The sequence below is a fragment of the Cupressus sempervirens genome, chromosome 6 (genome assembly GCF_028749045.1).
Source record: "Cupressus sempervirens isolate cs-2001-9-10 chromosome 6, ASM2874904v1, whole genome shotgun sequence".
In the NCBI taxonomy this organism is placed as follows: Eukaryota; Viridiplantae; Streptophyta; class Pinopsida; order Cupressales; family Cupressaceae; genus Cupressus; species Cupressus sempervirens.
This window is the reverse complement of record NC_143123.1, coordinates 436,964,355-437,036,443: the sequence shown is the minus strand read 5'-3', so window position 1 is coordinate 437,036,443 and position 72,089 is coordinate 436,964,355. Positions and strand designations below refer to the sequence as shown.

The following is a 72,089-nucleotide window of genomic DNA, read 5'->3' as shown; positions in this document are numbered from 1 at the left end:
TTGATCCAGCATCTGAGATAAAATAAGGGGAAGCATCCTAGGATCAAGAATGTTCCAAGTCAACCCCTGCTCAGAGGCCCATTTAGCCAGACAATCAGCCACACCATTCCACTCACGAGGATATGCATAAAGGACATAGAATCTAGAGAACTGCATAACTGAATGATCTGCTGAATAACTAGAGCCAAATGCCAATCCACATACACAAGGTTCCTATTATGCAATAAGTTCACAACCACCTGCGAATATGTCTCACAGATAATTCTTTTCCAACCACGTAGACAACACTGTTCCACTACAACAAAGATAGTCAAGGCTTCCATGAGGTTATTATTATGGAAACCCTTGTATATAGAAAACAGAAACTGGATATCACTAGAACTATCACGTCCAACTCCCCCAATACCAGCCGGACTAGGATTTCCTTGAGAAGAACCATTAGTGTTGATTTTAAGAGTGCCCACCTCAAGAGGAGACCAACGTCCCTAACCATTAACTCACTAAGGGTGTTGCTTAGCTCTATTCCTAGAGCGGGTGTGGGGGATCGAGGGAGAGCCTAAAAAGGAAAGGAGAGGCGAGAGTAAATACCAGCATCAATAGGATCCAAACCCCCACCGATGTCACATTTAGCAAGGAGTGTTCCCTTAAGAGAATTAACAATTCTCCCCCATAGGTGCCTGATCTCAAACTGTAAATCATGAAAGATCCTTCTATTCCTCTCAAGCCAAACATGCCATAAAATAAGGGAAGGGCTGATAGTCCAAGAAACTTGAAGAAAAGAAGTCTTGGAAGGGGAATGGCCCAAATAGTCCCAGAATTCAGACAAAGAGGACACATGCCAGCATGTGCATCCCCACACACTCCACCAGAGGTGCCAAATCTGTTTGGCAAAGGGGCACTGGAAAAAAAGGTGAGATATAGTCTCTTCACTATTGCAGTAGAAAACATAGATGGAAGGCCCCTGGAAGCCTCACTTGTAGGGATTATCCAAAGTAAGACAACAATTGTAAACCAAAATCCAGAGGAAAAAGTTGCACTTAGGCCATGAAAAACTATTCCAAACTTTCTTCCACCAAGAGACCTCCACCTCACTAAAAAGTTGCTTTGTCAGTGCAAGGTACCCAGAAGAAACATAATACTTGCCAGAAGAAGCACCTCCCCAAGCCAAAACATCAGGTTCCTGCATTGAGCTACACTCCCTAGAAGCCAATATCTGAGATAGTTCCAGCCGATCCCCCAGTGAGCCACCCAAAGGCCAATCAGAAAAATTCTTCCAACTATAACCCATAGCAAGGCCTAGGTTAAAAGCCTCCTTATAATGAGCTACCTTATTCCATCCAATAGAACGGAAAGAATCAAAAAGTGCTTGCAAGTGAGGATGAGAGGAAAGGAGAGGAGGATGTCCATTCCAAGAATCACTCCAAAATAGAGCCTTAGTGCCTCTATTGCAGATCCAAAATAAACTTCTCTTCACCAGGTGAGCACCAATCTTCAGGGTATGCCACACCATAGAGCCTCTTACCTCAAGAGAAAACCTAGAAACTTCTGAAGGTTCAACACTAGGTAAATACTTGTGTGGTAGGATACGGGCCCAAAGCTAAGACTGACTAGTACACCAATGCCAATAGAGCTTGGCAGCAAGAGCTTGACTGCACAAGATAGCAGATCGAAGGCCAAGGCCTCCTTCCTTTTTTGGCCTACAAATAATATCCCAATTGATGAGGCTCCATTTGATATGTTGCAAATTGCCACTCCAAAGAAATTGGTGACAGAGGGCATCAAATTCTTTAAGAAAATACACTAGGGTGGGCTGAACCATGCTTCTGTATATGGGAAGAGCTTGAATTACAGATTGAAGGAGTTTCACCCTACCAACAGTAGAGAGCCACCTGTGAGTCCAATTATTGACCCTTTGTCAAAGTTTGTCAAGCAAGCTTTGCCAGAAAAGCCTAGGCTGTCTACACACCACTATTTTTATATTTTGATTAAAATAAACTTTATTAAATTTATACTCTCTTTTATTAAATTATAAGACACCTTTAATTATATATTTATTAATTTAACTAATAATAATATTGTGAATTTATTATTAAAATGAAAGTACTAAATAAATTATTATTAAATTAAATAAATATAATTATACTAAAATTAGAACTTTAATTAAATCTTTTAAATTTATTTCTTCTATTTAATTAATTAATTTAATATAATTAAAAATTGGTTCTTTTAATATAATTTTTTGGTTAAATTAAATCATTTAATAATTTTTTATTTGATTTAATTATAATTGAAAATCACAATAGACCCACAAAACCAAATAAGGAAACTCATTTTAAAGATAAAGTACTAAATCAGACTCAAAGGGTCAAAATCTTAGATTCACATCACTTGACAAATTCAAAAGGGTAAATAACTCATATACTTGTCCTAATTTATTGGAAAATTGTCTTAGAGTTAGGATTTGGACTTAAGAACTATCTCCCATCTTTTACCATTGAGATACTACGATAGGGCACACTCATCCTAACAATTTAGGGAAGTTGATGCTTGGCATTTGCAATCTGCATAAAAGCTAAGCATATACATATACATATAAATATACACTAAATAGACAACGATGGGGAGTGGCGCATCATGTAAATCTCAACTCGTAGATGACTATGACTCCATCCCTCAACCACATCAAAAATGTCAACCATAAAGTAAAATATGCATGTACACCAAACACATGCACATATGGGGTAGGTAACCATGAAAACTGCATACAAATCATCCATCTAACTATCACCATAAAATAACTAAAATCACTCTATGAACATATATATCATCATCGAAAGACTAATAATGAACTCATAGAATAATTGAGTATCAAGTAGCTCATCAAATATATAAACTAAGTATGAAATAGCATGGAATGAAATCTGGTAATCAAGTACCATTAGTCATAAAACATAACCATAAAGTTGGCCTAAAAGAATACGACAATAAAACATTAAAAGTAAACTAGGGGTAGGCATTACATTATATCTAAAAATTTGATAGATCAAATGCTCCCACACTTCATGTATGATATAATGATGGAAACTACTACAGTAGTCTGTTCTTCATTAATAACAATGTCAATGTTCATGTTTTACCCATTATTTTAAAGGAGGATAATAAAAGCACAACCCATTTAACGAAGACCCTATAAAATTCACTATGGATGAAAAGGGTGCAAAGATATTGGTAAAACTTGCAAAGAAAATAAATTCTTGAAACGACAAGATGAACCTCAATGAAGGAAAAGTCTAACAATGTGTATTTCATTAGTACCAAGGAAGAGAAAATAATAAAAATACAAATAATCTTACCAATATTTTACTTCGCACACAAAATGTTGCAAAACTTCCATGCCAGCACTTAGTGACATCATTTGATTGGTGCACCCTTCAAAAGTACAAGTGCTAGTTTATAATTTATTTATTTTTTTGGAAAAGACAAATATTGGCTAGCCATCCTTTACGGCTCAATAATTTTCTAATTCATTATTTAAAAAAAATAGATAACCCTCATCCAATAACATTAATAATCATTAATCAAAATAATCATAACATATAGCTAAATCATAATGAGAACAATGACTCAAATTTAAAATTATCTTTAAGATTTTGAAGAAATATTCAAACCTAAGATTACACTTAATAAATGTTGTGCACGTGGAAGGCAACATTTTACCTTCTTCATTGGGAGATTACTTTTTACATCTTCATTGGAATGCTTCTTGACCCATTTGAATAGTTAGGGTAAAATTGCTATTTTTTATTATCAAATCAGAAAAATGTCTTCATTTGAAATGCTTGTCTAGCCATCTAAATAGTTCATAGAAAAATTATTATTTTTAATTATCGAATCAGCAGAATGTAAATATATTATTTATATCTTTATTTCTCCATATTTTTACAATATGGAAACTTTCAATATATATGACAAATTTGTGCATATTTTTAACAATTCAATTGTTCTTAAGACATAACTACAACTGATGGCCAAGAAACTTATGCAATGAAAGAAAGAAAGAAGTAAAAGAAAACTCTAAAAGATTCTCATTTTTATAAATATGTATCTTTAGTTATTAATATAGTTTGTACGAGAAAATATAAGACTAGTGTTCTTGTATCCTTATTTTCCAAGGAAAGCTTTTCCCCTTATCATAGATAGTTATGTAAATCACCATAGACCTTCCCATGGATTTAATCATGTATAACACAATAGCTTAATGTTTTTTGAAAAAAATATTAACTTACAAAACTACCTCCAGAGGAGCAATTATTGTTAGAGTCATCTTTACAACTGTCCCCTATGGCACCATCCTCTTCATCGCAATTATGGTCTTTAGATATTAAAGAATTCACCGATGTCTCCAATAGATGCATCTTTCTAGCTTTGGCCCTCTTCTCTGGATGATTAATTTCAGTGTCATTGTGTATAAGCACATATTCCATTCCCACATCTTCCTTTCCCTCTTCCAATATATGCCTCCTCAAGGACATCGTGTTATCTATATCCTCACTCGGAATGCTAATGAAGCCACCTGAATTGTTCATAGCAAAATAATTCTTTATAATTATAAATCAGAAAAATATAAATATGCAATTTATAACTTCATTTCTTCACATTTTTAATGAAAATATCAGTACTTTTAACATATTTTGTGCATACTTCCAAGTTTTAACGGTCAATTGGCCTTTGACTAAAAATTTAAGGAGTGAAAGAAGTAAGAAGAAAACTTCTGAAGAACAACCATTTTTATATCTACTTTTTACTTCATTACTTCAACAGTTCCTAAGCTATAACTATAGCTTACAACCTGAAATTTTTTTAGTGAAAGAAGCAAAAGAAAACCTTCAAAGGACAACCATTTTTATATATACACTATTTAGAACATTACTATTGTTTGAAAAAGATTAGAAATGGGTGCCTGTAGCCTGAAATTCCAACAATAGCTTTTCCACTTACCATAGAAATATTTTGCCACGTTACCATAGAAATCACACGAATATAATCATTTATATTAGAATATGTTAAAGACTTTTTTAAAAAGAAACTAAAAATACCTTCAAGGGAGCAGTTCTTGTTAGAATAATCCTTTGGATCATGAATAAAGTCTTTAGGTATCAAGGAATTTATCTGATGGCTTAAACATCATACTCTAAGCTTCTTTGCATCATGAATAAGGTCTTTAGGTATCAAGGAATTCATCTGATGGCTTAAACATCACACTCTAAGCTTCATTTCTAGTCTAAAAGTGCTAAATAGTCAAAGTTGACTTATTTTTTTCAAACTTAATTTCTTCCTTAGTGTGTGATGTTTAAGGGTGGCCGGAATTCACTGATGCCTCCAGTAGTGTCACAACCCATTTGTTCATAAACCTAACGAAATTGAAAAAATCATGCCACAAAGATTTTGTTTAAAATTTTCATTAGAAAATTTATTAATTATTAAAGAAAAATGCAGAGTTGTTTGGACAAATGCATCAAATCGAATCAGTTGCGTCAGTTATAATGGTAGGATTGTCTTTTATTAAAAAAAGGGGTGCTTGCCCTTTTTTGTTTCTCCATTGCAAATGCATCTCAGAAGAGGGTAGATAAAAGAGAATGATTTCATCGATGGAGGGGGTATAAGGTAAAAGGAGGAGGTGTGTGAGCTGGAGATGATCAAGAAAGCTGACTGGACAAAATAAACAAAAATGAAAAAAATATTCAATCTGCTATGGCAGTAATATATTTCAATAATCATTTTGTCCATATCAATTACATTACATGATGCTTCTATTTATAGAAGTCTTAGATCATTTCAGAAAACATCTAAATTAGCAGACAAAACACAAATAGACTTTTCTAGAATTATTTATGACTTCCAAAACTTTACCTAATAATGATGCTTTTACAATTCTTTTGAAGGAGAAATTACTCATTCAAACATTGCTCCTAAAGCACTACTAGTTTTTCAATTGAAAGTGGTACTAATTTCACCATTTCTACTTTTCACAATAAATGGTTCTATTAGTAATTTGATAGGCTGAAATGTGCTTTGTACTAATCATTAAAACTTTAGTACTCCAGCACTTATATGTTGCTTCTTGCTTTGTTTTTCCACATACTCAAACTTGTCATGTTTTACTTGATGCTCTCATAACTTACCATGTTAAACCAAACTTTAAATCCCATTCTTTTCGCTTTGGCACTTAAAACCATTGACAAAACTTACAATTTAATTATTGAAAAAAAACAACAACTATAATTTAGGGAATGATTGATATTAGTGTTAATCTTTGGACAAGCTGGTACCTCATAATTTTGAAGCACCATTTATTATGTAAGAGAATTCAGTTTGATACATAGTCAATCTATTTATGACCTGAATCCTACAATATCCTTGCCTTTGTGTTCTTAGACAAGTTCTAGAGCTCATTTCAACTTGGTCGTCATGGTTAAACTATCTGGTATCCATTATTCGATATTGGTAATCTGGCAATGAAATTTTGATTTCTTTTGAACTTGAGCATATATGTATATATATCATTTTAGTTAAAGCTAATGATAGTTTATGTAAATCAACTAATGTTGACTGCTCAATATCCAAAGGACTTGACTCTCGTTAAATTTTTTGCATTTTATGGAGAATGTTGATGTGGCATTGGTTTTGCAGGGGCGGTCCTTACATATGGTATTAGAGCTCTTGGTTCCACACTTAGGTCTTGAGTTCACTATGCTAGACACACAACTATAAGTCAACTAGTTTACTTTATGTTGTATGAGTTGATGACATAGATTGCATGTTGTGCCTCTTAGCTATGATTACTTTTGACATAGAAGGATATGATGTTTCTTATGCATGTCATGATCTTAAGTTAAAATTGCATTCTTTTAAAGATTTTCAAAAATGGGAAGTTTATGGAATGACTGGTAAATTGTGTACCTTATATGTTATGATTATATTTACTTAAAACCATATGATGGTATAATATGCATATTGAAGTATTAAAATTAAACTATTGAGATAGTCAAAGAATGGTTGAATTTTGCACTAGGCTATGAGAGCCTACCAAATGAAGATTTGGCTTGTGATAGCACTAAAAAATATCTTTTTATTATGTAAATGACATGTGATGCACATGTGGTGCAAGAATCTATTTCTATTTTATGCTAGATTCATGAGGTTCATTGATTAACCTAATATAATAAGTAGGAAGAACATGGATTTCATTACAAAAGTATTGCATGTTCCATTATGCATTTAGAAATGTCTGATTATCAAAATAAATTTCATGTGATGCATGAAAATTTTGGTTATGTTCAAACATCTACTCCCTCTTGGTGACTAGTGATAGTTAGTGTGCTTTAAGTGAATTGGGTTTTTATTTTATTACGTTCAATTTCATGAACTTGGATATGATGAAAGACTAGCTTAAAATTTTACATTGTTTATGACCACCAAGCCACCAATTTCTTATGTGACCTATTTATCGTGACTCTTGTTCACTTTTATTTTGGTTTTGTATCTCCTTTTTGGACTTTGATTTGAGAATTATGACTTGTTTTCAAGATTTCTTTGATCTTGAGATGGCTAGGGTGTGTGTATTTTTGATAATGCTAGTCCTATGATTTGGAAGTGATGTCATCTATGATGTTTATTATGGAGCCTTGATAGGATGTATGAGGGAGTAGATTGTGAAGACCGTGTCATTCTTCCTTTTGCATTTATTTTATGTTATTTTTATTATTTTGGAAGCTTACCTTCCAGTGTGGGTGCCCAATGTGGACAAACAAGAAGGGTAGAAGTATTGCTTTCATTTTCCACTCTACCTATAAGTGTAATATTGACACTAAAAGATGTTAGTTTCCTTCATGGCTGGGTGTAATGTAGCAGTTATGGGAAAGATAGATGGATACTTCATGTCACTAAAAATAGATTACATCTCTTAAGGGTTACATAATGTTGAATCACATACATGAGTTATCATTAATACAAAATCTAATACATAACCAAAATCCACATTGATCATAATATAATAACAATTATGAATTCAATTAAATAAGATGTCACTTGGCATAACCAAAATGCATAATCATCCAATGTACAAGTTGCAGGGTATGAAAAACTCAAATACTATACATATTGAATATAATACATCATCTCATAAGATCTTTGATTATTCAAGTACAGTACAATATAATATAACCATCCAAACAAAAACATAAGATCATAATGAAAGGAAAAACTACACAAGTACATCCATCAATTACATCCAACTATCTCAATGGTATAAGAAAAAATACCACCTGGCCTTGTGGAACCTAAATGGCCCACTCCCACCATGCTGAGGAGATAATCTCAAGTCCCATATGGATATAAAACCACAAAAGTCATAACCAATATCTAGGTCAAGGAAAACTTGATAGAAAACTATCTCAAAGGGTATCAAGACACAAGTATCATCTAATCCTAGAGGCAACAAAGACACATAGGAAATATACTATGTAAGTGGGCAAGTGTCATGGCATGAGTCAACTCTAAGGTTACCCTAGTAGCCTCTAGACTCTAGCCCCCTAGTATCTTTATGTGGCATCAATATCCTTTCGTATAGACAATGCATACTAGTATGGCAAGGTTGCAACCAAGTATCCTCTCTACTCCCATCCTAGCCTATACTAGCACTGAATGCATGGGTGAGGAAAACACTAACTCTTAGTAATTTATTTGAAATCCATTTAATGAAATGTTCTCACTTATTAAAACAACTTACAATGGGTTACCCAAGGAACCTCTTTAGGGCTTAGGCTTCCATTGTGAGCCACTTCCCAACATACACATAGATAACCTACCCTAAGCTAATGAAAAGTACAATTCATAAAATCACAATATTCACCTCAATCCTTATATAAGCAACTAGAAAGCACCAAAAGATAATTGATCAAAAACTCAAAGGTTATAACAAGAAACTGACAATAATCACCTCAACCATATACAAGCAAATAGAAAGACCAAAGGATAATTGATCGAAACTCAAAGGTTACACCAAAAAAATCACACCATTCACCTTAGTCCTAAACAAACAACTAGAAAGCACTAACAAACAACTGATCAAAACTCATTATAGAAATACATAAATACATCACAATGGTTGAAAATAAAAGATCGTGACCAAATAATAAACATTGATCCATATCTCAAAGATCAAAGCATAAATAAATAGTAACTCTTAGGCCTCTGGTCAACATACTAAGTCAACCCCAAATCCAACACAAAGTGAAACATACATGACAACAATTGTAGTTTCATAATTTGTTTGATTTTGAAAAGATAAGGTTTTGATTTAATAACAAGGTTCAAGTTTTCATTTCACTGAGTGTTATGTGTGTGTGTGTAAATGACCGAAGCCTTGTATTATAATATAATGAATAAAATAACTTACAAATTTTCTCCATTCAAATGGGCATTGGTAGGAAAGAATAGAGTTAGAAACCTCCAGCCTGGCCTAGGACCAAAGTCCTATATTATACATTTTTAAAGGATCATACCCTAGTTTACAAAATCTCTTTTTGATATATGTGTTTGAGTCATACTAAAAAAACTTCCTTGAGAGGATGAAAAGTGGAAATCCTTATCCTAAGAACCAAATGTTTACCTAATTTGAGAGATATGGATGAAATTCTACAAAAAAAATGATAGCTAATTTCCCAAAAAGGTTAGTAGTTAGCTTCCAAATCATAGTTAACAAGCTCACAATCTAGGTAAAATAAAGGGATTCCTTATTAATAATCCATCCTCTAAATCATCATATAATGTATTTTCAAACTTGGTTTCTTATACAAATTAGTACCCATGTTTAGTGTTGCCCCTAACAAGTTAATAATAAAAGGCTAAATTAAAGTCTAATTGTGTTAGATTTTCGATCTTGCAATTTTCCAATGGAATTCAAGGTAATCAAATAATTAGAAAATGATCAAATAATTAAAAATCTACTTTACAATGATACTTAACCATATTCTTTTATTTTTTCATGAAACCTAAGGAGAATGTGTTTGAGGTTATTCTACCTTAATTTTCTGAAGGGGCTAACATTTTGGGGAATTAGTTTCCTATCCATTAGCCTAAGTTTACTAGATGACAACATGTATTTACATTGTTAGTTTTTGACAAAAAATCCTAATAGTCTAATTGCTAACTTGCTTTGATAATTCTCTTTCTTGTTTATTCAATTTAACCGGTTAATTTTTATACTTAATGCCAGAATTTGAACCATGTGTTCTTAGAATTTATTTTTAAAATCCTCTTTCAATCTTTTAATGATTTAGATTAATGAAATAATGATCTAAATTTTTGTACCCTTGTTAATGTTAGTTTGGGATTGATTGTTAACTGATGAGTAATATCCTTACTAATGATACTAAATTATGTTTCCTCGATTGTACATATTTGAGTTTCATGTTTTATAATGCTTTCTAGCCCTTCTCTATTTCAGTATGTTGTCAATGTAGAAACTTTTAAATTCACCAAAAATATACTACAAAAATTCTTCAGTAGTGAAAATAGAAATGCCAAAAGAGTTTCGAGGGTAATTTTCCACACATAAGGAGTAGAATAGTGAAAATACTATGTATTTATATAAATTTACAAATTTGTTCATACAAAGAGCAAGATGCAATTGTATCTATCTAGAAAACTTAAAGATTAAGTGGAAAACCTAATAGAACCCCATATACATCTTTAAATGCCATATATTTACAAGGGAAACAAACAAAAAGGTCTTAGCCCATACTAACAAAGCATTGCCAAAAAAACCCTAAAGTCGAAACCCTGCACACAGGAACTAAACTAGTAAGCTCAATAAGACTGGCCATCTATACATCATCCTTATTAATGAAAACCATGATAATCTTCATAGCTTCCTTGTGGTTTTTCACTGGGCATCCCAGAAGAGAGATGAAAGATGTTTGTTCTTTTCTTATTTTGTACATATTGGGTAGAATAATTTTGACATTCTCCAAGCTTTCCAAATAAACCTCTAGCTCTACATTTGTTTATTATATAGGTTTAGATATCTCTATAGCCATTCCATATTTGGCTCAACCACCATTCCTCTCCAACTCAGGAGAAAAGAGATATTTGCCTCCATTTTTTATCAAACTTGGAAAAACTTGGGATTGTCCCTAATTGTCAGAATAGGGCACCTAAATATCTTACCTTGACCTTGTCTACTAGGTAGGTAGTTCATATATACCTTTGAGAGTAGAATCTTCTGATTCACAATACTCTTAATTGTATGTTCCTACCCTTTTAACCAAGTTGAATTAAATATATCCCAACATAGATTAATAATCAAACCATGCTCTATGTTATCCCTAACTAGATACACTATGAAGGACTCAATAACAAAGTTGTTCATCCTCCAAGTATAGTCATAATTAAAGATCTGATCTCCTAAAACCCTACTGATCACTACCCTTGAAAGATTATCCATAGGATTCAAAATCATATTCCACCTTTCATGCTTGACATTACCCCTAAAAGCCATTGTCTTAGGTTCTAATGCATGAAAAATGACCACAGTTGTTTCCATACTAAGCCCTACACTAAATTTAACAAACAAATGTCATATCTTGCTTTAGGACATAGATGCTCCTTTTATAGATGGAGAGACTACCAAAGGCTCTAGAAGCCTAATAAACTTATGATGGTTGATGATTAATATTTCCATCATTATTCATCATTCCTTAAAAATTAACTTTATTTTCTTATTACTTATAAGGATTTTATATTTATTATAGTGTTTAATATGTTAGATTGTGGTGTCTGATCAAGAAAGTACTGTACATACTTCATAAATAGTGGGGTTTGGGCCGACATATTATGGCCGACATATGGCCGACATGTTATAACCCTAAAGCATTTTAATACTTGTATAAAAAGGGCTTAGGGTTGGGTATTTTTTATATGTGGTGATACGAAATTGGTTCTTGTAGCGGTATTGAGCTGTAAGGGATTACGGATTGTAATCAGGTTGTAATCATTAGATTGTAATAAGATCGGACTTGCTGTTTGGTGGACGTAGCCTAGGGATTGGGTGAACCACGTTAAATCTTGGTGCCTTGTGTTCATTTCTGTGTGTTCTATTATTTTCTATTATTGGTTATATTTGCATGTAGTTTTTATTTTATTTCTGTTTGTGGTTTATCCTAACATAATAATGGTTTTAAATTTCTTGATTAACTAATAATATTTCTTCTCCATCTGCCCCTCTATTTGCTAAGAAATCATCCTTTCGGTTTCCTTCTCTAAAAATGTGTTGAATTTTAGTCTCCTCAAAGAGATCAAAATATTTTAAAACTTCTTCTAATTTTGAGTTTAATACCCAATTTGAGGTACTCCTTTTCCTCAAAGCATTAAGAATAATCTGAGAATCCCCTTTGATGATTAGTCTTCTAATCCCTAAATTGTTACATAATCTGAGTCCTTCTTGGAGGACTACCAGTTCAACTAAATTATTAGTCATATTTCCCATATGTTTTACTCTTTTGATAATCCATTTTCCTGAATCCTTATTTATTATGCATCAAAGTTCAATTTTGTCTAACTAAGGGGGGAGATTCCCATTTGCAATTGTCCCTAACTGCTTGACTCTTTTTTTTGTAAATTAAAGGAGGGTTAATCAATTTGTTCCAATTTATTTTCATCACTCCATCCTAGTTTGTAAAATTTCCTTCTTCTATAATAGTTTTCTTTAGGTGAGAATTCATTACTTCTACTATACATGCTTCTATCTTATTCTTTAGCAAGAAGCTTGTAAACTCCTTTTCATAGAATATTCTTTTGCTTCTTTCTTTCCATATTTCCCACATTTGGATAGAAGGGCTTATATTCAAAACTTTGTTGTAGACATTATGAAACTTGTCAATAGGCCAACCTTTTAGATTGCTTTCTAGATTGTTAGGGAATAGTACAATCTAGGGTAGCTTTGGTCTTAACCATTCCCAACAATATTGAGAAAAACTACATTGAAATAATAGGTGATCTATACATTCACTTTCTTTCTTACATAAAATGCATCTTGAGGGCCCCTCAAAACCTATTTTACTGAGTCTGTCTACTATCAGAATCCTATTTTGGAGGACAACCCAAAGAAAGATTCCTACTTTTGGGAAGTAGGCAGAATCCCAACAAAGCTTCAGAGGCATTTCTACCTCTTCCCATCTTTTTGATTCAATGATGAGATTGTAAACCTTTGTCACATAGTATTTTACATCTTTTGAAGCTCCCCATATGTGCTTATCTACTCTTTCCATTTGATTTACTTTCCTTTCTCTGATAATCCTTTGAAAAGCCTCCTTTTCTCTGGAGTCCAATTCAATGTTTTCTAGATTTTTCCATTTCCATGTTGCTCTGCCATATTTCTCTATCAAATGCCTATAATTTCTAACTTTTTCCCCCCATAAATTTACCAATGGGTTTTTAACATTCTCTGGGATGCCTAATTTGTCAAGGGAAGGGTGACCATCCCATGAGTCCTCCCAAAAAAGGGCTTCTTCTCCTCTTCCTATGTCACAAGTTATATATTTCCTAATTAGTTCTCTGCAATTGACTATGAAATTCCAACTTATAGATCCTTTGGTAAATTTTGCATCCTTAATAAGGAAGTAGGGTCAAATGCATTTAAGTATTTGTTATATAGAATCTTAGCCCATTTTTGTTACTTCTCATTATAAAGTCTCCAAACCAATTTTGCTCCTAAGGCTTCATTTTGCTAGTTTAGATTTTTAATCCCTAAACCCCCTAATTCCTTGGGTTTTCTTATATTGTCCCATTTTCTTATGTTCCTCCATGTCATTCCAAAAGAATTTTCTCAACTTTGCTTCTATTTTCTTTTTTTTAGTGAAAGATATGATACTTGAAAAGTTGGCAGAGCTAAAAGGATAGCTTTAATCTTTGTTACTTTTCTTGCTTTTGTTAACTATTTCCCTTACCAATGTCCTATTTTTTTATCCATTCTATCTAAGATATTATTCCTGCCTTTATTACTGCCCCAACCTTTTTCAAGTTCTATACCTAAATATTTACATGGGAATGTTCCTTTCTTATAACCCATGATGTTCCAAATCTAATTTTCTACTTCAAGTTTAGTGTTAATAAAGAAGATGTATGATTTCTTTGCATTTAATTTTTGTCCTGACGCTTCTATGTATAACTAGATAATATTTCTAAATTTTTTGTGCTTTCTAAATTTTTGCGCTTCCTCTAATGTGCTTTTATCAAGCAGGATCATGTTATCTACAAATTGTTGATGGGTGATGTTTGGGACATTCTCTGTCACTATAATTCCTTTAATATTTGCTTATGTTTGCACTTTTTTGATCTACCATCCAAAAGCTTCTACCATGATTATAAATTTAAAAGGCAATAGTGGGTCTCCTTGCCTTATTCCTCTTGATATATCGAAGAACCCTACAGGGGTCCCATTAATTAGGAGTGAAATTTTAGGTTTAGATATACATTTAAAAATGAAGTTAATCCATTGTTGGGAGAAACCAAAGGCTTCTAGTATTTTGCATAAGAATCTCTAGTCTACCATGTCATATGCTTTTTGTATATCCAACTTTATAAACATACTCGCCTTTTTATTCTTGTTTGTTGAATGTATTGTTTCTTGTACAGTTATTAAACCATCTAGAATGGACCTACTTGAGACAAATCATGTTTGTTCTTCTAATTTAAGCTATCTAGATAAGGCTTTTGATAAAATTTTGTGAATGGTATTGCATAGGGAAATAGGTCTAAAGTCTCAAGGATATTCAGATTTAGATTTTTTTGGTATGAGAGTTAAGAAAGTGTGATTAATCTCTTCCCCCATTCCTAGATGCTTCTGTAACACCCCATAAATCTATCTTGATAATATACCAACATTTTTTTATAAAAGAAAGTTTGAAATCCATTTGGCCCTCAGGATTTGTCTAGCTTCATGCTAAACAAGGTTGATTTACCTTCTTCTATGATTATGGATTTGTTTAGCCACTTGTTGTCTTCTAAAGTTACTATTTTTTGGAATTGATTCTAGCATTTTTAATTTGTGCAGTTCTATTTGAGCTTCCATTATTATTCAGAATGTTTTTTAAAATATTCTATAAATATTTTTGCTATCTCTGTAGGATTTTCAACTTCAGTCCCGACTGGGTCTTTGACTTTTATAATCTTATTTCTGGATCTATTAAATATAGTGCTATTACGAAAGAATTTTGTATTGTGGTCCCCTACTGTTAACTAGGTTTCACTTGATTTTTGTCTCCAATGTATTTCTTCTTTTCCTAATATCTCCTCTTTTTTTGTTAGCATCTCTTTTTCTTTTATATATTTTTCATTATCCATTCCCCTTTTTATTATTTCTTCATTAAGACTTTTTAGATTTTCTTCATTGTCTAATTTTTCTTTAAAGATATTCTTAAATTGATTTTTATTCCATTTAAGAATAATCTCTTTTAACATTTTGATTTTTTCCACAAAATAGAACATTTTAGATCCTTTAAAGTTACCTCACTTCCACCATACTCGATCTAATCCGTAAAGTTGTCATCGAGGAACCACATTTTTTCGCACTTGAAGGAATTTCAATGAGGCTTCTTAGGTTCAAATAATTTAATTCTTACTAGGTAATGGTCTGATCCTGGTATAGGAAAAATGGTTGATTCTAAATCCCTATCTATGTTTCTTAATTCTCCTTTAAGGAAGAATCTATCCAATTTTTCTGCTATATAAGTGAAGTTTTCCCTTCTATTGTTCCAAGTGTATGTTCCATTATTAGAGGGGATATCTAACAATTTATTCATTTCTATCCAATTTTTGAAATCTTTGGAGGCTTGCGAGGTATAATACATCCCTCCATATTTTTTATCTAGACTTAAGATTACATTAAAATCTCTCCCTATTAATATATTGTCGTTATTATGGTCTCTCATAAATAGGCTAACTTCTTCCCATACTAACTTCTTCCCATAACTATTTTTTATCTGCACTTTGAGTTGGGCCATATATATTTATTACTATTATTTGTAGATCATTTTTGATGCTCTTAACTTTATAGATCATCCAGTATTGATTAGATTTCATTAAGTCTAAATTAATCTTTCTTGGATTACAAATTGTTCCTAATCCTCCTAATGCTCTCTTGATTCTTGTAAGATTATGTTCCAACTACCTATTTTCTTAACTAGTTTTATACCTTCCTCTTTGTTTTGTTTTGTTTCTTGCATTAATATAATTTTTTATTCAAATTGTGTTAATTTTCTTTTTATTAATCATTTTTTTCTAGGAGCATTGAGGCCCCTACCATTCTAAGTTTTCATTCTCATATTGTCCCAGGAAGGCTCTTCCCCTTCCCTACTTTAAGAATCTAACTAATATTTTTTTGTTCCTTTTCCTAACCATCTACTTCTCTCATCTCTTTTAGGGATTTCCTTCCTCTCTTCATCTTTTTCTTATCAAATCTAGGAGTTTTAATACCTTCTTGGTTGATGGATATGCCTAAATATTCTAGATTTTCATTTGCATTGTTGATACTTTTTGTTTGCCTTCCTTCTTCTTCCTCTTCCTTTTCTCTTTCCATCTCTTTTATTATCTATTTTTCTAAATTCAGCTGCTCTTTGTTTTTCATTTTGTCCATTTTCTTGATCATCTAAGTCTTCTATAATTCTTTGTTCCGAATCCATCATTATGTCATATTCTTCACATTTCTGCTTTAAGTTTGACTTATCCTATTTATCAGTATTTTGATCATTACTTTGTTCTAGGTTCTCTGTGACTACCCTGTAGTCCTCTATACTCCAAACTTTTACTTTGTTTGCTATTGTTTCTTCATTTTCTTCATTTGCATTTTTTTGTGTTATGAAAGGATCACCTCAATTCTTTGGGGTTTCTCAAAATTTATAGCTTTGTTTTTTTGGCTCTTTTTCTGATTGTGATATTACACGATTGGCTTGAAGTTGTTGGAGGAATAGTATCATTCCATTCACCATTTGTTTCACTAGTTACTTCTATGAGTTCTTCCATTGTTATTTTTTCTTTGGATTTTCTTATCTACTTCTATCTGCATTTTTAGGTGTTAGCCAAGAATTTTTTGCTTTCTCTATTCTCTGATTTTTCTCTTTTTCCTGATCTTCTTCACTATCAAAGTGTTCTCTCTGAGTTTGATCTTGTTCATTCTATTGGATATCTTTTTATTTATTCTATATGCACCTATTCCCTTGTTCCTCTCTCTTTTTATAAGGAGTTATATCTTTTTATGCATCTTTTGATGTCCACATAATTTCTATTTGATCTATGACATCATTAATTCTTAGAGTTATATCTTCATTGAGTTTTTTAATTTATCTAATGTTCTCTTCTAGACTCTAAATGCCTAGGTTCTTCTCTTAGATTTTCAACTTTTCTTCCTAGTACATTCAGTAGTTAGATTCCTTCCCTAAATCTCCTTTGAGTTTCTTGGTTGGCATCTTCTTCCTCTACTATTTTTCATTTCATTACTATACTTCTAAGAACACTCTGGATGATTTCAGGCTCTGTAATCTCCCCTTCTTCAGTCTCTTTGTTCTTTGCAATAATTATGTTGTCTATTTTATTTTGTGCTCTTTCTTTTTTTTTCTTGTTTCCTCAATTTCTCTTCTACATTTACCTCTTCTATGGTGTGAATCTCTACATGATCTTCTTTCCTTACTTCCTCAAAATATTTGTAGTTTGATGATTTTCTTATTCCTTTTTAAAGATAATTAACATATCTAATTTTCCTAGTATAGAACATGTATTTGATTGTATAAATTGAATGATTTGTTATTATTTTGATTTGATCTTGTTCATCACTATCTGGTTTGGGGTTAACTAGTAATTTCACATTGGTTGTTTTCGAATGATGTCATTCAAATTCTTTTATTCCTCCTAGTTTTTCTCCAATCTTAATGAATATGTCTATGTCACATAGTTCTACTAGAACTTTTTTTAATTACTTAGTTATATTGAGATTTTTAATTTCTACATCATTGAAATTTGGCTTTTATTTTACAAAGTTTAAACTATAACCATTTTTAATTTTTAATTCTCTTTTAAGAAAATATGTTCCAAATTTTACATCTTTGCAATTTATATAAATTAAAGAATCCAAAAGGGGGAATATACTTACCTGATTCATGTCCATTTATTTGAGCCATTTCATCAATTTTGGTCTTTCTGTGTGCCTATCCAGATAGCATATAGTCCACTTCTTTCACATTCAAACTATTTTTCTCCTATATTTTTATCACTTATGATTATCATATTATCCATTTTCACTTCTGATTCATGGTTTGCTTGCTATCGATTGACTATTTTGTCATATTGAAATTCCCCAAATTGGAATCTAGGGTGAAGTGGTTTTGATGTTTTCTCCTCCCTGAGATTTGTTACTAGATGTTGGGTGGTAATTTTAGGGTTGAGATTTAATGGGACACTATTGGCTTTGGAAATGAAAGAGGGTTCGGCAAAAATAGGGATTAGACTAGTTTAGGGTTAGGATTTTAGGGGCTATGCTTCCCAATTTTGCCTTCAATATTTGAATCTCTTTTGCATACCTAGTTTTTTCGAAGATGGTCTGCTTTCTCTAGTTTTCGTCCTTGTTTTCATCCAGGTTTTTGTTTGGCCCCCCTTGATCCCTTTTTTGAAAATTTTGCATTGACCTTTTCTGCTTCTGAGGTCGAACTTGCCTCCATCCTTCCTTTTCATCCATTTTTTGCCTTTGATTAATCTACTTGTTTGGCTTGAAGATGATTTTCTTAGATATTCTTGAATCATTTTTCCTATAGTCAACCACTATTTCTTTGATGCGCTCTTCATGCCTTTCTACTAGGATGTAAAATTTATTTTTTAACATCAGTAAATGCATGGTATACAGATAATTTTCAGTAACCCCCCTGTTTTATTATAGATATTAATTTTAATCCTAATAGGGCAACAAAATGAAAACAATCAAATTTAATAATTAAATTTTATTTTATTTTCTAAACCCCATCCTAATTCATAATTTCCAAAATCAATCCAATTAAAAAAAAAGATTTCTCAATCAAGGATTTCCAATTAGATTTCATTCATAGATATTTTTCAATAATAAAGAACATAAATTTTAACAAGGGTTTCAACCAGAATTATTTCTGAAAGTAGATCTATAACAAACACAGAGAAGATAGAGAAATTTTGAAAGAAAATTACTGTGAAAATATCAACAAGGTCCTACCTCAATCTGATGCTAACCAAATTAATGGTCAAAGCTTGCAAGAATTCACGTGTTCTTGAAAACCCCCTTTCTCATAATTTTCTCCTCCAAACCACCTATGTGTGTAGAAATGAGCTCTATTTCCTTAATAAAGAGCTTTCTCCCATTAGGGTTTCATTTTTACAATCACACTTTTAATAATATATTTTTTAATTTAACTAATAAAAATATTTAGAGTTTATTATTAAGATAAACCTCCTAAATAAATTATTATTAAATTAAATTAATATAATTATGCCATAATTAAAACTTTAATTAAATCTTTTAAATTTATTTCTTCTATTTATTTAATTAATTAAATATAATTAAAAATTAATTTTTTAATATAAATTTTTTGTTAAATTAAATAATTTAATAATCTTTTTAATTGATTTAATTATAATTGAAAATCACAATAAGCCCATAAAACTATAAAGAAAACTCATTTTAAAGATAAAGTACTAAATCAAACTCAAAGGGTCAAAGTCTTAGATTCACGTCACTTGAAAAATTCAGAAGGGTAAATAACTCAGATACTTGTGCTATTTTATAGGACAATTTGCTTAGGGTTAAGATTTGCACTTAAGAACTATCTCCCATCTTTTACCATTGAGATACTATGATAGAGCACACTTATTCAAACAATTTAGGGAAGTTGATACCCAACACTTCCAATCTGCATAAAAGCCAAGCATATACATATACATATAAATATATAGTAAACAGACAATGACGGGGAGTGGTGCATCATGTAGATTGTGACTAGTATGTGACTATGACTGCCTCCCTCAACTATATCAGAAATGTCAACCATAAAGTAAGACATGCATGTACACCATACACATGAAAGTATGGGGTAGATAAAAATAGAAATTGCTAAGGTGTGTTATCTACATCCTCACTCGGAATGCTAAAGAAGCCATCTAAATTGTTATAATTATAAAAACAGAAAAATATAAATATGCAATTTATAACTTCATTTCTTCACATTTTTAATGAAAATTTCAATACTTTTAACATATTTCGTGCATACTTCCAATTTTTAATGATTCAACTGGCCTATGACTAAAAATTTGAGTGAAAGAAGTAAGAAGAAAACTTCTGAAAAACAACCATTTTTATATCTACTTTTTACTTCATTACTTCAACAGTTCCTGAGCTATAACTATAGCTTATGGCCTGAAATTTATGTACTGAAAGAAGCAAAAGAAAACCTTCAAAGGACAACCATTTTTATATATCCACTATTTAGTACATTACTATTGTTTGAAAAAGATTAGAAATTGGTGCATGTAGCCTGAAATTCCAACAATAGCTTTTCCACTTCACATAGATATAAAGTCACGTTACCATAGAAATCCCACGGATTTAATCATGTATAACAGAATATGTTAAGACTTTTTTTAAAAGAAATTAAAAATACCTTCAAGGTAGTAATTCTTGGGAGAATCATCCTTTGCGTCATGAGTATGATCTTTAGGTATCAAGGAATTCACTGATGCCTCCAGTAGAGTTACATCTATCTTTCTAGCTTTGGTCCTCTTCTTTGGACGATTACTTTTTATAGTCTCATGTATAGGCTCTTCTATCATACCCACACCTTCCTCTCCCTCATGTATAGGCTCTTCTATCATACCCACACCTTCCTCCCCCTCTTCCAATTTACTCTTGTTAGTGGATTTTATATGTGGAAGTAGATCTAGGTCTTTACCTTGCATTGATTTGCTGGAACAAAATAAGATCTCCTCATGTATTTTTCCTTTGTGACACTGATCGAGTAAAACAAACATATCCACTTCTCCTGAATCTACTTATGTACTGCTAGCAGTTATCTGGCCCAACAATAAAAAATTATCTCCATTAACTGAATACTACTTTTTCTTTGAAAAATTTCAGCCAGGATAATTAAAATAAACATTATATAAGAGACAAACCATGTTTTCTTGAGCAATGAGATTAATTGCATGTAGAGCTTCATTCCCAATCACGTCCACTGAACGTCCATGAAATATTCCCATTACCTTATTTACAAAACCACCATTCCAAGATTAGGAACTCCCAATTATAATAAGGCTTGTCCATGTGATGATATTGATCAGTGAAAATAAATTTAGGTTCACCAATTAAACAACTTAATCTCTCGGTTATGATAGGCTTCTAAGACTGTATGCACTGAGGCTCCTTGCTAAACCCTCTCTGAGAAATAAAATGATAGAAAAGTTTGAAAATACCTTCAACTGTGCCAATGCATGTTTGGCAGCTTTAGTTTCTGCAGACCTCTTCTTTGATCCTTCTCCAGATATAATTGATCCCTTCACCTTTATTTGTACAGTGGCCACATGAACATTGCTTGTCTTTGTGGTGGCCACATTGAATTCATAATGGTGGTAGGAGAAGAGCTCGTGGAATTCCCGTAGTGGTTGCAATTCCATGTTTTTAGGTGTAACAATGGGAGACAAAATAGGTTTTAGTTTTTTCCAGGCAACATCAAGTTTTAGTCGAGTATCCACTAATATTGCACCTGAAATGCTTTCTAGTATATCTCCTAGTACTTGCATTTAAGAAATATAGTAAAATGACATAAGTTGTAATCGAAGTGAACATTTATGTTAACATGCAATAAGAGGAATGCTAATAACATGTCTATAATATATCCAGGAATTAATTACCAAACAATAAAATAAATTGAAATTTATTACACAAATACCCACTGAAAATCTTTTATTGTATACCTATCTATATACTTTTGATGTTCAATAATAAAAAGTCAAGATGGACTTCCAGTCCAATAAATTATATTAATATGCATAGAATAAGGCTCCCCAATCATGCTATTGAGCATTATAGAAAATTTTCAATAACTAAAAAAAGTGAGCTGATTAAACAAAAATTCAAGGATGAATTCTCACAAATGTTTAAACTAACTAACTTGCCTTTGGAGCATGCATTCCTCCTCCAAATGATATAAACTTGCAGTCACCACCTCTATGTTGTTTAAATTCCTCAACAAATTTTAATATTTGATTTTGTAATTCATCTGAATTATGACGAAGATAATTGTGAATATTGTGTTTCACTGTTGCTTGAGCAAAGTTCTCGTTGTTAACAGCTACCTGCCGTAAGTCTGATAAAATTCCCTGGGATGATTCCTCATATGTTGAATACAGATGCTTAGTAATAACAAGATCCAGTACAGAGTCACCTAGGAATACAGATGCTTAGTAATAACAAGATCCAGTACAGATTCAATTCTACATTCTAGAAAAAATTAATTGTACAAGTACTATCAAATATACTATTTGGACTGTGCAAGGTAAGTTCAATATAAAATTACCTGATAAGAATGTCGTCCTTGTTCGCTAATTGAAGCATGTGTGATTGCTTCTACCAAGAGGCATCGGTTCTCAAAGCGGTAGTCTAAGATTAATTCAAGTTCATCCAAACGTGCATTCAAGACACTAGGATAGTTTATAGAACGTTTGCATGCAATATATACTGACTCATCTTCAACATTAACCTCCATGTTCATCCATCTCATGAACTCAAGGGCTGCATTTGTACCCCCTCCAATCAAATGTGCTCCAATTAGGGCCTCCACAACATTTGATATTGTTTTGGATTGAATCCATCGATGCCTCTTGTCACAAACTTTTCCCATTTCAAGACTGTCGGAATCTTCTGGGTTGCAAGAGCAGGGAACAATGTTTCTACAATGTAGCCCAGGGGCGACCCATTTGCACACATCAAATAGATCATCTAAAATATATCCCTTTTCACAAAGCAAAAGAAAAATAAGTTATTAGATTAGACTTGAAATTGACAAATACTCAACTTATTAAATATAGACTATATCAAAATCAAAATTCTTCCACGTAAACAAGCAATAGTCTTCAATCAGCATAACAGTATCAGCTGTTATTAAATCAATTGACTGAAGTAAAAGATCAAGATGGAAAAAGAAAATTGTTTAAAGATGCACATCTTTTTCCTCAAAGAAGGCGGATATCAATAGATTCAGCCCATATTGAGGGTCATATTGTACTCATCACTAATTCTTAAAACTTCAGAGAAAACTATCTAAGAAACATAAAATATCAATTTATTTTAGCAGTAGGATTTCTAATCTATAGTATATTTACTAAGATGTTTTTATTAACTAACTATGAATAAAGAGTTAAAAAAACAGGAGCTCATTTTACCAGTAGAATTTTTAATTTAGAAATTTTTTTTTACCAACTATAAAAATATAGCATTTTAGTACCTGCAAATTACGGTTCAATGCCAAATCATGAAGCGTTTTATTACAGACTACCTTAGCTCTATGTTATGATAACTGTCCTCCATCCTCATTTTCATATTTCATAAAAAGATGTCGACTAATGGCGTATTTTAAAAAGTAGTCACCCAATAACTCCAACCGCTCATAGGAGTAACATTCTAAGCATATGTGTGAAGTGATTGCTTCCTGTGAGAAATATTAATGTAAATTTCCACAACTCACAACCCTAAACCTAAAAAATTATACTCAGCACTTTAAAAATTGCTCGGCACTTGAAGGTGCCAAGTGCCAGTTTTGGTCAGCACCTGAAGGTGCCGAGTGCCAGGATAGGTTTGGCACTTGCTCGACACTTGAAGGTGCCGAGTGGCAGGGAACAGGTGTCGAGTGAGCTCAGCACACAAAAGAAATAGATGTAGATGCCGAGTTAGCTCGGCACTCAAAGAAGACAATGGATGCCGAGTAAGGTCGGCTCCAACTAATAAAATTATAACTTAGAAAAATCTAACGTGAATGCTTTCACGAATAAAAATAAAGAGCCAAAGTTTTAAGCTTTCAACCAAACTTGTCAAATGCAATGAATAAAAAAGGAAGATAGATTCAAGTATGCTTACTTGCTTCCTATTCAATCTTTCATTAAACTAATACAAAATCTGAGAGCATTTAGCTTCAACTAGAAAATTCTAAAATAACTCTAAATTGATAATATTTCAAACAACTTTAATAACTTGCAGCTCTAATGGCTACATACATGAATGCCTGGAGCAATCACTACTTCAACAGGATGAATCAAACGATAAAAAACTTACAAGGTAACTAGTAATCAATCACGTGCAATTGCAGGCATGAAACAAAAAAAACTTCCTTCTTCTTTTTCTAATGACTGATCTGCTGATCTTCTCTGCTCTATCTGGCTCTCTTTCTGTCTAGATAAAAAAATGAGAGAGAGTTATTCCTTTTGTCTTCAAAATTTTCACTCTCAATGTTCACAAATTCAAAAACACCTACCAAAATAAATGCTTGCCGAGAATGGATGCCTGCGAGAAACAAACTGACTGGGTAGATGGGCATGGGGCTCAACGACAACTTGCAAGCACTCAATGTTAATTTTCAAGACTCCCCCTTTGTCCCGAGCCAAACAAAACAAGGATCACTACTGATCCAAATCAACTACACCAAGACACTCTCTTAGGTGTACAAAAGTCTCAATGCCTAATAGCTTCATAAAAATGTCTGCTAGCTACTGCTCAGACTTGCAATATTCAATTTTGATATCCTCATTCTCCACCAACTCTCTGATGAAGTGATATCTGATTTCTATGTGTTTGCTTCTCCCATGGAAGACTGGATTCTTGGACAATGCAATAGATGAGATGTTGTCACAATGAATTGTGGTTCCATCTCCTTGCCTTTCATTCAAATCTGTCAAGATCCTCCTTAACCAAATAGCCTGACATGCTACTGCATTTGCTGCTATGTATTTAGCCTCTATTGTAGATTGAGCAACAATAGATTGCTTCTTGGATGCCCATGAAATTGCACTGATCCCATATGAAACATATATCCAGAAGTGCTCTTCCTATCATCTAAACTTCTAGCCCAATCACTATCCATGTAACCAACCAACTTCAAATCATCATTTGCAGTATACAAAATTTCAAATCCTTTGGTACCTTTGACATACCTTAGGATCCTCTTTCCCGCTTGCCAATGGGAATCCTTTGCTGTGTCCATAAAGCTGGAAATCAAACTTACTACATGCATTAGTTCTGGTCGAGTTGCAGTCAAATATATTAAATCTCCAACCATACTCTTGTATAGTGTTGGATCCACTCTCCTACTGTTGTTTTCTTTGCTCAGCTTCAGACCTATTGCTATTGGTGTGGGGGCTGCCTTACTGTTCTGCATTTTGAATCTCTAAAAGATTTGCCCTGCATATTTTTCTTGAGAGATGAAGATGCCATCATGCATTTTTTTAACATCTATGCCTAAAAAGTATTTTAAAAGACCTAGGTCTGTCATTTCAAATTCATTTTTCATGGCCTCTTTGAACTCACCAATTAGAGCCTTATCATTACCAGTAAAAATCAAATCATCTACATACAAGAAAACAATCAATATATTACCATCTACTGCCTTGATGTAAAGAGTGGGCTCACCATTGCTTTTGCTAAAGCCATTGCTCATCAAATATGAGTCAATCCTACTATACCATACTCGTGGAGTTTGCTTGAGCCCATAGAGAGCTCTCTTCAACCTATATAATTTATTCTCTTCACCTGCTACTTCATAACTAGGTGGATGCTCCACATACACTTCTTCTTTCAATACACCATTTAGGAAGACAGACTTCTCATCCATTTGAAATACCTTCTATTTGTGCTGAGCTGCAATTGCTATGATAGCAAGCATGGTTTTCATTCTTGCAACCGGAGCATAGGTTTATCATAATCTCTACCATACTGTTGTTTGTAGCCCTTGACTACTAGCCTTTCCTTATGTTTATCAATCTTGCCTTCAGCATTGCATTTGGTCTCTTAAGACCCATTTCACTCCAATCACTTGCTTCTTTGGAGGCACATCAGTTAGCTCCCATGTCTCATTCCTTTCTATAAGATCTATTTCTTCATCCATGGCATTACACCATTTCTTCTCCTTGATTGCTTCTTCAAAATATATTGGATCACTATGAGAAAATAATGCAAAATTAACACTCTCATCATAATCTTCATACCTTTCATCTTGGTATATCTTGCTAAGACTCTTGGTCTTTATTGGTAACAGGGAGGAGAGTGTAGGATCAAAATCTTCACTCAGCATTGACACTCGGTCATGCCTAGATGAGCTCAGCAATGTCTGACTCTACTTGTTTTTTTTTTCTATTTGCTCCTTTTTCTTGTTGTTCATCAACATCTTCTTCATTCATAATTGACACTTTACTAGAAGTGCTTGGTGACTCATCAATTGAACCATACCAAGACCAATTTTCAAGAAATTCCACATCTCTTGAAAGAGTCATCTTGTTGTTCAATGTGTCATACAATCTGTCTGCCTTTGATTCTAGGTTGTACCCTATTAAGATGCACTTCACACCTTTATCATCAAATTTTTGCCTTTGCTCTTTAGGCATGTGTGCATATGCAACAAATCCAAACACCCTTAAGTGTTCAACTATCCATCTTCTTCGTGACCATGCTTCCATTGGAATTCTGTCATAGACTGCCTTTGTAGGACACCTATTAATTAGGTAAACTGTTGTTGCCACAGCCTCTCCCCAAAATTCAGTTGGGAGACTTTTCTCTTTCATCATGCTCCTTGCCATTTGAACAATAGTCCTGTTCTTTCTTTCAGCCACTCCATTCTGCTATGGTGTATAGCTGACTGTGAGTTCTTTCTTTATGCCATGTTTCCTACAAAACTTTATAAAAGAATTGGAGGTATACTCCCCTCCTCTATCTGACCTTAGGACTTTGATATAGTGTCCACATTCTCTTTCAGCCTGGGCTTTAAATTCTACAAATTTATCAAATGCTTCAGATTTATTCTTTAAGAAATACACCCATGTTCTACGACTAGAATCATCAATGAATGTCATGAAATAAATACTCCCCCCAATGGAAGTAACTTGCATAGGACCGACTAGGTTGGTATGCACTAACTCTAATGGATACCTAGCCCTCCTAGAATTTCCAGAATTAAAGGAAAGCCTATGTTGCTTACCCAAAATACAAGCCCCACACTTGTCACATGAATTTCTTATACATGGTAAACCTTCTACCATTATTTTCTTTGACAATAAATTTAAACTAGCATAGCCAAGATGACCATACCTGAGATGCCACAACCGTGATGGGTCTTAAATCACACTCCTTAGAGCTGATTGTGTGTGAAGTGCAGCACAAACTTGAGATGAGAAACATGTCTCAATCCTCAAGGAAAACATTCTGTTCTTTGTCATTTGAACTACTGCAAGTAAGTTCTTGCTCCCATCCTTTTCATGAATGATACAACTATCATTCTCCATCAACACTTTGTATCCATTTTGAATGAGCTGACCAATGCTCATCAAATTTTGCTTCATACTAGGGGTGAAATACACATTTTATATTTCCCTTTTCTCACCTTTTTTGGTGCGGACCATAATAGATCCTTTGCCCACAACTGGTAGGATTCCATTGTTACCCATCTTAATTTCTGATTTGAAACTCTTGTCAATGAATGAAAACAAAGTTTCATTACCACTCATGTGGTTGCTACATCCACTATTGAGGTACCAAACCTCAGGGCTTCCTTCTTTACCAACATTACACATGATGAAGGCAGCAGCATTGGGTCCACTTCCCATGTTCACATCAGCCACATTTGCTAGTCCTGACTGATCATTCTGCTTCTTCCAGCATTCATTTGCATAATACTCATATTTATGATAGTAGTAACATTCTACATTACTCTTATTTGAGTTGTAATTTTTCTTACCTCCTCTTGAAGTATTTAGTGAGCTACTTGCTCCATTTGCTTTTCCTGAGCTTTCTGCTGCAGCATTCTTTCGTCCTCCATTACCTCAGCCTCTGCCTCTAGAGTTCTTGCCTGAGCCATTTCTTCCTCTCCCCCTTCCTCTTGGATTTGACTAAGCCTTGAATGCTTTCTCTTGGGAAGTAGAAGAAGTAGATCTATGATCTTATGCTCATGGGTTTAAAGAGAACCCATCAACTCATCCATTTTCAAAATAGTGAGGTCTTTTGCCTCTTCTATGGTCATGACCAAATGGTCATATTTATGAGGTAAACTCCTCAATATCTTTTCCACTATCCTTTGCTCTTGATAGTCTTCTCCATTTGACTTCAATTGATTAATTACATTTGAGGTCCTTGAACTGAAGTCTGCAACTGATTCATTCTCCTTCATTTGGAGGTTCTCAAATTCCCTCCTTATGTTCTGTAGCTTTACAGTATGAACTTTATCAGTTCCTTTGAAGTTTGTCTCAAGGATATCCCATGCTTCCTTTGCATAATTTGCTACTGCAATCTTTGGGAATACTGTCTCTGTCATTGTTGCTTCAATAAGACTTAATGCCTTTGCATCTTTCCTCCTTGACTCCTTCAAATGAGTCTTCTGTGCATTTGTGAGGGCAGCATACTAAGTTGGATCAGTCGCATCATTGAATCCATTAACTACAAAATCCCACAAATCACTTGCAACCATAATGGTCTTCATCTTCTTTGCCCAAGTATCATAATTTTTTCCATTAAAGAATGATGGCTGCTGCCATATCTTTCTTGCATCTCCTGCCATGTCAAATATCCCAAGAAAAAAATGCCCTAACTCACTGTGGATGTGGGGCCTCAAAGCTCTAATACTATGTGAGAAATATTAATGTAAATTTCAACAACTCACAACTGGAAACCTAAAAATTTATACTCGGCACTTTAAAAATTGCTCGGCACTTGAAGGTGCCGAGTGCCAGTTTTGGTCGGCACCTAAAGGTGCCGAGTGCCAGGATAGGTTCGGCACTTGCTCGACACTTGGAGGTGCTGAGTGACAGGGAACAGGTGTCGAGTGAGCTCGGCACACAAAGGAAATAGATGTAGATGCCGAGTTAGCTCGGCACTCAAAGAAGACAATGGACGTTGAGTAAGGTTGGCTCCAACTAATAAAATTATAACTTAGAAAAATCTAACATGAATGCTTTCATGAATAAAACCAGAGAGCCAAAGCTTTAAGCTTTCAAGCAAACTTGTCGAATGCAATGAATAGAAGAGGAAGATAGATTCAAGTATGCTTGCTTTCTTTCTATTCAATCTTTCATTAAACTAATACAAAATCTGGGCGCATTCGGCTTCAACTAGAAAACCCTAAAATAACCCTAAATTGATAATATTTCAAAAAACTTTAATAACTTGCAACTCTAATGGCTGCATACATGAATGCCTAGAGCAATCAGTGCTTCAATAGGACGAATCAAACAATAACAAACTTACAAGGTAACCAGCAATCAATCACGTGCAACTGCAGGCACGAAACAAAACAAACTTCCTTTTTCTTCTTCTAACGACTGATCTGCTGATCTTCTCTACTCTATCTGGCTCTCTGTCTGTCTGGATAAAAAAATGAGAGAGAAGTATTCCTTTTGTCTTCAAAATTTTCCCTCTCAACGTTCACAAATTCAAAAACACCTACCAAAATAAATGCTTGCCAAGAATGGATGCCTGTGAGAAACAAACTAACAGGGTAGATGGGTGTGGGGCTCGAGAACAACCTGCAGGCACTCAATGTTAATTTCCAACACTTCCAGTATCTATGAAGAAAGAAAAAGTGTTCAGTAAGAGGTTAAGAAGAATTTACTTCTGCATAGAAAAACAAAAGTGAAAAAATTAATCTTAAATAAATAAATCAAACAAAATAACATCAGTTTGAAATGATTAGCAATGAAATTACCAGTTGCACGGATACAGGCCGACAATTTGGGCGTTCTATCTTAATTGTTTTATTAAGTTGACTTGCGAGCATTAAACAATTGAGGCGGTGCATAACAGATGGAAGCAAACACAATGATCTCATAAATGAGCTTGGAACATCCAAGTTCAAACACAACTCTGGAGGAAGTTCCACAAATGGTCCTTCTTTCTCCACTGCCTTTTCTTGGTGTTTTGTAAGAAAATTATGGGGTCGCTTAGCATGCTTCACCCTAAGAAGTGGTTGATTTAAATGTTTCAGTTTCTTTCCATGCCTGCAAAATGATCATGATAAATTAATTAGAACCATTGCAATCAACTCTATGTGAATACACCTGGACGGGCATTTAAGATTAAGACTATCAAAGATGAGATACTCACTTTTTCAGAAAATATTCACTGTAGCTAGCATAACATGGATTAGAAACTTTTTTGGGAGGGAAGGGACTCTCAGCAGTTTTTTCGTGAATAATTTCTACGACTTGATAAAGCATTCCATTATGAATAGTAAGCACTGCTTTATCTATCAAATGTGAAGATTCACAGATGTCACTAGCCAAAATCAAAATTTCAGAGTCCTCTCGATTGTGCAAATCTGTTGTTCCTATCATAGAAGCCTCTTCTAAAATAGTTGAAAGTAATTTAAACTCTCTAGCTCTTGTTGCACATGTTTCGATTTCCAGTCAATAACAGTTGGACTAGACTGATTTAATTCTAAAGGCAAAAGTAAGTTAGTATAGGAAGTGCACCATAGGTTTTTCATTTCCATGAATTTTTTCTTATTCCTCAGATTTCCAAAAATTCCATTGAAAATTATTTCTTGAAAATCTTTTGCATTCCTCATCTGTGTAATACACAAGTGACAGAACTATTATCAGTTTCATACAAAAAGAAGTAAATAACTTATTGGAAGCAAATTGTAATATATGACTCAGAAGATGAAGTTGTTTGTCTTTCAATACCTAAGTTAAATCCAAAGTCATTTCTCCTCTTCGTAAAAATTCTGCCTTAACAAGCTTATCTGTAGTTAAAAACATATCTATATCTGTATTTGCAATGTCATCATCTAATTTAGATTTAATTAACATGGCAAAATTCAAATATGTCTTATTATCATTGGATTTAGATGTAAAATGGAGTTCGTAAACTTTCAAAGTAACTTCTCTCCCCTCTTCATCCCAACCATCAGATAATGTGTCTATTTTAACAGTTGAATGTAACTCCCTTATTTCAGGTAGACCTTGCAGAAAGAAAAAGAAATAATATCAGACAATTAAATCTTCAAATATCACAACCTACCAATCATCAAAGAAAATCTTGCATAATTTTCATTAACAAAGATTATAAAAGAACAAAAATTTCATCAAAACAAAATTTTCTCCAAAGAATATTGACATTTTATTCGGTTTCATTAATGTTTTTTATTTGACAATAATTTTGTTTATAAAATGTAATTAAAATAAATAATTACGTTTATTGAAAACGCACTTTTAAGAAATAACTAATATATGAAATATAAATTTAATTATCTCTATTATTATTTGGGATATACAATATGACTTCAAAATTTTCAAAAAAGTTAAATATTTTCTTTTAAAAATATCCAAGCAATAAAAGGAAATATAAGAGAAAACTTTCAAATGCTATTAGAAAAAACACATTTAATTCATATATCACAATCAAATTTATCAAATATTAATTTCATTCCAATAAATAATATAGTTTTACTTCTACATAATACTAAAAGTTTAGCAAAACTATTTCTAATGTCAGGTTCTCCAATAATACAAGAGAATGAATTGTTTGCATACCTGATTTCGTAGATGTTATTCCCTCTTTGTCATTGCAATCCTCTTCAATTTCATCCCCATTTTCAATTACTCTTTCTTCAATTCTGGCCTCTCTTTCACGAACTCCTCCAAGATCTTCACCAAAATCTTCAACTTCATTTAAAGTTCTAGATGTATCCTTTTCAACCACACTTTTCTCCTTAGTGTAAGGAATTCTATTTACAATGGTTGTGATTTCTGGAAGTTGTTCAACATCTACTGACAAATAATTTTCAATTGAACTCCTCTTCATTATAGAAGCATCATTTTTACTTGATATTATGTCCTCTATTATGGCTACACTCTTGATTATATCAAATAAGTCATCCTTCTGCTTCTCATTGCCTCTGTGAAATTCAAAAATTGATAACATTTAGTGTAAAAGTATAACACTAACATTGGTTATGAATTTTCTAGATTTTATCAAATTGCAAATGCCTTATGACTTCTATGGTATTTGAAAACATCAGATGAAATTTTTGATAATTAATAGCTAGACTCACATTCTACTGAAGTTGAAAAAGCAAAGTGATTATTTACATCATGCATCTCCTAGGGACCATGGTTAAGACTATGATGCCAAACTCAAAGCTTGTTGTAATAACGTATTTTATGCATTTTTCAAACAGATAAGAATGTAGTAATTTTTTTTTTTTAAAAAAATTTATTCATTTTTCCAAGGTAAAAGTCGTAAGCTTGAATATTATATTAATTACTTGAATTTATATTCTCAAATTACCTCTCAACAAATAAGATGAACTCTGAGTTTTCATGGCGAGCACGTCCACTAGATTGAATATAACTGTGCAGGCTTACGGGTAAATCAAAACGGATGACATAGTTACAATTTTTTACATCAATACCTTCTTCAATCACATTTGTTGCAATTAAAACTTGAACCTGCACATTCATATTCAAAAAACATCATGATTCAATACAGCCCATAGATTTTTGAAAAATCAATAACAATAACCTTTATAAATATATTTCTAAAAAAGATGCAACTGAAAATTTGATGTAACATTTGAACACCGTATTAAGAATAAATTTGAACAACGTATTAAGAAAAATTTAACATCTAGGTAAGTTTGAATAGCATGGTCGTAATCAAATTAACATTTTTTTCCAGTAAATGAAAGATCCAACCAACCTTTCCAGAAGAAAAGTTTTCTAAAGATTTTTTCTATATCTTGCCACCAAATGTAGAGCTTACACTAGATAAGAAATTAGTCTTTAGACATTTCAAACAATCAATCTATTGTAACAAACTTGAGATTACTACAGCTGCAATCACTCTTTCCACAAATACTATATAGGAAACCTTTCTGGGCTCTTCATCACTGTTAAAACTAGGAGTCAGTCTTCTATCAAAATGTAATAAAAAAACTACAAATAGACATTGATATCACATTACTATGATTTCTCGTACCTCTTCTCTATTAAAAAATGTTGAAAAATTTAATGCAGCATTGACGTTTGCCCCTAGAGCCAAACGCCCACCTATTACCTGATGACCCAGAACAGATAGAAAACATGAATGCGGTAGGTGAGATTTTTTTGAATCTGGAAATGAGAGGGAAAAACATTTTAGGTCAGAAGACAAAAGGAATGTTTCTACATTCATTTTCATTAAGTGAGATCAAACAGATCAAAGAGAAGTTGCAGAGCTGAGCAGAGAAGGAAGAAGGAAGAAAGTTTGTGCCTGCAGTTGCACGTGGTTCCTTGTTCACTCTGTAAGTTTGTTGTTTGAATTTGTCCTGTTGAAGCAGTGATTGCTCCAGGCATTCATGTATGTAGCCATTAGAGCTGCAAATTTTAAAGTTGTTTGAAGATTGAAGTATTATTAGTTTAGGATTATTTTAAGATTTTCTGGTTGAAGCCGAATGCTCCCAGATTTTGTAATAGTTTAGTGGAAGTTTGAATAGAAAGCAAGAAACATACTTAATCTATTGTTCTTCATCTTCTATTCATTGTATTTGACAAGTTTGGTTGAAAGGTTAAAGCTTTGGCTCTCTAGTTTTATTGGTGAAAGCATTCATGTTGAAATATTTCCTAAGTTATATTTCTTAAATTTGAAACAGAACACTTGGCATCTATTTTTGCCGAGCATTTCTTGTTGGAGCCGAGCTCACTCAGCATCCATTGGTGCCGAGCAATTATTGTGTGCCGAGCTCTTCTTGTGCTGAGCTCACTCGGCACCTCTTGCCTGTCACTCGGCACTTTCATGTGCTAAGTAAAACCGGCACTTGGCACCTTCATGTGCCGAGCAATTTTTTCAAAGTGCTGAGTATAATTTTGTAATATCCTCCCCTAATTTGAATTTTGACTTGTAGAAATTTAACTTAAGGAATATTGTCAAACACTTTGTATGCAAACTCATAAAGCTGATTTCCTCAATAAATTTCTTTCTAATGAGTAGATTTACAAACAACTATGAAGTGACATTAAAATGCATAATACACATCATAACATTTTCACAAACACTTGGCACACATTCAACAGTATATGAAAAATCTGGAAACTCTTTCAATCTGGAATTAGTTCCCGTAGCATTTTGCAGATGTAGTCGGTAGCCCTCCAAACTTCTAATCAGCTAGAAAAACAAGTAAACTTGATACCAACATTGTTCACACCAACATTGTTCACGCCGTACTGTAGCAACATACTGTTCATGCCACACTATAGCAATAACTAACTTCAGATCTGCACCTCAAACCCTTGTAAATTTCTTTATGCGAATTCCCCAAATGAAACCCAGTGTGTTTCCTGAAGTGAAAACACCATTGATCCTCCTGACTGTGTCTTCCAACAGCGAAGAGAATGCTAGCAAAGAGGGATTCCGTCGTTCAAGCCCGATAATCAGATATCCAGCAACATAACATTAATCTTCATCCAAGCATACAAAAAAAAAGCTCTTCCATTTCTTTTATAGTGTTTTCACAAGAGCTCAATCGTTTGTTTTCTCAATGTGGGATAAAACATAACTCCCTTTATGTACCTTATGTCTCCAATGTGTTATAAAAATAAAGGGAACTCTTTTAATTTAAATATTTCCCACAAACTATAGTCTATGCATTAATAAAGTTAAATATTTAAATTTAACTTTATAAAATGGCTTTATCAATGCATAACAAATCTTATCAATCATAAATAAGTCTTCCTGTCGATTTTAAACAATTACCATCGACATACCACTGTGACTAAATGTCTGGCCATGTCCAAGATGACTTACTATAAATAGTAAGTATGCCCAAAGTTGCCTCAGAACCTCTCAGAAAGACCTGTAACTGAAACTGTCTAGGTCAAATGGCCTCTAAGCCCCTTTAATGTCCTAGTTAGCCTACGGGGCTGTGGGGAAATAGGCTAATGAAAAAATCATGCTATGAATGCTGGAAAGGGGACATTACAGTCCGCCCTTCCCAAAATTGCTTGTCCTCAAGCAATTTCAGCTCTGGATGCTGCAATATCTGCTCATTTTCCCAAGTACCATCCTCGACAGGTAGGTTCCTCCACTTCACTAGATACTCCCTGATAGTCCTCCTGCGAAGCACCCTCTCCCTGGAGTCAAGTATGGCCTCAAGAACCAAGATAAGCTTTCCCTCATCATCAAGAGGTGGCAATACTACTGAAGGCACTACATTGTGACCCAATGCCTTCTTAATGCGTGACACATGGAACACATTATGCACTTTACTGTCTGCAGGCAACTCCAACTCATAAGCTACTTTGCCCACTCTCCTGATTACTTTGAACGGTCCATAGTAGTGTGGTTTCAATTTCTCTGCTCCACTCTTCTTGAGAGAGGACTGTCTATACGGCTGTAACATGAGGTACACCATATCTCCCACCTCAAAAGACCTCTCAACCCTGTGCTAATCAGCATATTGCTTCTGCTGACTTTGTGCTTTTTGCAAATTTTCCTTCAAGGATCACATAATGTCCTGACACTCCTACAAAGTATCCTTGGCCTTAGGCACCCTGCTGTCCCCAAATAAAAAATCCAAAAAATTAGGAGCATCATACCCATACAGTGCCATAAAAGGGGACATTTGAATAGACATATGGAAAGAGGTATTGTAGCAGTGCTCCCCTAGATGTAGCCACTTCACCCAAGCCTTCTTCTCTCCTACAATGTAGTTTCGAAGGTACCCCTCAACCCATTTGTTCACTATCTCTGTCTGCCCATCAGTTTGGGGGTGGTAGCTGGTACTCGGAGTGAGCTCTGTTCCACATAACCTGAACAACTCCTGCCAAAAGTGGCTCATAAATATGCTGTCTCTATCACTGACTATGCTCTGTGGTATCCCATGTAGTCTGAATACCTCTCGAAAAAATAGTTCTGTTGTTTGTGTTGTTGAATATGTAGATGAAATTGCAAAAAAATGTGCAAATTTCGTCAATCTGTCTACCACAACAAAGATACAATCCCGACCCTGTGCCTTGGGGAGGCCTGTGATAAAATCCATGGAAATGCTATCCCACTTCTTCTCTGGTATGGGTAGGGGTTGTAGTAAACCACCTGAAAAAGAATGTTCCTGTTTGTTCTGCTGACACACAGGGCATTCCCTCACAAACTGAAGCACCTCTAATTTGAGTCCTTTCCAAGTGAAGTGCTCTCTCACCTGCTGACATGTCTTAAAGAATTCGGGATGTCCTGCCATTGGTGAATCATGAAATGCCCTCAAAATCTTCTGCTTCATAGTAGACCCAGGTACTAAATAAATCCTTTCCTTGTAGATGATCAGATCATTTATGACAGTGTATCGACTATCTTGAATAGCTCCCTCAATAATGCTAGATGCCCAACTATCCTTAGCATATTCTTCCAGATCATCTCTCTCCAATCATCCATGACTATCCCAACAACAAGCAAATGAGGCCTTCTAGATAGAGCATCTGCAACAATATTTTTCTTCCCTTTGACATAGGCTATGTCGAAATCATAGGCCTATAATTTACTCACCCATTTCTGTTGCCTGTCATTAAGGTCCTTCTGTTCAAGGAAATGTTTCAAGCTATTATGATCTGTTTTTACTATGAACCGACTTCCCACTAAGTACTGCATGAACTTAGCTAGCGCGTGCATGATTGCTAGCATCTCTTTGTCGTAGATGTTGTAGGTTCTCTCCACACCTCATAATTTTCTACTCTCATATGTGATGGGATGTTTGTCTTGCATGAGAACAACTCCTATGCCCTCTCCTGAGGCATCACACTGCAACTCAAAGGGCCTGGTGAAATCTGGAATGGCTAAAATAGGACATGTACTCATCAGCTCCTTAAACCTGTCAAAACAATCCTGAGCCCTCTCTGACCACTTGAAACTATCTTTCCATGTCAAATCTGTAAGTGGTGCTGCTATCTGTGAAAATCCCTTCACAAATCTTTGGTAGAACCCACAAAGCCTGAGAAATCCCTTGAGTTGTGAAGTGTTCCTCAGTGGTGGCCAATCTAGAATGGCCCTAATCTTGTCTGGGTCAACCCGAACACTTCCTGCACTAATAATATGCCCTAGATAGAGAAACTCTGTCATCCCAAACTCACATTTACTCATCTTGGCATATAATGACTCCCTCTCTAGAATACTGAGCACTGTATCAATATGCTTCAAATGATCCTCCCAAGTACGGCTGTATATCAGTATATCATCAAAAAATATCAACACAAACTTCCTCAAATGATCTCTGAAAACTCTATTCATACAGGACTGGAAAGTGGCAGGGGCATTTGTCAACCCAAAGGGCATGACTAAGAACTCAAAATGTCCATAGTGGCATCTAAAAGCTGTCTTCTTCACATCCACCTCTCTAACCCGTATCTGATGGTAGTCGGATCTCAAATCAATCTTGGAGAAGTAGCATGCACCATGCAATTCATCAATAAGCTCATTGATGCGCGGGATAGGGTATCGGTTCTTGATTGTCTTCTTGTTTAGCTCGCTATAATCAATGCACATTCTCATTGTACCGTCCTTCTTCTTCAAGAATACTACTGAAGAAGCGAAAGGACTTTTTCTTGGCCGTATGTGCCCCATGTCAATCAATTCCTTAATTGCCTTTTCTATTTCATCCTTACATCTCTTCGGATGGTGGTAAGGTGTGATGATAACTGGCTTAGCCCCTTCCTCTAATTGAATAACATGCTCGATTCCCTTATCCAGGGGTCTCCCTGGAGGTATCTCACCAAACACCTTAGTATGTTTGGTTATTATTTTTTGTACATCAGGTGGATACTCTTGTTTATGTTGCTCTGTCATCTCAGGCATTACTCTAAACTCTGTTGCCCACTGCACCTGATCATGTCTAAAGAAACTCTGCATCCTCTTGAGTGACACCACTTGAAGTCTCCCATCTGACAAACCTCTGAGCACTATCTTCTTACCATTTGCCTCAAACCTCATTTCCATTTTCTCAAGGTTAAATGTAAACTTTGCCAGAGACTTCATCCAGTTCATCCCAAGCACCATATCCTGATCACCAATGTTGACCACAAAGAAATCTCCTATCATGTCATAATCTCCCAAACGAAGCTGCAAGTTGGATATTTTCTTGGTACATTCAATTTTGAAGCCATCGACAACCATCACCTTAAATCCTCTATGCTCCTCTGTATGTAGCCCTCTGCGTGTCACAAACTTCTCATCAATAAAGTTATGTGTCGCCCCTATATCAATGAGTGCCACAACTCTCTATCCATCCAAGGTTCCCCTAACTTTGAAAGTGACAACCTCTTGTATACTTGACAACTGAGCTATCGTGCTATCACTGCATGCTTCCTCCTGTGAAGAACTGTCATCATCTCCATCTGATTCAGATGACTGCTCTGAATCTCCATCTACTGACTCTTCGGCTGAAAAGTACTCCATCTGCTTAGCTTTTGCTTTCAATGGACACTTATGTGACAAATCCCAAGGCTCCCTGCAATGAAAACAAAGCTTCTTCTTCCTGAGATCATTAAGTGTCTCATTGTCCAACATCTTACTTTCTTCCTTAGCTGGCTGAACCTCTTTATGAAAAGGTTTCTTGTCCTTATCTTTCCTTGAAGGAAAACTCTTTGCCTGGAATTTATTTTTTGAAGATGAAGAGGAATCCATGTCACGAGCTTTCTTGATGGCTTCCTGCAAAGTGGGAGGGTTGAGAGCTTTAATCCACCCTCTCAACGGATCAGCTAACCCATCCATAAATAGAACTAGTATCCTCTGTTCAGATACATCTGTTACTAACACTGCAAATTTCTGAAACTCTGAAATGTATGTTTCCAATGATCCCCACTAATTAAGCTGAGCTAACTCCTTGAAATGGATTTCTAGATCCTTCCTATCAAAACGTTCAATCAACCTCTCTATAAACTCCACATATGAGGTAATGTGTGCATGCCCCATAATGACCATACCATGATGCCACCACTCATGTGCTTACCCATCCAGATGAATTGCTGCATACTTAATAGCTTCTTCCTTAGGCATAGGGTTCAATTGAAAGTATGTGTCAAGCTTTTGAACCCAAGCTCTTGCTGTAGACTTTCCTGAGCCATCATAATATGGTAACTCAAGTCTCCCTACTTTCTTCCGTAGCTCATAGCTCTGGTTCTTGTCATGTCCACGCGGCATATGTTTCATCCGCACATCCATATACTCCCTAAAGGTAATTGTAGCAGTAAAATCTAGCCCTCGGGCTTCCCAATCTCTCCTCAACTGGTCCTGTATATCAGTAATCTGGGGCTCTAGTACGAGCTGCTCTGGAGCTCTAGGAGGAAATGTAGGAATCATGGGCCTTGAACTAACTGTCCTAGCTCGCTGGGGTGCATGACCAAAATTGTTCCCAACTTGTTCATCTCCATTATGTGTCCCATCCTAATCATTTCCATTCTGATTATTACCATTCTGATTATTTCCTCCACCCATGTTAGCATTCAACCCCATTTGACGAGCCATCATCTGCATCATAAGATCCAATCTCTGATTCTGTTCCTATGCCCTTTGTTCTGCTACTCCCTGACCCTGTACCAAGGTCTCTAATAACTGTAAGAATCTTTCCTCTCCAGGCTCTGGACCAGCATTCCCACCTCCACCTAATCTTGTATTCCTGTCATCTCAGTCACCCATATTGTTGTCTTGATCAAAGAATACCTCCGTTGTGTCTGTATGACTTGATTCTATACCCCCTTGTACGGATGAACTAGACTATTTTCTTTGCAGGTCTGAACTCCTACTTTGTCTTTCTCTGGTATTGCGGAAATTATAAGGCCCCTGGCGCATGCTCACACATAAATACTCTGATTTTAGTGTTTTGACATTTCATCAAACACTTTTCCCTCTATCCGCCAGTTCCAAATTTCCTATAAGACCTCCACAGGATGGCAGGACTTATAGCTCTGATACCACTGTAATATCCTCCCCTGATTTGAATTTTGACTTGTAGAAATTTAACTTAAGGAATATTGTCAAACACTTTTTATGCAAACTCATAAAGCTGATTTCCTCAATAAATTGCTTTCCAATGAGTAGATTTACGAACAACTATGAAGTGACATTAAAATGCATAATACACATCATAACATTTTCAGAAACACTTTGCACACATTCAACAGTATATGAAAAATCTGGAAACTCTTTCAATCTGGAATTAGTTGCCATAGTATTTTGCAGATGTAGTCGGCAGCCCTCCAAACTTCTAATGAGCTAAAAAAACAAGTAAACTTGATACCAACACTGTTCACACCGTACTGTAGCAACATACTATTCATGCCGCACTATAGCAATAACTAAATTCAGATCTGCACCTCAAACCCTTGTAAAAATTTTTATGCGAACGCCCCAAATGAAACCCAGTGTGTTTCCTGAAGTGAAAACACCATTGATCCTCCGGACTGTGTCTTCCAACAGTGAAGAGAATGCTAGTAAAGAGGGATTCCGTCCTCCAAGCCTGATAATTAGATGTCTAGCAACATAACATTAATCTTCATCCAAGCATACAAAAAAAAAGCTCTTCCATTTCTTTTATAGTGTTTTCACAAGAGCTCAATCGTTCGTTTTCTCAATGTGAGATAAAACATAACTCCCTTTATGTACCTTATGTCTCCAATGTGTTATAAAAATAAAGGGAACTCTTTTAATTTAAATATTTCCCACAAACTATAGTCTATGCATTAATAAAGTTAAATATTTAAATTTAACTTTATAAAATGGCTTTATCAATGCATAACAAATCTTATCACTGATAAATAAGTCTTCCTGTCGATTTTAAACAATTACCATCGACATACCACTGTGACTGAATGTTCGGCCATGTCCAAGATGAGTTACTATAAATAGTAAGTATGCCCAAAGTTGCCTCAGAACCCCTCAAAAAGACCTGCAACTGAAACTGTCTAGGCCAAATGGCCTCTAAGCCCCTTTAATGTCCTAGTTAGCCTACGGGGCTATGGGGAAATAGGCTAACGAAAACATCATGCTATGAATGCTGGAAAGGGGACATTACAAATTTTTAGGTTTAGGGTTGTGAGTTTAAATTTTTTTAATTTGTATTTCTCACATGGTATCAGAGCTTTGAAGCCCCACATCCAAAGTGAGTTAGGGCATTTGTTTTTCTTGGGATATTTGACATGGCAGGAGATGCAGGAAAGATATGGCAACAGCCACCATCATTTAATGGACAGAATTATGATACATTTGCAAAGAAGATGAAGACCATTATGGTTGTAAATGATTTGTGGAAGTTTGTAGTTAATGGATTCAATGATGTGACTGATCCAACTCAGTATGCTGCCCTTACAAATGCACAGAAGACTCATTTGAAAGAGTCAAGGAGGAAGGATGCAAAAGCACTAAGTTTGATTGAAGTAGCAATGACAGAGTCTATATCCCCGAAGATTGCAACAAAAAATTATGCAAAGGAAGCGTGGGATATCGTTGAAACAAACTTCAAGAGGACTAATAAAGTCTGTATTGTAAAGCTACAAAATATAAGGAGGGAGTTTGAGAACCTTAAGATGAAGGAGAATGAATCAGTTGCAGACTTCAGTTCAAGGACCTCCAATGTGATTAACCAACTGAAGTTAAATGGAGAAGACTATCAAGAGAAAATGATAGTGGACAAGATATTGAGGAGTTTACCTCATAAATATGACCATTTGGTCATGACCATAGAAGAGGCAAAAGACCTACTATTTTGACAATGGATGAGTTGATGGGTTCTCTTTAAACCCATGAGTATAGGATCAATAGATCCACATATTCTTCTACCCAAGACCAAGCATTCAAGGCTTAGTCAAATCCAAGAGGAAGGGGGAGAGGAAGAAATGGCTCAGGCAGAAACTCCAGAGGCAGAGGTTGAGGTAATGGAGGACAAAAAAATGCTGCAGCAAGAAGAGTAGATGGAGCAAGTAGCTCACAAAATACTTCAAGAGGAGGTAAGAAAAATTACAACTCAAATAAGAGTAATGTAGAATGGTACTACTATCACAAATATGGGCATTATGCAAATGAATGCTGGAATAAGCAAAAAGATCAGTCAGGACAAGAAAATGTGGCTGATGTGAATATGGGAAGTGAAAACACTGCCTTCATCATGTGTAATGTTGGTGAAGAAGGAAGCCCTGAGGTTTGGTACCTCGACAGTGGATGTAGAAACCACATGAGTGGTAATGAAACCTTGTTTTCATTCATTGACAAGAGTTTCAAATCAGAAATTAAGATGGGTAACAATGGAACCCTACCAGTTTTGGGCAAAGGATCTATTATGGTCCGCACTAAGAAAGGTGAGAAAAGGGAAATACAAAATGTGTATTTTGCCCCTGGTATGAAGCACAATTTGATGACCATTGGTCAGCTCATTCAAAATGGATACAAAGTGCTGATGGAGAATGACATATGTGTCATTCAAGAAAAGGATGGGAGCAAGAACTTACTTGCAGTAGTTCAAATAACCAAGAACAAAATGTTTCCCTTGAGGATAGAGACACATTTCTCATCTCAAGTTTGTGCTGCACCTCCCACACAATCAGCTCTAAGGAGTGTGATTAAAGACCCCTCACAGCTATGGCACCTCAGGTATGGTCATCTTGGCTATGCTGGTTTAAATTTGTTATCAAATAAAAGAATGGTAGAAGGTTTGCCACGTATAAAAAATTCATTTGACAAGTGTGAGGCTTGTATTTTGGGTAAGCAACATAGGCATCCCTTTAATTCTGAAAATTCTAGGAGGGCTAGATATCCATTGGAGTTAGTGCATACTGACCTAGTCGGTCATATGCAAGTTACTTCCATTGGGAAGAGTACATATTTTATGACATTTATTGATGATTTCAGTCGTAGAACATGGGTGTATTTCTTAAAGAATAAATCTGAAGCATTTGATAAATTTTTAGAATTTAAAGCCCAGGCTGAAAGAGAATGTGGACACTATATCAAAGTCCTAAGATCAGATAGAGGAGGGGAGTATACCTCCAATTCTTTTGTAAATTTTTGCAGGAAACATGGCATTAAGAAAGAGCTCACAGCCAACTATACACCACAGTAGAATGGAGTGGCTAAAAAAAAGAACATGACCATTGTTGAAATGGCAAGGAGCATGATGAAAGAGAAAGGTCTTCCAACCGAATTTTGGGGAGAGGCTGTGGCGACAGCAGTTTACCTAATTAATAGGTGTCCTACAAAGGCAGTCCGTGACAAAATTCCAATGGAAGCTTGGTCACGAATAACATGGATAGTTGAACACCTAAGGGTGTTTGGATGTGTTGCATATGCACATGTGCCTAAAGAGAAAAGGCAAAAATTTGATGACAAAGGTGTGAAATGTATTTTCACAAGGTACAGCCCAGAACCAAAGGCATACAGATTGTATGACCCATTGAACAACAAGATGTTGCTTTCAAGAGATGTGGAATTTTTTGAAAATCAGTCTTGGTACAGTTCAATTGATGAGTCACTGAGCACTTCTAGTAAAGTGTCAATTATGAGTGAAGAAGATGCTGATGAACAGCAAGAAGAAGGAGCAAATAGAAGAAAAGGCAAACAGTGCTGAGCTCCTCTAAGCATGACCGAGTGTCAGTGCCGAGTACCAGTGAAGACCGACCAAGTTGGCAATACAACAACAATGAAGATTCTAATCCCACACTCTCCTCCCTGTTACCAAGAAAGACCAAGAGTCTTAGGGGGTTATGCCAAGATGAAAGGCATGAAGATTATGATGAGAGTGTTAATTTTGCATTATTTTCTCATAGTGATTCATTATATTTTGAGGAAACTATCAAGGAAAAAAATGGTGTAAGGCCATGGATGAGGAAATAGATGCCATAGAAAGGAATGAGACATGGGAGCTAACTGAATTGCCTCTCAAAAAGCAAGTGATTGGAGTGAAATGGGTCTATAAGACCAAATGCAATGTTGAAGGCAAGATTGATAGGCATAAGGCAAGGCTGGTAGTCAAGAGTTACAAACAATAGTATGGAAGAGACTATGATGAGACCTATGCCCCAGTTGCAAGAATGGAAACAGTGTGTGCTTTCATAGCAATTGCAGCTCAACACAAGTGGAAGGTATTTCAAATCAATGTGAAGTTTGCCTTCCTTAATGGTGTATTGAAAGAAGAAGTGTATGTGGAGCAGCCACCTGGTTATGAAGTTGCAGGTGAAGAACATAAAGTATATAGATTGAAGAGAGCTCTTTATGGGCTCAAGAAAGCTCCAAGGGCATGGTATAGTAGGATTGACTCATATTTGATGAGCAATGGCTTTAGCAGAAGCAATGGTGAGCCTACTCTCTACATCAAGGTAGCAAATGGTAATGTATTGATTGTTCTCTTGTATGTAGATGATTTATTTTTTACTGGTAATGACAAGGCTCTAATTGGTGAATTCAAGGAGGCCATGAAAGGTGAATTTGAAATGACAGACCTAGGTCTCTTGAAATACTTTCTAGGCATATAAGTTAAACAAATGCATGATGGCATCTTCATCTCTCAAGAAAAATATGTAGGGCAGATCTTGGAGAGATTTAAAATGTAGAATAGTGAGGCAGCCCCCACACCAATAGCAGTAGGTCTGAAGTTGAGCAAGGAAGACTCTAGAAAGAGAGTGGATCCAACATTATACAAGAGTATGGTTGGAAGTCTAATGTATTTGATAGCAACTTGGCCAGACCTAATGAATGTAGTAAGACTGATTTTCAGATTTATGGAAACACCAAAGGATTCCCATTGGGAAGCGGGAAAGAGGATCCTAAGGTATGTGAAAGCTACCAAGGGATTTGGAATATTGTATACTGCAGCAAATAATTTCAAGTTGGTTGGTTATACTGATAGTGATTGGGCTGGAAGCTTAGATGATAGGAAAAGCACTTTCGGATACATGTTTCATATAGGATCAGGTGCAATTTCATGGGCATCCAAGAAGCAAGCTATTGTTGCTCAATCTATAGTAGAGGCTGAATACATTGCAGCAAATGCAGCAGCATGTCAAGCAATTTGGCTAAGGAGGATCTTGACAAATTTGAATGAAAGGCAAGATGATGGAACCACAATTTATTGTGACAACATCTCATCAATTGCATTGTCTAAGAATCTAGTCTTCCATGGGAGAAGCAAACATATTGAGATCAGATATCACTTCATCAGAGAGTTAGTGGAGAATGCGGATATCAAGATAGAATTTTGCAAGTCAGAGCAACAGCTAGCAGATATTTTCACCAAGCCATTAGGCATTGGAACTTTTGTGCACCTAAGACAGAGTCTTGGTGTAGTTGATTTGGATTAGTTGTGATCCTTTTTTTTTTGGCTCAGGACAAAGGGGGAGTGTTGGAAAATTTAATGCAGCATTGACATTTGCCCCTAGAGCCAAATGCCCACCTACCACTTGATGACCCAGAACAAATAGAAAACATGAATGCAGTAGGTGAGATTTTTTTGAATTTGAAAATGAGAAAGAAAAATATTTTTGGTCAGAAGACAAAAGGAATGTTTCTATATTCATTTTCATTAAGTGAGATCAAGCAGATCAGAGAGAAGTTGCAGAGTTGAGCAGAGAAGGAAGAAGGAAGGAAGTTTGTGGCTGCAGTTGCACGTGGTTCCTTGTTCACTCTGTAAGTTTGTTGTTTGAATTTTTCTTGATGAAGCAATGATTGCTCCAGGGATTCATGTATGCAACCATTAAAGCTGCAAATTTTAAAGTTGTTTGAAGTTTGAAGTATTATCAGTTTAGGGTTATTTTAGGGTTTTCTGGTTGAAGCCGAATGCTCCCAAATTTTGTAATATTTTAGTGAAAGTTTGAATACAAAGCAAACAACATACTTAATCTATTGTTTTTCATCTTCTATTCATTGTATTTGACAAGTTTGGTTGAAAGGTTAAAGCTTTGGCTCTCTGGTTTTAATGGTGAAAGCATTCACGTTGAAATATTTCCTAAGTTATATTTTTTAAGTTTGAAACAGAACACTCGTCATCTACTGTTGCTGAGCATTTCTTGTTGGAGCCGAGCTCACTCAGCATCCATTCGTGTCGAGCAATTATTGTGTGTCGAGCTCTTCTTGTGCCGAGCTCACTCGGCACCTCTTGCCTGTCACTCGACACCAAGCAAGTGCCGAGCTATCTAGCACTTGACACCTTCATGTGCCGAGTAAAACTGGCACTCGGCACCTTCATGTGCCGAGCAGTTTTTTCAAAGTGCCGAGTATAATTTTTAGGTTTAGGATTGTGAGTTTAAATTTTTTTAATTTGTATTTATCACAAAAAATGCACTAGCTGCTCCAACTTTTGAGTTAAAATGCCATGTTTAACAGCATTGTGAATTCCTTTAGGTGTCTTGAATAATTCGTTCACATCTGAAGTCTCAAATTCAATATTTTTAATTTGATGTTTACACTGAACAAGTAACAACATTTTATACTACAAGAAAATCAACAACTATTTTTTTAGCTGTAATTTGTTTCTTTCGGATTTATGAAAATCCATGACAATTGAATTCAGAGTAAGATGGTCGGATTCAGTCAAATGTATTTTTGTTTGATGATGATCACTTTTAGCTGCATTTCTTAATAGACTCCTCAATGTCCATGTTATGAACGTTCAGAGTGGTTAGAATGCCTATTTATACAAATATTTAGCAATCTTACATCTATGTTATATAATTGGCCTGGATTGCATGATGGCACTCTGACCATCCTAGCAGTTACGTCAGTTATTCTAGGTTCTAGAAGTGCAAAGCAAAAAAATTAATAAAGATTTCTCAACTGACCATATAAGTTTCGTGTGAAAATTATTGTTCATGATTTACTACCCCTTGAAAGTGTGGTGGACCTGCATACCAGATGGTAATTCTTCTTCAAAGAGTCTACGAGCATCTTTTAGATAATCATCTAGAGCATATTCCTCCATTTCTACCATTCCAGTAGCAGTCTCACGTAACTTCTCTTTTTCACTGTATAACTGAACAGCCTGCATGATTGACAGATTTCATGTTAATGTATAAAACCAGTCTCGTGTAGTCTAATAATTAGTTATGTAACAAGAAGACATGAATAAAAGTTCTGAACAAATTAATATTATCATAAAGAAACAATTAACTTCACTTAGCTATTATTAATAACCACTAGACCTGAGGCTATCCTTTATTAAGTGTGTGAAGCTAAAAGTGTAGACATATAGGATATAGCTCAAGCAACTGAAAGTAGAACAAAACATCATTCTCAAGGAGCAAAGCTCCAATATCAAGATGTTGTCCAGATGTTATCTCTTTTAACATACACAAAATCATGTTTCCCAAGCCCTATTTGCAAGTCTTGTTATCTCTTTTGAATCTTGATCATTTTAGTATATCGTAAAGGAGTAGAGGATCACAAAAGTGAAAAAGATTTACACCTGCACGTATGCTCAATCGATGCACTGTCGTAGACTTAATTACAGGCAGTAAAAGATTTACACCCAGCTACGACAGCCAAGTAGGTATAGATAAGCTTGATCCTTGACAACAGTTTGAGGTATGTTTTTGGATTCATTGTAAGAAACTTAATTTGTGTAGGGTCCATTTGCCGTTGCACCAAAAGCCATGACTGTTAGTGAACATGGAACACCACATAATTAACCACCTGTGGGTAGGGGAGCGCGTCGCATCACCCAAAAATCTCCCCCTCGACACGCATACCAGGTGTTGACGCGGGTCGGGAAGGCACTGGGGAGATTTGAACCCATGACCAAGCCAAAACCAGGCTCTGATACCAATTGTAGGGCCCATTTGCCGTTGCACCAAAAGCCATGACTGTTAGTGAACATGGAATACCACATAATTAACCACCTGTGGGCAGGGGAGCGCGTCACATCACCCAACAATTTGCACAGTTGAAATGAAATTTCATTGGATCGCATAGTGGAACAGTCACTAAGATGAAGTTTAGTTGACCAAAGAACCATGAAAAAAGAAAGTGAGAGGAATCTATATGATGACAGAATCTACTTTTTGGATATCAAAAGAACCCACCTTAATGTAATTAGGTCTGAACAACCTGGTGATTGATCTATGCATGTTAGCTACATGACTGTGGAAGAGGCACAACCTGCAGGTATAGTACACACACAGGCAGGCATCAAGCAGTGACGAAGTAATCCATGATTCAGCAAACGCGCAGGTATTTGTTTAAAAGTGTGAAAGAATAATAATAATAATATAGCAGAATTTTGGAAGACACGTGGAGAAAATCTCAATAGTAAAGTTACATGCAAGGTCCTCGCTCCTATATATATCCGGGCTCTGAATTCATGTAACATTCAAAGCATTTTCAGTTAGTTTATTAATGAAGCATGTGTTTGGAGACTTCATACAGGACTTAGTATTTTCATTAGACTGTGAATTCATTTATAAAATAAGTGAGGTTGCAGTTGCAAGTGTTGAAATCATTTTTTAATTAGATCATCAGAACTGCATTGAGTTTGTCCGTGAATGAAAAATGCAACTCTGGTGGTCTAATGAAAACATCGTTTCTCCATCTACAGAGAAGGCGGTGAGTTATGTAGAAAACAGAAGATTCAGTAGCAGGTTTATTCTCCTTCATTTTAAAATTTTATCAATAGTTTTCTTCTCTAAATATTTTTTAAAAATTTCTTTTAGAATATTTGATCAGCATCACTATCGGTTAAAGGATTAGAAGTTTTCAGAGATAAACTCATGTGAATGTTGTACCAGTAAGAGTGCTTAAACCTTCTAAATCTAAAGAAACTGGTTTTATGATTTTTAATGAACAACCGAAAGGATCAACTGATTTTTTTATAATTTAAAATCTAAAAATATCAAGATAAATAACACAGTCATGTAGCCACTACACAAAAAGGCACTTGATGCAAGTGACGGCTGGATCAAACAATAGAGTGGTGCATGGAAGATAGCATACTGAGACTTGCCAAGGAATGAATGCATGATGAGGTATAATAACAGAAGGGGTTTAGTTAGAGCAACAGTAAATCCATCTCCAATTGCCCATCTTAAATACCATGAGAACTACAAACATATTTTCTTTAACATCCTATATATGTTCAGTGTGACAAATGAAAATCTCAACACAACATTATTGAAATAAAAATTTAATATTAAAATAGTAAAAAACCATACCATTAAAGCACAGAGCAAACCCAGATTCTGAAGACAATATTCAACATTTGCTCTGACGCTTTTTGCTTTGGTTTCCTCAAAAAGATGATGCACAAAAACCAATTTGTTTTGTAGGGCTTCATGTTCAATTGACAAGGAATAAAATTTAGTTATTTGCTTTGGAGGGTCTGGAGTCGACTCAAGTTCACGCTTATCTTCCACTGTAATGGTCTATTTGGGCATGTTAACTAATGCGGTTACAATTAAGATCCGAGAAATGAAGAAAAGACCAAGAAATGACGGAAATGTTACTAGTTTCTCACAATAGGGGTCATCAGATTTACCTGAGCATCCAAGATTTCTTCAATTTGTGTTATTTGTTTCTCACAATCACTGCTGGAAGAAAACCCTGCGGATATCAATGCAAATATAAATAGCTAATAGCATCTTCTCAATATTAAATATATTATTTACGAACTGTTGAGTGTTATTTCCAAGAGATATATACTTCATAATTACAGTATATTGTATCATATTAGATTAGATTAGTAATGGAATGAATCAGTATTTATGGTTAGGAAATTTCTATAGACTTAATTTTAAAAAGGATTAATCACCAGTACCACTTATTCTTGTTCTTGGTGTCCGTTCTTCACTACTACTAATCTAATATCTCAGTGCAAAAGCCTCTATTCACCTACATATTAAATTATTTTGTCTATACCAAGGGTAAACCTACGATGATTCCTAAATACATGAGATAAGACAAATCCTGCTATTTTATGGGTAAAACAAATTTTATTTAGTTTTTTAGCAACCATCCTGAGTTGCTACTATTATTATTTTTACTTAACAATGTTCACTAACTCAATCAACCAAGTAAATTGCTTTTAATTTATAAGAATTTTCTCTTGCTCATTCAAACATATAGTTATGTCAAGTATTAAGATAGTTACAAACCAAAGCAATGAGACTCAGACCCGGCTCGGCTCTGACTCGGCAAGGGCAATTGGACTCATGACCTGGCTCAGACTCAATCATGACTCTGCAGTGATTCGGAGAGCCAGGTATATTAATAGAAATGCCATATAGAAATATAAGATATTTGCCGACTTGGTGGGTCATGGTCATGGGTAACCTAACTCACCAACCTGGGTGACTTGCAGCGAGTCTCGTTACTATTTTATAAACTAGCCATGTGGGGTGTTGCCAACTGTATAATTAGCAATTCATGCTCCTATAAAGAGAAAAATCTTAGTATTTTTAGATATACCATGATAACTACCAGACATGACAAGATCTCAAATTAGAGTAAAACTTAGTCATCAAATTAATAAAAATTAAATAACAAAAATTTCACTACACACTCGGATATTCGTTGACAATTCTTATAAGAATATTCCCTTTCACACCCTCCCTAGGATGTCTTAGGGTTAGCCAACCATTCTCATAGGCTTAAAATTTATTGAAGGATTTCAAAGAAAATGTGTACCAAGAGTCTGACTTAATTAGGATCATTCAATGGTACAATATTATATCCTTAATCTAAACTCAAGTGAGATCCATAGGTCTCTAGTGTTTGAATTTGGTTTCCCTGATACCTATGTAGCAACCACCCTAAGTTGCTACTTTTATTTTTACTTTCGATTTTCACTAACTCAAACAACCAAGTAACTTTTTTTTAATTCTGAACTGGAAATTATAAATTCTCCTCCATTCACCATGCTAGCAACAATGATATCACACTCCATGCTCACTCATGATAGTGTTCAGTCTCCATAACTAGAGTCATCCCTAGACCTAGATCAAAGCCTTGACGGTTCACTCCTAGTGATGTTTCCTACTTATCCTCTTGTGGGAAGTTAGAGGCTTAGTAGTTAGCAATCAAAGGGATTTTATTCTCTCCTCTAGATGATATCTTGATCTCTTTAACGTTAACTATTGATTTAAGCGACACTATGAACTTGGTCCCATTAAATAGAGGATATCAATCAACCAACTCAATTTCGTTTAATTTGTAAGCATTCTCTCCTGCTCATTCAAATATATAGTAATGTCAAGTATTAAGATAGTTACGAACCGAAGTAATGAAACTCGGACCCAGCTCTGACTCGGCAAGGGCAATTAGACTCGTGACCTAGCTCGGACTCGATGGTGACTCAGCAGTGACTCAGGGAACTAGGTATATTAATAGAAATGCCTTGGTATGTCTCGTTACTATTTTGCAAGCTAGCCATGGAGGGTGTTGCCAATTGTATAATTAGCAATTCATGCTCCTATAAAGAGACAAATCTTAGTATTTTTAGATATACCATGATAACTACTAGACATGATAGGATCTCAAATTAGAGTAAAACTTGGTCATCAAATTAATAAATATTAAATAACACAAATTTCACTACACACTCTGATATTTGTTGACAATTCCTATAAGAATATTCCCTTTCACACTCTCCCTAGGATGTTTTAGGGTTAGCCAACCATTCTCATAGGCTTAAAATTTATTGAAAGATTTCAAAGAAAATGTGGACCAAGCGTCTGACTTAATTAGGATAATTCAATGGTACAATATTATATCCTTAATCTAAACTCAAGTGGGATTCATAGGTCTCTAGTGTTTGAACTTGGTTTACCTGATGCCTATGTAGCAACCACCCTCAATTGCAACTTTTATTTTTACTTTTGATTTCCACTAAAACAACCAGGTAACTTTTGTTTAATTTCGAAGTGGAGATTATAAACACTCCTAGTAACCCTCCCTATGTATCCTCCCAAGGTAAGTTAGAGGCTTCATATTTGGCAATCAAAGGAAGGTTACTCTCTCCTCTTGATGAGATCTTGATATCTTTAATCTTATCTATTAATTATGTGATACTAAGAACTTGGTCCCATCCAATAAAACATATCTACTACCATCTAATGTTGGTTCCATACCCATATTTATCAGTCATTAGTTTTATCACTTAGCCATATGCACATGGGTACAAGGACTAACTCCCTCACATCATAGGTACACATTAATGTTTGCCTGACATTTTCCATAACATAGTGGTCTAGACCACTATGTTATGCTTGCCCAACATTTCCAATAACATAGAGGTCTCGAGAAGGTGTTCCTTATACAAGGACTAGGTCCTTCACAGTGCAGGTACAGTACAAGCTGACTAGCTTCTTGTTCATCGCATACACGGGGAGTAGCTCCATCATATATTACTACGCAATAGTGACTAAATAATAGAGGATACACCATACAATAATTATTGGCTCTTACAAAATCACTCTAAGAATAATGATCAGCTCATATACAGTGCATAACTATCCACTGTCCCCAGTGCATCCCTAAAAGAGAAAGATGTTAGTTCATTGTGTACTACACCATAGGCCTCATTCCTTTCCTTGTTCTTTTGCTCTGTCATATACTTGGGAAGAGGATTTGGTGCATCCCATACTACACGAGGGGTTCGTCCTCAACCAAACAGGGTGAAGTATAGCATTTCCACATCAATCCATAGAAAAATCATACTAATTGGTTATTTTATTTATTTGTTTACTATCTCTTTTTGTAATATATATTTTATCTTCTCCTTGCACATTCACTGTGGAGGCGTCTGATGGGATGTGACAAGTTTGAAATGAGATAATCATTCAAGCATCATCCATAAAAACACGAAACGAGGAGGACATGAAAATCCAGAAACAAGGAGGACATGAAGTGTTGGGCCAAAGACACAACTTCCTTATCATCATCAGTGAAGAATATGAATAATGATAAAAATTTGTAGGTTTGTAAGATGAGGCATAGACAGTAACTGTCAGATCACAAAAAATTTAATAGGTCCAGGTACATACAATTTAAAAGAATATATGATGAATATGCATACCACCTAGAAAGATGAGATCTCAGGAAAAATGTCTCTTAAATTTGATGATAGTCCTTTATTTTTATTTTCCTATATCAGATAGTGTACTCACCCTTTTTTGTGACCAATGATGCACTCATTCCAAATATTTTGGGTTTTTGTTGAGACGTTTTCTGATAAACGTTCAATACAAAGATATAAATTGTTAATTAGTTTCATCTTTTAACAAAATTTTAGAAACAAATTCAATCACTTACCCTCATAATTTTAGCATATGGATGATGTTTGCTTGCATGATGGCACTCATCGAAGATCATGAGGTTGACTTTCTCTAGGGTGATTGAATTATTATCCAAGCCATCAAGTAAAATCCGAGGAGTCATCACAAGCACCTGCAATTTGATCCCCACAGCATTCAGAACTAAAATAGAAAAGCAATTTGAATCCAATGGTATGTTATATTCAAGTTTCATTTAGTTACCTCATTCAATGTTGCTTCTTTCCAGTCTTTTACTGCTTTCCCTCCAATATAACATGCCACTTGCAAGTTTGTATGTCTTGTTATATATTCAAATTACTGGAATTTTCAAAGTTGAAGAAGAGAGGTTATGATTATGTTCTCAATCAGGCACTTGATCACATCGTATCTCTCATGTTATTTTAGATTGACAGAATAGTGTACTCAATATTACCTGTTTGACTAATGCAACTGCAGGTGCTAAGAATATTATCAGGCATTCCTTGTGCTCCTTTTGCAGGTTTTGAGCGATATATTTCATAAGGAGAACTGCAATATGTGTTTTTCCGCAGCCTGTTTCTAGTAGAAAAATTGTGTTCCTCTCAATAGCTGTGGCAAGAATCTTCAATTGATAGCTGTAAACATCATATTTCCATAGTTGCATTCAATGAAATCACGCAAGTACGTCTCTATGTCTAAGATTTATGAAAAACATTTTAGATGTTGAACTTTCCCAAAGACACATAAAAACACTCTAAAGATAATAGACCAGTTTATGCTTAGTACACTATTTTGCATCAACACAAACAAGACTAAATGTCATAGCTTGCTAACACATTCTAAAGTAGAAGAATGGTCATTTTAGACCTACAGCTTAGTGACTCCTAAAATATTTCTAGCAGGCACTCAATAAATAGTACTAAGAACGGCAAAGAGTATAATGGATGAGAGAATAAGAAAAAAATTTAGAGTTATCTTAACTCATCATATCCAACCTCAATTGCATTGAAGAATGAAAATATCGATTGAATGGTTAAGGTAGTACTGAAGTCCTTTGAAACAAATGTGTTTGATTGCGCAGAATGTGAAGATGGACTTCGAACAATATGAAGCGCAACTACAAACTTACATTGTTCTGCCGTATGGTGCTCCTCTCATCTTGACATACAATTCTAATATTTTCAGCCTTCTACACATCAGCATTAGGAATATCGATTTTTATACAGTTCTCTATTTTGGTTTAAAAGAAGAAAAATATACACTAGTATTTATTCAATATGAACCTAATTTCCAATTCTTAGATAGTGAAATGCATGCAAAGAGAGCAACAAACATGTCTTCTTCCAAAATGTGAAATCTGATCAATCTGTTGGCAATTTTGAAAAGCATACTGAGGGTGTAGGCTCCAAGCTACTAACACGGATGGGCTATGATAAAGTATAAGGGAAGGAGAATCAATGGCCAATCAAAGCATCACAGTTTGAGTTGAGAAAAAATCTCAATAAGAGTGCCCTGGAATCAAGAACATGGAGATTGGTGAATGTTTGAAGGAGTCTACACCATGCATAGACCAAGAATGGTTCAAGAAAGGTAAAATATACTCTATTCCTATTTTTATGAATCATCATTTTGCAGGTTGTCTCTGCTAGATTAACACAAGCAAAATGTAGTAGAGGAGAGTGAAATTCTGCCTCAAGATGGCAAAGTAGAGCCTTCGGAGACAGAGCACTTTCAAATAAGGCAGAAGAATATGAGACTACTCTTTCCAGTATATGTGAAGTAAAAATGGAGGGATTTAACTCTGCCAACTTAACCACTAGCCAAGCCTAGGAAAGAGGCAACCCAACGTATGGGAAATCAAGAATGGCATAAAAAGCGTAACTAATTCATTAATGTTTCAAATGCAAGAAGGATATTTTACAAAAGAACACAAGTATCTTGTTCCTTGTACCAGTCAGAGGTGAAATAGCTTCTGATATTGTGCAATACAAAACCACTAAGGAATATATATTCCATAGCAAGGATGACAAAAGAACCATCTACTCTCCAAGACAATAGGAAGGGGAAGGTCAGAACACACTCATAGGAGATATGAATCCGAAATATATGCAAAGTTCACAATTATTGCTATCGTTACAAGACATTCTTGTGTTGTAAACATGTATATATTTCCATGACAATGGTGTTTTTGTAGCATGTATTTTTTCCACATGGTGTACAGTAATGGGCAACCGAGGGAGATACCGTGCTTATCATGGATGGCGATGGGAACAAAATCCAACTTCAATTGGTTATGCAAAGTAGGAGAAGAAAAACAATCATTACTTGTGCATAACAAGAAGTGTGGAAGAAGTGGAGCACTCCAAAAGAGGAAGTTTCAGATCGCATCATAACATTGATTACATGGTCACTATAATTGTATTTTGCACAAAATCTCATAAGGTATAGCAGGTTCATGGTTGTAGTATGAGAATCCACATAATCTCAGCTGTTGTAGTATTCCTTGTAGCACTTTAAGTTAACAAGAAATATTATAACAATGTACAGCCAAAAGCGTTATGCATCAGAAAGTTATAACATGAACAGGACATTGTAGCGATTCTTGCACTGTAGTTTCTAGCCCATGGCAATAATTTAATATATTTCATGCATCACAAAAACATATAGAATTTCAGCTAACAAAATAAAGTTGTAGTAGCAATGACCACCATTAAGATGATCATGCAAAGGACACTAAAGAAACATCTATTATTTTCACATTTGCAGGTTTCAAGCATGACAAAGCACCACTACCTTCAATCTCAAAGCATTTTAATGTTGGTCATTGCAGAAGAGGATGAACAAGGAGATATGAGGGAGTCTTGCTACACAAATGCAGGGTATACTCAGCAAACATAAAAACTTTGCTAAGAAAATTATCATGCCATTTTTATTATCAACTAGCTTGGAAGACCCGATAGCTAGCAAGTAATTGTATTCACCAAATTTTACAGCCTTCCTTGACTATCTATTTCATGAGAGAGAGTAGGAAGTCAAGATAAATTTGGATTAAGCCTGAAGACATCTAATACAACTTAGCAACTGAATGTCTCCAAAAAAGTAAAGAGAATATTGTTTCCTCTTTCTTTTACCAAAAGAACAAGGAATATGATATACCAGATTAGCACAAATATGTCAAGTGGCTAGCCCTTGATGAGACCTAACAGCTGACAAGTGGATTGCATTCCCTAAAACATGAAATTCTATAGCGAAACCAGATGAAATTTGTATACCACAAAACTTGAATACCAAAGCAGATCCTTCTGTTCTTCTAATCTGTGTTGCTGTTGGCAGTCGGGAACAATTCAAAATTTCTCTGTAATGACTAGCTGCATGTTGACCCACTATTTGGGAGACACTGTGAATTGCAAGTTGAATTACCCTTTAGCTTTTTTAAACATTGCCAAGTACCAGTATCTTTTAAGATATATGTGACGTGTGAGCCATTTGCATTGAGAGTAATTGATAAATTTCAAGAATGTTTAGAGACCAATTTTTTTTATGACCTCACATATACCATAAGCGAACCTTGAATTTTCAGGAATGGCATTCAATATAATTTCAGACACAACTATCACCTCTTTAGTTCTAAATTCTTTGGTTTCTATTTACACAAAACTTAAAGAGAGCCAATATGCCTGCCAAGCCACTATCAAATATCCATAAAACTTAAAGGGTGCTAATATACTTGCCAAGCCACTATCAATTACCCATAAAACTGATAAAGGAACAAATCTTTAAGCAAGAATACGAAACAACTAAACTATTATGAATGTACTCAATTAAATAGACCAGAGTAATACCCGCCTGAGTTGCATTGTATATAAGAAACCCAAGAACTGGCTGAGAAGAACGAGTCTCCAACTAGACTTTCCTGCCAATTTTCTCAAATTTGTTCTCATTTAAGTTTACTTATTTCTCTGTATTCCTCTGAAATTTTTGAGGCCTACATCCTCCCTCCATTGCAACATAGCATTTTCTTCTTCTGCAATCATGGCGTCCCCAAGGTAAGGGCCTAACAACCCTTGTATTAATTTTTTGGCCGCCATGCAACATTTTAAAAGAATGTCTTCCTGGTTTCTGGATCGTATTGTGTTTTATTTTCTACATCAACTTTTCATATCACTCTTTTACCTATCATTATGTTTTCTCTCCTTCATTCTAATGATGGATCACATTCTGTAATTGGAAAGTTATGTGAAAAATAAAACACAATCCATTCCAGAATCAAATTTCACGACAACAATATTATTATTTATCATATAAAACTTATTTTTTAGGTCTAAGATAATATATTTTAAAAAAATATATAAATCAAGATTAGCTGATCAAGATTAATGGACCTTAAGAACTTTTGCATCAGAATAGAAATGTAAGGGGAAACAATTGCTTAATCTAAATCATTTTTTAAAAAATTGTGTAGAAAACATACTGTTGAAATTTAATCTCCAACTGCTTCATTTACTTGTCCGTATTGTTTTGCCAGCAGCTGCAGTTTGTTTTTGCGTTTCTTTTACTCCACCAAATAATTCATTTATTTCAGCATGTGGTGGACTCCAAATTTTAGTTTGCTATGTTTAATTTCTTCTCTTCTAGGACATTCTTCAGCTGTTTCTTTTAATTAGTGTTCTGGAGTTTTTGTAGTGTGAAATGCAGAAGTCATTGTGTAAAAACAGAGCAAGAAGACAGAGTGCTGGAGTTTTTTTTCTTTAAACTGTGTAATTTCAGCTGTAGCAAGAGCAGTAAAAAAAACAACGTACTGTAATGTGCAGCTCCAAATTTTAGTTTAAATGATTAAAATGTGTTTTTTAATTGCTGAAATGAAGTTGTTTGATGTTTCAACATTTTTGCTCTGTTTCTTTGTGACTTAAATTATCAATCCTCTGCCTCATTCCATCACATACTTGGATAATTATTATCTTTTTTCTTACTTATTATCCTAGTTTGTGGATTCAAGAATGTCAATTTTATCTGCATCAACCTTTAGAATCATACCTAAAATATATTTTAAAGTGACATTAATTTAATTATAAATTTTTAGAATTTAATATCATGAGTTCTACAAATTATTATGCTTAGAAATTTTGTGATGGGATTAGTGAATGTTTCTTAAATAGATAATATGTAGTTTGGAGCCTTGTCAGAAATATGGATCAACTATTAAGATACAAAGAGATATTAGATTTATGTAACTATTTTCAAACATATTTTCTATATTAGGTTTATAATCTATCATAAGTTATCATAGGTTTTTGGATTCGATTGTGAATGTGTTTTTTAACATCAACCTTTCCAATCACACTTAGGGATCCATCATGGGGATGAAAATGAAAGATAGCAAGATCATAGGTTTATCAATTCGATTGTGAATTTTTTTTTTTAACATCAACCCTTCCAATCACACGCAGGGATCCATCATCAGGGTGAAAATGAAAGATCGCAAGATAATATGTATCATCCCGATGAAAATTAAAGATAGCAAGAGAGATTATACATCTTTTGCTATCTTTCATCCCCAATGTTCATACTTCAAAACACATACACAATTGAATCCGAAAACCTATAATAATTTATATAACTATTTTCACACATATTTATTATATTAAAAACAGTAAAAACCAAAACAATGTTATTATTCTAAATAAAAAAAAATGATCCTTGTTACTAAGAATGACAGGAAATATTCATACTTAGAAACACATACACAATCGGGAAACCTAAATCAATTTATATAGCTATTTTCACACATATTTATTTTTAAAAAATAGTAAAACCCAAAAGAACATCATTATTCTAAATCACAAAGAGTGCTCCTCATTACTATTGTAAAACAACTTCTTACTGAACTTTCAATGAAAATTTACCTCATCTTCATTGATATAAAACATATATATGAAAATTCAAATTGTCATTATTGATTGTAGGTAAATCATGTCTATTAAAAAAATAATTGCTTGCTATACCTCCTTGAAACAATTCTATCCTCCCTCGCAGCTTCCATGTTAGATAAGTGATCTTTTTTTTTGATGAATAGTCCTTTTCAATTAATAAAATTTACTAAGATTACAATTCACAAAAAAAGGGGCCGAGAGATACAGGATCACTTTGCAAACGAGTTCAAACGACCGAAGTCAGAATAAACAACATGGCCTCAGTCAGAAACTATAAACTATTCATAAAAAAAAAAAACCATTTTTAAGCTACCAAGGCAGTACCAGCAGAGGGAGGAGGATCATCTTTATCAGAAAATCCCCATGCATTAGTGAGATTGTGAGGCGGACTGGGAACAGTCCAGCCATCAGCAGCTTCAGCAGGGTATGGGGTAGTTGCAGTCTCCACATCCTTCTTATCTAGCCACGGAGGAGAAATTGCCAAGGCCAGCCGAGGAAACTTGCCAGAGTGCGCCCATCCAGGGGGAGGAACCAGAGATCGGCCAGAAGCCCACCCAAGGGGGGAGCCGGGGACCAGCCAGAACCACCATGTGGTGGGGAAGCAGAGCGGCACCTCCAACTACCATGACCACTACTGGGAGAGCGGTGGTCAGGACCCTAGGAGTGCGGCGTATGTGAATGGCGACCAGAGGACTAGCGTCGAGAATGGCGACCGCGAGACAAGGAGGCATTGGCCGAGGCATCCAGAGGCACTCTAGCAATGGTGCAAGGAGCATTGCCCCAATAATTTAATAATTCCTGTAAGTGTGCAACCTCTAGGGCAAATTTATTAGCTTGCACCTATATCTACATAATGACATTGTTACAAATGCATGCCTTAGTGTACATTGCAATGTTAACATCCAAAAAACTGTGAGTGAATAAAACTGCATTCCTATCTTTCCATAGAGAAAACAAAATTTCCATCCTGAAATTATGCCAAATCTGGGAGAACTTCTGAGGAAATCTGGGGGAATCACCCAGCAGGATCATGTGCCATGAAAAAGGTTCGGGCCTAAAAGGCTTGAAAAAATCATGAATCCAGTGCCAATAATTCTGAGCATGCTTGCAAAACCAAAAAATATGCAAAAAGGACTCAGGTTGGCCATAAAAGGGGCATCTGGGATCAGGAACCCCAATGTGTTTGAGCCGAGGCCCTAGGGGAAGACCTTGGAAGGCAAGGCACCAAGCAAAGTGTGTAATCTTAGGTTTTGTAATGGCACTCCAAATGGTGTCGAACCATTTTCTCCATTGAGAAAGCGAAGAATGCAAATGCCACCATTGATTAAGCATGTCCACCATCGGAAGGTGGGGCGAAAGCCATATGTATCCCATATTGGGCTTATAATTGGTAAATAGAGTGGCACGAAACCACTTCCAATCATACCACCAAGTATGAACAGACTGAATCCCCACTTTATGAAGTAAGTGCACAGGGATGGAAGACAACAGAAGGTCATAAGTTTGGCGATCAACATGAACAAGGCGGTATTGAACTTGCATATCCTCCCATGACCTGAAATTCATGGTGACTCTTGAAAAAATGTCCTTGGTAGTGCGGATGCCACATTTAAAGAAACGCAGAGCACTAGCACCTTGAGTCTTGGCAAGAGGAGTACCCTGGAAGGAAAACAGGGGAGACCACCAAATGTTTTGTTGATTTAACGATAGCCCATTGCAAAACTCATCACTGGCCCAACGAAGTCAAGGTTTAACACCTTCCCAAGCTTTCTAGATGCTCTTAATAAAAAAAGAGCCATGTATGACCACTAGTTCACGCATAGTGAGAAGGGTCTGAAAACCAATCCCCTTCCATGCCGATCTGTTAGCAGGGAAGCCTGAAGAGATGCAATGCCTAACAAGAATTTTCCAGGCTTCATCTCTAGAAATAGCTCTGATAATCCATTTAGCATAGAGGGAAAGGCTCTGCTTTTGAGTGGAAAGCAGGCTGAGACCCCCAGATTCCCTTGAGAGACAACATAAATCCCAAGCAACTCTGTGAAAACCATGATGGTCAGAACCAGAGGCCCAAAGAAAATCCCTGAGCAAACATTCTAATTTGAGATAGGAAGCTTTGGAGGGAGCCCAACAAGAAGAATAATACACATGGGTGGCAGCCAAAATCTTAGAACAAATTTGGAATTTACCAGCAAGAGAAAGCAGCTTAGTGATCCAATAATCAAAATTTTTGTTAATTCTTGTAAGCACAACATTCCAAAGTTCCACAGGGGAAGCCTGGAAAGCAAAGGGAATGCCAAGAAAGTGGAAGATTTCTCCATGAGTAACCCATTTCCATTGGAATTGTTTGAACCAAGGTGGAGCTGGCAAAAAAGATTGTCGGTAGCAGAGCGTTTTATGCCAATGAATGGCAGAGCCAGAGGCTTGACAAAAAGTGTCCAGACAAATTAAAGCATTTTTGATGTTTTCTTCATCTTCAAGAAGAGTAAGAAAAGAATCATCAGCAAAATGCCCATTGACTAACTGGGAGGAAGAATCAGGCAAGGAAATGCCATGGACCAGTCCTAAAGACACAGAGTGAGCAAGTAAATAACCAAAACCTTCAGCAACAAGGACATAAAGCACTAGAGCTAGCGAACAACCTTGTCTAATGGAACAAAAAAGTCCAAAAGCTTTAGATTGCAAATTATTGATGGTGATGCAAGCATTAGTGTCACTAAAGAGCATCTCCACGGACTGAAGAAAATTGGGACCAAAGCCCGAAGCTTGAAGCATAGCCAAAATGAAAGGCCATTTAATGCGATCATAGGCTTTAGCAAAATCTATCTTTAAAAAGATAGCCTCCTACTTGGACTTACGAGCCCATTCCATACCTTCCCAGATAGCAATGATGTTGTCAAGAATATACCTGGATTTGATGAAGCCAATTTGTTCAGGCCGCACAATTAGAGGAAGCATATGGCAGATTTTGAGAGAGAGCGCCTTAGCAATGATCTTATAAGACACAGTTAGGAGGGTGATGGGCCTCCAATTGTAGATGTCCTCAGGATCACTAGCTTTAGGTATGAATTTAATATTGCCTTTATTTATGATCGCTCCTAAGCTTTTAGAATGGTATGCTTCAAGATAGACTTTGTGCAGATCAGGACCAATTTGCTCCCAAAGATGTTTGTAAAATTCACAGGGAAATCCATCACACCCAGGGGATTTTTCATCCACCATGGAGTAAACTGCCTCTTTAAGGTCTCAAAGGGAAAGAAGTTGCTCACACAAAGCACGTTGCTCAACCGTGAGGGGTTTGGAGTAACAGTAATACACTTTCTAAGAGCCTCCTCCTGAGCAACCGAATGGCCCTGCGAAGCAAAGATGTTCTCATAGTGAAGAACAAAAGCTTGTAGGATGTCAGGAAGACTGAAAAGAACATTAGTTACCTATTTTATCTTTTTAATCCCAACATTGGTATGACGGGCTCAGAGAGCCTGGAAGAACTCCTTCGAGGCTTTGTTGCCAACCTCCAACTAGTGGAGATGGGCTTTGATTTGAGCTCCTCGGACAGCATAGTTATTAGCAATTTGCTTTTCATGGCGAAGCTTGGCAAGCTGAATTTGAAGATCCACATCAAAGGGGTTGAAGGTGAGAGCTTCAGAGGCTTTTTTGAGGGTAAGGGTGTTGGCTTCCTAAGACTATTTTCTAAAAATTGCTAGCTGACACCCATAGATGCACAAAAATTGAGCTGTTCTGGTAATGGTGTCATTCCACCATTGAATCCAACCTCGATGGGAATGTGGACGTGGTTCTAAATTGTAGACATGTTGTATGTGGGAGATGGTGGAAGCATGCAACAGCACAGACGTGCTGAGGAAGAATTGAGACTTGGCCACTTTGGGGACAGTTGTTTGCCAAAAAATGCCAAAATAAATGGGATAGGGGTCTGACAATGTCACATATGTCAGGGGAATGACAGGTAGATCACGATCTTCAAAAAGGAAAAAAGAGATTGCACCGAGATCATAGCACGATCAAGACATTTCAATATGCGGTCAAGACTAGCTCAAAAATTGGACCAAGTGTGCTAGGCCCCACTATCATGACGGCGACTAGTATTGGGATCAAAAAGGCCCAATTTATGATGAATGTAAAACCAGGCTTCTCTTTCCCTAGCTGTCCAACGGAAAGGCAGAATGCCATCTTTGTCAGAGGCCATTTCAACCATATTGAAGTCCCCACACAGGACCCAAGTAGCTGGCAGCAAGTTGTCAGCAAGCCAAACCCACATTTGTTCCCTTTCCACAGCATCATTGGAAGCATAATGACTACAAAAGAATGATTGTTAATGGAAAGAAAAAGCCAAATAATACGGTCAGTGGGGTCAGAACCGTGCGAGATAATAACAAAATGAAGGCGAGGTGACAGGAGAGTAACTACACCACCTCAGCCAACTTCATGTTGAGAAGAAAATATGACCTTATCCTGCCAAATGACGTGGCATGCAGCAAAAAGCATGAAACCAAAAATCTTAACTTCTTGCAAGCAAAGGAAATCTAAATTCCCAAGTCTATGACGGGTATCTCGAACATAGTACTTTCCGGGGAGCTCTGTAAGACCTTGAACATTCTAAGAGAGGAAGTTCATGAGAACTCTTCCATACCATCCTCATCCTCTAGAGAGGAGTAACTATTCTACAAAAAGGTAGAAGTCGGGTGGAAGTTAGATGGAAAATCATCTGAACTTATAGCTTTCCATTTTACCCCTGATATCTCTGCATGTCCAGGAGGACTATGAGAACGCCTTGTTGCTAGTGGTACTATGGAAGAGACTGCAAGAGGAGAATGAGCCCCAACCAAGGATGAGGCCCTAGTGGCTGCCTTAATCCCCTATGAACCAGCAAGGTTTGAAACTTACGAAACTAGAACAAGTGTAATGGAAGCCGCTAGCGTCTCCATGCTAGTAGGCACTGACACTTCGATGGAAATAGGAGGAATCATGGTAACTGCTGCATAGGATGGCTTGGGGGCCAAAGGATTCAGGCATGCTTGCCCTTGCGCCCAACAGTAACCCATTCTTCTTTTTTTCCTTCGACCTGTTTGACAAGCATCGCTTTAGGCTGGGGTTTGACCCTAGGCGTGGCCAAAGGGCAATCCCTGATCTTGTGTTTTGCAAACTGGCACCTATAACAGGTGTTAGGTAGGTTAAAGTAAAGCACCTTCTGTGAGAAGGTTTGAGCACCAATCTGGATTTTCACAGAATCCTTGAGATCTTTAGAAAGATCAACTTCAATGCAAACACGCCACTGAGGGCGAGCATTAAAAAAAATTTCTAGCTCCTTGGTAACAACTGTGCCAAGGGCTTGGGCAATAGACTCAATAAAAGGCCAACAGAGCAAGGGTAGACCTGGGAATTCGACCCAAACAGGAACCCTAAGCTTTTTATCATCCGAGACAGAGAAGTCTCGGGACCATTTCTGAAAAACAAGCAGAGAGGAACACACAGACCAAGGGCCGTTGGTAAAAACCACATCTGCTTGCGATGGGTTAGCAAAGTGAAATAAAAAAAACTTTTGGTAAGGATTTGCACAGCGTCAAGGCGGACTCCATGAGGAATCCAACTTTTGTTGACCCATTCTCTGAGCATAGCTTTAGGGGGAGTCCTACCAACAAAATAACCTATCAAGGTATGTTGTTCTAACCAGTCACATGCAGCATCAAATTCTTGCAAAGGAAGCACAATATCAAGATTACATCGTGGAAGACCTTCGGGACAAACTTGCGCGGGCATTTGTTCGATGGTGGCGCCATGGCAGTCTGAAGCAGTAGTGTGAATACCAGAAACAATTGGTTCACCACTGGTCGAAGCCATTATATCCTAACCTAAGGCTGCCGCAGTAAATGCGGTATGACAAGTGCCGACAGAAGGGGAGTGCAAGTGAAGGGCCGTACGCAAAAAACTGAAAGTTCGCTGATAAGTGATCTTCGGTTACAACAAATCTGAATTTTCCTTTCGATTCGATGTTGTGCGAAAAACTCTATAAGGAGTAGTGACAAATAAAAATGTAAAACTTCTACTTTGTTTTTATAGAGTGTGCAACTTTGACTTGGTGCAAATTCTAAATTGAATGGGTGCGATATTTTTTGGGCAAAGTGCAAAACGTTTTTCAAAGTTATTTTCATTGGTTGGCTATTTAATTATTTTATCATTTTTATGTATTCATATGAATTTTTGTTATAGTTATGTTTTTGTTATGTGATAAATAGTTTTCAATAATACTTGTTCTATTAAAATCTTGGGTTTTCTCCTTAAAGTCTTGGATTCAATTTGAGGTTGGATGAAAACGATGGACTTGTATTGCATCTTATTTCATCCTATTCGTTGGGTTGGGTTGGGTGATGGGGATACATCCTAAGGTTAAAAATATAAAAATATTTGTTCTAAAATTTATTTTCATTGGTTGGTTTATTAATTTTTTAATTGCAAATGGGAAAGAATCTTCAACTCCTAACCAAAGTGACATGAGTCTAGTGTTGAAAATATCAAAGGGGGAGCCCTTAGGGACCAAAACAATATTTAAAAAATAAATGTTTTATATATAATTTAATTTTTTTGTTGGTCAGATATTTAATTTTTTATAACATTTTTCATAAGTTATTTTCTAATTTTTTCAATGTTTGTTTATTTAACTATTTTATTTCACTAATATTTTTATTGGTTGTCTATTCAATAATTTTATTTTACATTATTTGTTAATAGGCCAACACTATTCACTAGTGTTCACAGTATAGTTAGATCTCTGAAGTGGTAAATAGTAATTGATTTACAATTTAGAATATTATTTTACTAGTTGTAATTAAAACCATTTTAAATGTTTATATTTATTTATATATTATATAAATTATTTATCTTAATTATGATTGGTTGATTTGGTTTGGTGTTATAGGATTTCTTTTGGAGGCTTCCTCATAATGATTTTATCCTTGACAAGTTTGTTGAGGAAGTGATGTATTTGAGTTTGTTGAATGTGAATACAAATATATTTTAGTAGATTATTATATTCAACAATAATTGTTTGTATTTAAAAAATTTATAGAAGACTTTTGTATATCTAAACAGGTTTGGGTTCGAATTAGAATCAAACTAAGAAAGGTGATTTCAAATTTATAGTTAAACCTATTGGATATGTTTTAGAAAAAACAATTATTTAAAAGGAAAAATACTTATTTAGAAAAGTCTTTTAAATCTAAGTATGCATTTTCTTTTGTAAATTTGCATATAAATAAATACATATATGTGTATTTTAAATACAATAATGGTTGATAACAAATTTTGTATATATATATATAAATAAATAAATATATATATATATAAATAAATAAATAAATAAATATATATATATATATATATATATATATATACATACATACATATAAGTATATACACATATATACATACATACATATATATATATATATATATATATATATATGTATGTATATATTTGTGTAAGTGAGAAAACTTTATCTACAAATTTGAATTTGCATATGGTGAAAATGTTTATTATAAACCAAATTAATAAGAAGGAAAAATGTTTAATCGAAATCGTTATACATATACGATTGGGGGAGGGACGGACCCGTACCCCCCACTGCATCATGTCAGAGTTTATTTTAGCACAAGGTACCTGCGCATCACAGGTTACTCGTGCAAAAACCCATTTTTATGACAATTTGGGGGGGATCAGGTTACCCCACCCCATACTCACCTTTTCTTCTGTCGCAGCGGACGAGATTATGTCTTTCACAACAGGGGCAGGTTTGATAGGATCGCTACAACACTGTCGTTCCATGCATCGTAGATGAGACATGGGTAGAATAAACTGTGATCACGGGTACGGTCTGCAGTCGGGGTATATGAGCCCCCTTTTTTTAATATTGTTTGATTAAATTTATATATATACGCTATTAGCATTATGTTTTATTAAAAACATATATGCTAATATTATATAAGATTTTAACATTAGTTTTACTTAATAATAATAATTATTATTAACGGATGGAGTCTCTGAGAAGCGTTGGCTGTCGGCTGGGCTAGGGTTTTTCCCCTAGCCTATTCTTGGTGTTTGATCTTTACTATTTTTCTGTTCTGTTTGGATTGTTAGCTGCTGGACATAATTTGCGTCGGTGTTTTTGGAGATCTTCTGCAGTCAATTTTGGATTGGGGGTTTTATTGTTTGCATGGAAAGGCCTGGGATTTCTTCTCTGTTGGTGAGAACAGATGGTTCTTCTCCAACTATGCATGCAATGTGATCTGAATTGTTTTATTCAGGGGAGAGCTCCAAGCTGAAAAAAGTTAATGGTTGTCTTCCGCGTAGCCATGATCGCCCTATTCTGGTTATTCCTCCAAAAACTGTAATGGAGGACATTGATTATTGGACCAAGCATGCTTTGATATGCAAATTTCTTGGAATCCGGATTTCCCTATCTGCTCTTGAGGCATGGATCCACCGCTCTTGGCAGGTGGAAGGCGATATGGAGATTATGTTGGCAGGGAATAGTTATTTTTTTGTTGTATTCTCTTGCATGTCTGATCGTGATCATGTTTTTGAAGGAGGCCCTTATTTCTACAACAATGTGGGGTTATTTGTCAAACCTTGGCATTCAGGTTTTAATTCTGCTGAGGATCTCCCTTCAACAGTGCCAGTTTGGGTTCGCTTGCCTCGTCTTCCCTTGGAATTTTGGCGTGAAGACATCCTTCGACAAATTGCTGCTTTTTTGGGGAAGCTAGCTGCGATCACACATCAAACCCTCGATAAAAAGGTTATTTCTTTTGCTAAAATTTGTGTTGAAATTAATTTGAATAACCCATTACTAGATTCTTTGGAAATTTGTCTGGGGGATTCTTCTTGGGTGCAGCAGTTAGATTATGAATCCCTCCCTTTCCGTTGCCGGATTTGTCATGAGTATGGTCATTTACTGTGGCAGTGCCCTCGTAACTCGAGTTTCAAAGGAGTGGATCGGTCTACAGCTGGAAATGCTGGTGGTTTGGCAGATACTACAGGGAAAGGACAATCTCAAATGGTTAATACTACCAAGGGGATGAATCCACAAGATGCTACAGGTAAGGGTAATGCTCCAATGCAGGATAAGGATGGATTTACCCCTGTTCATCCTTGAGCTAAGGGACGTGGTCAAAAGAGGCCTTTGAAAGAAAGATTATCTGATTAAGGTTTTAACCATTTTGAGGTGCTGGATAGTATGGTTCTAGAGGAGGGTATTCCTCCTCCTATCTCTTTTGATCCAGCTTGCCCAGATGAGAGATCTGTTCCTAATGATGCTTGTGGGGCATCTCAAGTTGTAGTATATCAGAATTGTGAGGTTCCTATAACTCCTGTGACAGCGGCTCTGGTGACTCCTGCAGTGTTGGAAGATGATGATGTTGTTTTGGCTGACTTGGTTAAGGATGTGCTACCATCAGGTAAGGGCAAGGGATCTCCTCTCCCCTTGGGGTTGCTGCCTCAACCCTTTAAGTGAGCTTCTTCTTCTCCCCCTCTAAGGAGTGGGCGCAAAACAGACCAAGAGAAGATTAAACTCACAGGAGATATATTGATTGAGTTTGGTTCAGTGAAACCTTTGGATTCTCATTTTCCCAAATCTACCCAATGATGATTATTCTCTCATGGAATGTAAGGGGGTTGAATAGCATCCCTAGACAAAAGGCTATTCATAACTTGGTGGTTGATCATAGTCCTGATGTTTTTTTGTATCCAAGAGACTAAGCTCTCTGTGGAGTCTATGGTCCAACATGCCTCTAGTATTTGGTCTCGTGGCCAATGTCAGTGTGTTGGGGCAACAGGTAGTGCTGGTGGTTTAGCTATATTTTGGGATCCTCAAAAAATTTCTCCTCTTGGCTGGATGTCTTCTCACTTAGCTCTCTCTATGGTAGCTTCTGCTCTAGACTCAGGAGAGGTAATCATGGTTACTAATGTGTATGCACCTGTTGATCTTGTGGGAAAGGAGGAACTTTGGGAACATATTCAATATGTTAGAAATTGTCATCCTTATCATCCTTGGGTCTTAGCAGGGGACTTCAATTTAGTTTTAAGTCTGGAAGAGAAGCATGGTGGTTTGGCTAGATTGGGGCCTTCTTCTGCTCTTCTTCGGCAACACATATCTCTTTTGCATCTCTCTGATGTTAAGCCTTCTAATGGCCTCTATACCTGGAATAATCGCAGGAGTGGTGTTGCTGCTATCTTAGAACGCCTGGATAGATTTCTTGTTTCTTGCTTCTGGCTTAGTGGCACCCTTACTATCTCTTTAGAAATCCTTGATTGGAGGGGTTCAGATCATTGGCCAATCAAATTTTCTGCTATAGGGGCTTATGTTCCGAAGCATCCTCCTTTTAAGTTCCAGTTGATGTGGCTTCATGACTCCTCTCTTCATGATTTTGTTTTTGGTTGGTGGAAAGATGGTGCCCCTGCATATCGTACTACAATGTTCTCATTTTCTAAAAGGCTTCAATATGTTAAAAGGCAGCTCAAGATATGAAATAGGGAATGCTTTGGGAATCTTCACTTTATGAAGAGGCTTGCTCAAGAAAATCTTGATGTCATCACAAGGGAGATTAGAGATCGAAGTTTCTCGGAGGATCTTGGCCAGGTTGAATCCCTTGCTTCTAGAGCTCTAGAAGAATGGGAACTTCGAGAGGAAATTTTTTGGAAGCAAAAGGCTCGAGTTGATTGGCTCCAGGAAGGTGATTGAAACACTACCTTTTTCCATAAAATAGTGCAATCTCGCTGGAATCAGAGCACTATCTCTTCTTTGGTTAATTCTCAAGTTATCCAACTGAATTCCTTGCCAGCTTTGTTCCAAGAGGCTATTTCATACTTCTCTACCCTCTTCTCTAAGGAATCTCCTCCTACTGATAATGAAGAAAATATTATTTTTTCTTGTATTCCTTCCCTTATCACTCAGGAAATGAATGATTATCTGATGCGTCCTATCTCTTTGGAAGAGATGGAGGCGGTGGTCTTTGGTATGCCTAAGGGGAAGGCTCCTAGTCCTGATGGTTTTCTAGTTGAATTCTTTCAGGAATTTTGGGACATCATTAATCATGATTTTTTGGAGGTGGTTAAAGAATCCTATGCTAGCAAGCAGATGCTTCGAGCTTTGAACTCTACATTCTTGACTCTTATTCCTAAGAGAGAGGGTGCTAATCAATTGGAGTTCTTTAGACCAATTGCCTTATGTAATGTGGTCTACAAAGTTATTACTAAGCTGATTGCTGAGAGACTGAAAAGGTGGCTTCCCATTATTATCTTAGAAGAACAAGGTGGTTTTGTGGCTGGAAGACAAATTTTGGATGGGGTGGTTATTGCTACTGAGGCTATTCACTCTATGGCTACTTCAAGGGAGAGAGCCATGTTTGTTAAGCTGGATATGGCTAAGGCCTACGATAGTGTTAAATGGAGCTTCCTAAGGAGTATTCTTCTTTCTTTTGGATTTAGCTCTGACTGGGTGAGTTGGATTATGAGTTGCGTTACTTCTGCCTCTTTTTCTATTCTTATTAATGGTCAACCTTCACAACTATTTGGTGCTTCTAGAGGCCTCCGCCAGGGTGACCCTCTCTCCCCATATCTATTCATCATCATGGCTGAAGGCTTGGGCAGATTCATTAAGCATCAGGTGTCCCAAAATTCTATTCAAGGATGGTGGTGGGGTAATGGCTTACCTTCTCTTTCCCATCTTCAATTTGTTGATGATTCTGCTCTTGCCGATCTTGCTAGGATTAAGGAAGCTGAAGCCTTTCAACATGCTTTGGACATTTATTTGGCAGCTTCAGGCCAGAAAGTTAATGAGCACAAATCTTTCATTTACTTTTTTAACACTCCTGATTCTATTCAACACAGGATTGTTGGTATCCTACGGTTTTAGATAGGTTCACTTCCTTTGACTTATCTTGGCATTCCTATTGCTGTTTCTAGGCAGCCATGTCTCTTCTGGCAAAATTTGATTACCAAGCTTCAGGATAAGGTAAATCATTGGACTCATAGATGGCTTTCTACTGTTGCCTGGGTTACTCTTCTTCAAGCTGTTATCCAAGCTCTTCCTACTTATAGAAGCATGGTTCATGCTGCACCTATTTACTTTCTCAAGGAGTTTGATGCTCTTTCTCAACAATTCCTTTGGAGTGGTAATTTGCGTAGTACTAAATGGAGCTTGGTTAATTGGGCAACTGTTTGTAGGCCTAAAAAGGAGGGTGGTCTTGGTCTTCGTTCTGCTCTATTGAGTAGACAAGCTTTGGCTGCTAAACTTTATTGGCGATGGTGCTCTGGACAGCATCAACTTTGGGCTCGTATTATCACTCATAAATATTTTCATGGTGCTGATCCTTGCTCTGTTTTTGCACTTCCTCTTGAAGGTCGTGGCTCAATGGTTTGGCATACTTTGAAGACAAGTGCGATGTTGGTGAAGAGGGGTGTATTCTGGATATGTAAAGGAGGTTCTCAGGCTTTGTTTTGGTCTGATGCTTAGGATGGATTCCCTTCCATTTTATCCATATACCCTCATCTTCAGCCTCTTTGTGACTCTTTTCTTGCCGCTGGATGAGATAAAGTGGCTCATTACAAGACTCCTTATCAAT

General features: G+C 35.7%; 1 protein-coding gene across 1 annotated transcript; it reads right to left on the bottom strand.

Annotated features, from left to right (window-relative positions):
* Positions 1 to 30,996: 30,996 nt before the first annotated feature.
* LOC149552925 (endoribonuclease Dicer homolog 3b-like) lies at positions 30,997 to 60,238 on the bottom strand. Its single transcript, XM_089790258.1, has 11 exons — positions 59,967 to 60,238; positions 53,987 to 54,167; positions 53,552 to 53,686; positions 53,407 to 53,467; positions 49,779 to 49,843; positions 49,456 to 49,665; positions 47,154 to 47,291; positions 33,293 to 33,370; positions 32,603 to 32,763; positions 31,846 to 32,210; positions 30,997 to 31,274 (listed from the first exon to the last, which is right to left on the bottom strand). Exons 1-11 carry the CDS (start codon positions 60,236 to 60,238, stop codon positions 30,997 to 30,999), a joined length of 1,944 nt encoding a protein of 647 aa, XP_089646384.1.
* Between the last annotated feature and the right edge of the window lie 11,851 nt (positions 60,239 to 72,089).

Bases quoted from the DNA above. Each gene is read 5' to 3' on its own strand.
- LOC149552925 (XM_089790258.1), bottom strand. From the start codon at position 60,238: ATGCTCCTTGCACCATTGCTAGAGTGCCTCTGGATGCCTCGGCCAATG. The intron at 54,168-59,966 runs GCAAGTTTCCTC...TGATGTTTACAG, and splicing joins CCCTGGATGGGCGCACTCTG to CTATCAATTGAAGATTCTTG. The intron at 47,292-49,455 runs GTATGGTTTTTT...TCAATCATGCAG, and splicing joins GTTTGCTCTGTGCTTTAATG to GCTGTTCAGTTATACAGTGA.